Here is a 72,089-nt window from a genome sequence, read left to right as displayed (position 1 = left end):
ATTTCCTGACTGAGGACCATGCCCAAAAGAAGAGCGGATGAGCTGTCAGTAGTACTGCCATTTTGCTGTGTGTTGCTTTGCTGGTTTGGCCTGCAATTGCTGCTTTTGTATGTGGGTAGTGAAAGAACTGGACTTTGCTTTCTTGTATCCTGCTTTTCCAAGGTTCTACAAGTGCTTTTGTGTCCTTGCCTCCTGTTGGAAGTATCAGGGCAATCAAAGTCTTAATCTGCAGCATCTCTGAACTCAACTGCTGGGAGTTCTGACCTGCCAAGTGGTGCCAATTCCAGTTCTGGGCCCTTGGAGGTGGTTCTGCTGCTTTAAAACTTGAAAATCCACGCATTGCCTATCCAGTGCAGTTTTTCCCGCCACAACCTCGCCCGAGGTTGAAATTTTAACTCATCGCTGCAGTGTGACTGAAAATCGACGCATCGATGTTCGCGGCCCAAAGCACCACTGCAGCCCGAGTCCAGAGCACTGAGTGTCCGATGTCCGAGACCCCCACTCTGACTTTGATCAAGGTCTGCTGTGCAGCTGAAGGAATGGATGCGTCACCTGTCAGCAGGAGTGGAAATCGAGGCAGCGCCTGTTGTGCCTCTGCACCGACCCGCAGTGACTGGATTTTCCCATGCATCGCACCTGTGTCTCAAGTTTAGAGTGTATCTCTACGCCAAAGAAGTCGCCTCCTGAAATCAACGCATTGCTTCTCCTCGCAGTAAGGAATAGACGCAACACTTCTCCTGCATGCAGCAGAAATGACACCTCCATTCATATGGCACTCAAGTACTGACACATCGCTGTGTTTTCTGATCCTTTTCTCCATAATGCTCAAGACAGATTTTTAATGACACGCTTCAGGCTAGACTTACTACATCATAGTCTAGCGGTGCCGCCAGATTACACTAAGACTACAGAGTTGAAGGGCCCGTGCGGCTGCGACCAACGGTCTCCGCAGGATACCCTTCACTTTGTTCTATTGTGTCCCTACTATTAGCACCCTAGGAAGCGTTTTTTTTTTAAAGTATTTTAAAAAAGGGTGGTTTTGACCAGGCCAAGATGGCTTTATTGTTCTTGAAATTGTCCACAGAGGTTTTAACTCTTTTTTCTACTGTTAACTTCTTAAGGTCGGCAATACGACTCAGAAATACCGGAGGAGAGGAGTAATTATCTGATTTTAGTACCGCTAGGTCAAAGGTCCTGTAAATAAATTGTATGGGTGAGAGCGCCTTTTAAAGAAATGAATACTTACTGGGCCTCCTGCTAGGAAATTGAACCTTTACACGTGTTAACATTTTATTTAATGATGCCAATTCCTTTTTAACAATATAACATCTATCAATCATCAGTACAAGATTGTCATTAGAGAGCGGGTTTTATCAGTAAATGTTTTGAATATGTATTTTAGCTTGAGTCTGTCTCATTGTGATACCTATGTTATTTGAATGTCTTTTTTATCTGTACTTTTATGGTATTGTACTGATGCCGAATAAAGTATATATATTGATTGATATTGATTGATGGTTTTCTCCTTTGCAGCTGTTTTTCATCTTAGATTTTGACGCATCAAAGGTAATTTGTGCTAAAATAAACGTATCCATAGAATTCTACGGACAGCATTGCTTAAACTTTTTAAAAGGGATATATTGAGTTATGTGTGTTGGATTTTTGTCATTTTAGTGTTTGGTCTAGCTAAAGATTGTTTATTTTTCTAAACTAGTGTGGTGTCCATCTGTAGTGTAGTGTTTTAATTGTGTTACTGTGTGTGCTATGTACTTAGGGTTCTTACGGGCAGGGTGCAGCGTCTAGTCCAACATGTACCCTTCATTAGCAGGAGGTTACTTCCCTGGTAACAGAGGTGGAGCACAATTGAGAGAGAAGCTTTTGCTGTGGTCTGGGTGCTGAAGAAGCTAAGGCCCTAGTTGTTTGGGACTCACTTCTGGGTTCAGACTGACCACAGACCCCTCAGATGAATAATGCAGATGAGGGGTGAGAACCTAAAATTGTTGAGGTGGTTCATTTCCCTACAGGGGCTGGACTTTATGGTGGAACACCCTCTGGTATAGAACATACCAATGCTGAATGGTCTGTCCAGATTCTCCACCAGTAGTGACGAGAACTCCCAAAAGGTTGGGTTGGGTAGTTCTCTCTTTTCAGATGAAGGGGACACATGTTAGACCTGGCATCCTTGGCATGGTTTCCTCTGACTTTTTCCCTTTATCTCCTGTATATTTGACTGTTTGCTGAACTTCGTTTTTGTTGGTAAGTGTACTCTGGACACTTTACCACTGCTGATAAGTGCTAAAGTGTAAGTGCTCCCTTTGTAAATTATGATAGTAATTGGTTACCCCTGATTGGCATGTTTGATTTACTGGTAAATCCCTAGTAAAGTGCACTGTATGTGCCCAAGGCCTGTAAATTAAATGCTACTAGTGGGCATGCAGCATTGATTGAGCCACCCACATGAGTAGCCCTGCAAACATGTCTCAGGCCTGCCACTGCAGTCACTGGGGGGTCACTCACTGGAGCATTTACAACGCCGTGAGGGAAACGGCACCAGCGGACTGAAGCTCCTCACCGCATGGCCATTGTCCTAACGCCATGTGGGAAACAGCTGTAGTCCCGGCCAGCAGACTACATTACCCAGCAGCCCCAGGGAGGTCGCAGGCCGTGACGCTACCCACGCGCCCGGAGGCGCCATATGAACACTGAGTGCCGACCGCTCTTGGGGGTCACTCACTGGAGCATTTACAACACTGTGAGGGAAACGGCACCAGCGGACTGAAGCTCCTCACCGCATGGCCATTGTCCTAATGCCGTGAGGGAAACGGTTGTAGTCCCGGCCAGCGGACTACATTACCCAGCAGCCCCAGGGAGGTCGCAGGCCGTGACGCTACCCATGCGCCCGGAGGAGCCATAAGAACACTGAACGCCTCCCGCCCCGCGGGACGCACGCGGGCAGCGCCGGGCAAAGGGCGGGCCCTCTGTGACCCTCGGAGGCCGGATGAGGCCAGGCCGGGCATTCCCCCTTTCATCTGCAGTGGATGCCGACGACGCCTACATTATCAACTAAAGGTACTGTCAACCAACTTATATAACCCCTTGGCTCCACACGCCTGCAAAGCCGGCCCAGGTCCTAACCTCGTAGAAATAAATACTGAATCGGCGGGGGACGCCTGCTATTCCCACTACTGAAACAGCAATCACCTGTAAAAAATGAGTAATGCGGGTAAAAGGGAGAACAGTGCTATAAAGCGCCCAAACACCAGGTTGCAAGCGGCTATGCCGCAGCCCTTACCTAGTTTAACTGCAATAGACAGGATGCTACAACAAACCATAGGGGTGGTTGCAACGGCAATTGAAAACACAGAGAGAAGGTTCTCACTCACACCCACTGTTGGCATTCAAGACCTAGGAGGGGATTGCTCTGCTATTGTAACAGACGGCCCTGATTTAAGCTCATATTTAACATCATCCTATGTTGAGCTCCCTTGCGCACAGGCACCCACAGAGACCCCCATAGTGGTGGAGGATACCCCTATAGATTTGAATCCATCCCCCAGATGGGAAATCCCCAAATCAAGCAAATCATGTCCCAGAAGGAGAAAAGACAGCTTTCCAAAAAAGAAAATGGGGAAAAAAACACATAACAAATCATAACTTGGTGACGCTAACAACCAACACGCAGCAATTGACACTAGGTATACCTTGTTGGGTCACTAATATGGTGGCTGACCTACAGGCATGCCTGGAACAGACTATTATCACCCACATCAAACCTCTGGTGTCTAAGATTGACAGATTAGCTTCCATTTCAAACAACAGAGGGGTAGGAAGTACAAAGCCCTTGAATCCCCCAAGTAATCTAGCCCCATCTGAGCAGAACGGCACAGCAAGAATCACACATAGGGATAAGGTAGCTTTACCAGTAAACCTTCCTACACCAAACATAAACATAGGAACATCCACAATCACCACCAAGCCCACTAGAGCTCCACCACCCCCGCGTCCCACAACCTCTACTCATGGCAGATCCTCCAGGTAGTAGGAAACCCTAACCCCAACACTGACAAATTTGGTCCCAACCCCAAGGAGGGCAGAAATGATATTAAAAACAGTTTGCCCAAAACAAGAAATGTACCAGTGAAAGCCGGTCCAGCACGACTGCCGACCATTAACCTGCCCCCGGATGCTCTGCCCTTCATTGTCGCACTTACAGGAGTCCCGCCCTTAGAGGAAGGGAGAAGAGAAAATCACTCCGACTTAAAAAACAAATGCATGCAATGGCTAAGTGCAAATAGACCATTACCCTCAAACATCTCAGGGGAAATACTATCTGTCAGAAGAGTGGAGTGAATTGGGGAGGGACCAAAAACCGTGGCAGGAGACGTCATAGTAATAAACTTTAGGGATACCTCTGCTGTGAATTACATCTGCAATGCCCCCCCGGGTGGACCAGGCACTCAAATACATCCACTACACCTGTCATACTTCTATTCCACCCCACCTGGAGATTAGCTCACCCTAACAGGGCTCCTTGTAGGAGGGGCCACTATGGTCCACCAAACAGACTGCAACAATGGCGAGCACCGAGGGAGGGCCTCTTCCCACACGAACTCATAAATCCATTACAAGCCCACTGGAACAGGTTCAGTGTACTGGAGGAGGTGGATTGACTCCTACGGGATGGAAAGTCTCCATCACAATCTCCCAAGGGAAAACTTATAAAAAAGACTACATTGAAGGGAAACACACTATCCACCACCCCGGGAGAAAGTATGAGAGAGGGATGTAGTGAGAAGGGCGAACAAGAGAAAAAATGGGAAACCCAGCTTACAGATCATGAGGCACTGAGGAAAGAAACGAGGGACGCTTTCAGTGCAGAGTTAACAGAAGGGACCACGTTAGACACTATATTTGTCCCAAATGGTATAACTATAGCTGAGGGAGATAGGACCAATTACCCACTCGGGGCTGGGGTAAACATACCAGATCGGCAGGATGGACTCAAAATCGTATCCTGGAACATAGCAGGACTCGCTGCCAAATACAATGTACAGGAATGGAGAGAATACATCACCAGGTTTCAAGTTATATGTTTACAGGAGACCTGGATGATTGATTCTAATCACTTTACCATGGAAGGGTATAAGTGTTTCCCAGTTCCTGCACAAAGGTCCTCCTCAGGGAGAGTGGTGGGAGGGCTACTTATATATGTAGATCTCCGGTTAGAAGGGGTATGGTCCAATTACAACTGGAAATCGCAAAACATGCAGGCAATAGGCCTTCGCTCTAAAGGGTAAAACATCTTACTGGTAAACTGGTATAATGCTGTGGGTGCAAATAGTAGGGGAAACGTAACAAAAGAATTAGACTTTTTCCTAAATGCCCAGCTATTGGAGACAAAAGCAGTAGTTGCCCCACGTGTCGTCCTTGTCGGCGACTTTAATTACCACCTTTGTGGGAATTTAAGACCAATAAATAAGGATTGGTCACGATGCACAGTGGAGAATGGGCCTCACTTTGTACATTCCCTAGAGGGGCGGGAAATAGACAAGGTAACGAAAAGATATAATTTGGCCCACACAATGGACATGATTGAGATGAGTAGTACCAGAGAACCCTGCCCAACCTTTAAGGGAAGGGGATGTCACTCGTACATAGATTTTATTATGGTTTCCCCTACACTTAAAACATGGGTTAGTAGAGCGGCAATTGAAAATAGTACATTTAGCGACCATAACCCATTGGTGGTGGAGCTAAAATGTTTAAAACTTAGGAACGCACTACCCAGAGTAGATAAGACAGAAAGGATAACAGACAAAGGGAGAAGGCTCAGATGGTCCAAAATAGACAGGGATAAGTTTTATAAAAGCCTAATAACTACAGGGTCAGAGGCAATAAATATATGCCTCGACCTAAACAAAGAGTAGCGGTAGTGACTGCTTTCGAGGAGATGGCACACCTCATTGATGGGCTTTTAAAGACCACCAATACCAGGGCACGAGCCACTACACCTCGATGGTTCGATAAAGAATGCTCAAAAGCTCATAAAGACCTTAAAAATAGCCTAAAACAGCGTCCCAGGGATAATACTCGATTAGCCCAAAGCAGACTGACATATAAAAAGAAGCTAAAAACTCGCAAAGCTAGCCTCCAAAGTCAAGCTTGGGAGGATTTAAGGGAGGCGGCAGAGAGAAGAGACCTGTCCGAGTTCTGGAAAATTATAAATAACCCTTGCTTCCAAGACTCAGACGCCCCACAAATCCTGAAACCATCTTACCCGAGCAGTGGCAGGCACACTTCCAGAACTTGTATAATCATACAGGTGAAACAAATCGCGATGAAGGGCAGAGGCTAAAGCTAACTGCACGGCTAGAGATTAACCTGGCAGAAGTAGAAGGGGCAATTCTTAGGCTTACTAAAAACAAAGCACCTGGCCCTGATGGTATACCCCCCAATCTCTACCTCAGTAATGTGGAACTGAGGGCTCCGATTCTCACGAGGGCCTTGAATGCGGCAGTAGAGGCAGGTCTCCCGCCCTCTTGGTCCTCGGCAACGATTGTACCAATTTTTAAGAAAGGGAACCGGGATGACCCCCAATGCTATCGCCCAATATCCCTTATTGATGTTACGGCGAAGGTGTTGGGTCGCGTTATCCTAAAACGCCTCTCAGAATGGGCAGATAGCAACCAACAAATAACAGATATCCAATATGGGTTCAGGGAAGGAAGGTCAACCACGGATCAGTGCCTGAACCTTTACCTCTTGACTGCAAAGTACACTATAGCCAGCAAGGAGGCGGTCTATCTAGGGTTCATGGATCTCTCCGCGGCCTTCGATCACGTGAATAGGGAGAAACTACGGGCCCTGATGATAGACCTTGGGGTGGAACCAGACCTAGTTGACATCCTTAAGGCCCTATATTGGAACACATCAGCGTCTGTCCGCTATAACCAAGATGGAAGCAAGACCCTACCATTTCCATGTACGAGCGGAGTGCGGCAGAGCTGCATTTTAGCTCCATTTCTGTTCTCTTGTATATCAACAACCTGGATAGGGAACTTTGTAAACTTGGAGTGGATTCCCCCCAAATAGGCTCCCACCCTATTCCCGTCCTGCTTTATGCAGATGACGCGGTGTTGCTAGCCCGAACACCGCGGGGGCTCCAGAGGCTCATTGATGGCTTTGTAAGTTTTATTGCCACACTTGATCTGTCAGCAAATCTGGACAAGTCACATGTTATGCTAGCGGGGGCAAGACCAAATAAGAATTTTGTTTTCAAGATTGGCCCCCATAAAATAGGCCTGGTTCAGTCCTTTCCTTACCTAGGGGTACTTTTCGATGGGCTCCTAAAGTTTAAATCCCTGGTAGACAAACATGCTGCAAAATTGGTGGCCTCGACAGGGGCTATAATGGACTATGGGAGAAGACTGGGTAGATGGTCCCCTGACCAAGTGATGAATCTGTACAGATCAATATGCTGCACTAAGGCAGCCTATGGGTCGGAAGTTTGGGGCTTTGCAAACACACACCAGGTCCAGGCAGAAGAAAACAAGTTTTTTCGAAGGATCTTGAAAGTACCACAAAGTACCCCATCTTATATTATACACGAGGAATTAGGAGAATCCTACATTGAAGACCAAATTAAGATCAGGCCGATCCTGGCATGGGTTAAAATCTGGTTCAATCCTGAGGCCGGATTGAGCAGGCAAATCATCAAAGACTGCCTGAATCGTGACAAAGGAATTCCATCCCATGGATAAAATACGTAAAAGACACCCTAGAGGCCATTGGATGTAAGAACTTTTTCACCGTGCCTGAAGCCCTTAACGCCCAGAACAAGAAAATGGTCAAAAAACTGTTTGGGGAATGAACAACCATGAGTAGGGCGGGTACAGAAGAGCGTAAATCCACGGTTGTGTCTTATAGACTATTGAAAACGGAAAGTGGAATGGAACCCTATTTGTCAGTGACTCATATTGCACAGGACAGATTTTATATGACCCGTCTCAGATTTAACATGTTGCACCATTTATTGTCTGTTCCCACTGGTTTTACTTTAATGGTGGAGCAGAAGGGTACCTGCGGCTGCGACAATAGGTCTCCGCAAGATACCCTTCACTTTGTACTGTTATGCCCATTTTATTCATCTCCCAGGCGTAAGTTCCTAGTGGGAATTTTGAAACAAGCTAAATTTAAACATGCCAAAGTAGCCCTATTGTTACTGCAGAAGGCCCCAGATGCTTACACACTGTCTTGTATATTGAGTTTCATTAATGTGGCAATGAGACTAAGGAATACCAGAGAAATAAATGATAGTAATGCCCTGCAAATGGAGACCGGACATTAGGAAACCTCCGAAATGTATGAATGTAACGGTTTTTATCTTTTTAATGTGTTTTTTAAATGATTTTATGTACTTTTATGGTATCTCTTGAAGTGCCGAATAAAGAATTTTGATACTGATACTGATACTGAGTGCAGTTTTGAAGTGCCATGCCAACCTGGCAGTTCGCTTTTTCTAGATGTAAGGAACCCCTCAGGAAGGTCCAAGGTAGCCCGCTGGGCAGTTTGCTGTGTAAGTGAAAGGTAGGACATGTACTGGTGTGCTTTGCATGTTCTGATGATGAAACCTTGCCAATGTCGTTTTTTTATGGTAAGGACTATCTTTCCCATAAGTTATCATTGGAGCTACCTTGTAACTTCTTATGAGTTTAACTTTTAATTGGGAACATATAGAGAGTTGGAGTTTGGGTTCCCTGAACTAAGGAACAAAAAATACTTCTTTCAACAAAGTTGGTTTTTAAATTGTGAGCATTTTCTTGCTTTACAATTCTGCGTCACTGCCTGCCTATGAAATCAATGACTGGTTTAGACTGACAGCTGGGTTGTTCGTGCATTCATTCTAGACAGTCACACAAAGGGAGCGGAGGTGTGCCCTGCATATCCAGATGGCCCATCACCAGGCTGATGGGTGTTCCTGAGCTAAAACGGTGGGAGGACTTGTCATTGACACCTGAATAAGGCTCTGCCTGGCCTCTCAAAGTGCTGTATCTGCCCCATGTAGTGTGTCTGGATCCAAGGCAGGGTAAGGCAGGATCTTGTGGACAACAAAAACTTTCCTTTGAAGTATGCCCACTTCAAAGCCCAAAAGAGGTGTGAGTATTAGACCTACAACCCCATATCTTTAGAACACTTCTCGACTGAGAACCCTGCCAAAAAGAAGAGCTGTCAAGAGGAGTAATATCCCTTTGATATGTGTTGGTTTGCTGGGTTGGCATGTAGTTGCTACTTTTGCCTGTGGGCAGTGAAAGTACTGGACTTTGTTTTCTTGTATCTTGCTTTTCCAAGGTTCTCCTAGCACTTGTGTGTGCTTGCCTCCTGTTGGAAGTCTCAGGGCCATCAAAGACTTCAGCATCTCTGAACTCCACTGCTAGGAGTTCTGACCTGCCAAGTGGTGGCAATTCCAGTTCTGGGCCCTTGGATATGGTTCTGCTGCTTTAAGATTAGAAAAGCCATGCATTGCCCTTCCAGCACATTTTTCCTGCTGCAAGCTTGCCGTGCGGTTAAAAAATCAACATATTGCCACGGTGAACTGAAAATTGACACATCGCCTGTTAGTAGCCCAAAGAACTGCTGCAGCCCGAGTCCAGAGCACTGAGTGTCTGACGTCCAAGACCCCCGCTCCGACTTCAACGCAGGCCCTGCTGTCTGGCTGAAGGAATCTACTCATCACCTGTCTGCAGGAGTGGAACTCGACGGAGTGCCTTTTTTGCCGTCACATCAACACACAGCGCCTACATTTTTTTCATGAATCGCACCTGTGCGACAAGTTTCCAATTCATTGTCCCGCCGAAAGGAGTCGCCTTCCTGAAATTGAGACATAGATTCTCTTCACAATAAGAAATCGACACAAAACTTGTCCTGCGTGCAGCAGAACTGACCCCTCCATTCCCCTGGAATGCAAAAACCGATGCATCCCTGTTTTTTCTGATGCTTTCCTCCTTTGTGGTTGCTTTTCGTCTTGGCTTTTGACTCATCAAACTACTTTATGCTAAAATCAATGCATACATAGAGTTCCATGGACAGAAGTGCTTAAACCTTTTAAAAGTGATATTTTGCGTTATGTCTGTTGGATTTTTGTCGTTTTGATCTTGTTTGAGACCCACCCATCCCCCATCATAATCATCAAGAATAGCTCCAACATAGGGTTAAGATTGATAATAATAGTGCCACTGTGCTAATTAGCTAGATCTAAAAGTACATGTGCTTGTTCTAAAGCATAAAGAGCAGGGTCATCGCAGCACAGGTGTCTTTACATAAAAACAGTATTTCTATTACACCATGAATACCAATAGGTTTATAAAGTGCAAATGCATGATGAAATTAGTAAACCAAAATGGAGCACTATTAAAAAAAGTTATGCCATGCAGTTCCATAAATCAGATATCAACAGCAGTTGGAGAAATTAGGCAAGCCATGGCAGTTATAAAAAAGCAGATTTCAGCTAATAAGAGCCAAGGGAAGCACATACGTCCCCACCTTTGTTGCCTTTCCCCCTTCACTGCTGACCATTCCATCGAAGCAGTGACTGGGGCCCCTATCCTGGCCCCTTATTGCTGTTTCTTGCGCCCTTCGCATTCATACAGGAAGATTTCCACATGGTAAATTGCTAACACTCTTGACCTTCACATTAAAAATGATGGGGGTCCGGACTTAACCATTCTGTCACAATGCATAGGCGAGCAACTGCCAAAGCAACAAATAATAGATATGCTTTCAAATATCACTGTCCTCCATTCTATCGATCACACCTAAAATCCTCAGTGCAGTGATGAGTAGAACCTGACCACCAATAGTGAGCACCATAAAACTCCCAATCTCCTGCAAAAAGTAATCTAGTTCGAGGCATGAAAAACATAGAAATGATTACAGTGTGTTAGAGCCACAACTATTACATATGTCACCAAGCTTTCCACCCCACTTTCATACCTTTGCTGAGGTATTATATAAATTGAAAATAGTCTTGAAGTGCTGGCTTTTCAAACTGGCAATTAACAGCACTCTACTGCCTAAATCCAATGGCTCCTGGATATGGAACCCCTCCACACCAAACCTAGCCTCCCACTTAAAAGAAGTTCTACATCATCTGGAAAGCCTTGTATCAATAGATTGTAAATTGGGCAATTCCTATCCTTTCGTGTCACGAGTATCCTCACCACTGCCTTTGTATCCTTGTGTTTGTTTTTTTTAAATGTTTTGCAGCTGAAGAAATTAACAAAATCCACCCGGCCAATCCGAAGGCCTCTTGCAGCTCAGTAAAGGAATGGAGTTGGCCATCACAGAACAAGTCCACCAGAGCTGTAAGGCCCTTCTGTGCCAATCTAGCCATAGTTGAAGCCCGAAATACATATGGGAGAACCAACGAAGCATCATAGGCGTATACAAATTAATCGTGGGGATACCCAATCCTCACTTAACCTGAACCCAGACCCCATATGCTGATTTTAAAATCTTGAACCTAGTTTTCTTACAGTAGCTAGGTTCCACTTTTTTTAAGTAGGCATCCTTTGGCTTCACTCTTCAATATCAACTCATATATTGTTGGAGTTTCTGCCATGTTTACCCTGCCTGAGCCACCTGAAATTCTAATCCCCATATGTTGCAACAAGCAGGCCCAGTAGTAGAAGGTAAAATTGGGGACCGACCATCCACCACTCTGCCTTCGCAGAATCGTACATTTGGCCACCCTTCTTGGTCACCGATATACACACAGAAAGCTAGAGCTTGCACTTTGCAAATTGGACAGAAAAATTGACAAATTTCCAACGGCACATTCCTAAAACTATAGGGGACCTTTGGCAAGATGGTCATTTTCAACACATTGCACCTTCCAAATAGTGACAAGTGTAAATAGTTCACTCTATCATGATCTTGCTTAATATTACCTAATAGTGGTGCCATATTTAATTCCACCAGTTTATCCAGGATTACTGTGAGTTTAACACCAAGGTACACAACATCAGCCACTACCCACAGGTCATTAAATCCCACTCCCTCAGTGAATAGTAAAGGCGAGCATGGGCAGCCTTGACTAGTGCCTCTTGAGACTTTTATACCATCAAATGTCTGCCCCATTATTCGCACAAAAACCCTCATAGACTTGTACAGGGCGTTATGGCCTGGATAAAGCTGTTGCCAAAGCCTTTTACCTACAGCGCCGGGAAACCCTTTGTTGGGTAGCTGTTTGCGCTATACAAGATAAATAAATAAAATAAATAAATAACATCGCCCACAGAAACCCCCATGACACGCAGTCAAAAGCCTTCGCAGAGTCTAATAAGGCTAAGCCCAAGGGTGTCTTATAGGCTTTAGCCATGTCCAGCAGAGTGATGACTCTTCTAACTTGGTCAGCTGAGCTGTGTCAAGGATTAAAGCCATGCTTCTGAGAAAAAAACGAATGGTGAGATGACCATCCCTAATCTGTCTGTCAGTACTTGGTTGTGTATCTTCCCATCACAGTTTATTAAAAAGACTGTCCTATAAGAACCAGAATGGAGTGCCTGCTTACCTTTATTTTTAAACGCCATTACATTAGTATCCTCCCAGGATGGTAGAATTGTCCCTGCTTGTGCTTGGAGTAAAAGACTATAGCATATCCTGCCAAAGCTCTCCAAAAAATGGTTCTTCAAACTTTCAGTGCAAAGTTATGGGAACCCGAGGCTTTCCCAGTGGCTAAGTACATTATTGCCTTATATATCTCTTCCACTGTTATTAGAGCATCCAAAGTGGCTTAATCCTCATTATTTAATTTAACCTAGTCTAGGTCCGTAAAAAAAAGAATATCTGTCTGCCGGACGTTCAAGCTCTTCCATATAGAGAGCTTCCTAGAAGTCCCTAAAACCCATAAGAATGTCAGACAGCGACTCAAAGGTCTGCCCTTCCTGATCCATGATAGCAGGTATCCAGTTTTCAATCTCCTTCTCTCCCATTCGTTTGGCTAATAGCTGTCCAGTACAGAATGCGCTGTAGCATGTCTGCTGCTCAATCTCCCATGGTGCTCACCCATGGGACCAGCCCTCGCCAAACTACAGTGGCTTTCTTTGAGCAAAAGAGTGTCCTTTACAGCTAGGTGCTTCTGCCATATAATTTTTAATGGAAAAGAACCTCAATATTTATATTCTATAGTGAAGCCTTATCAACCCATCAGAAGTCGTAGGTTTGCAGGGGCCTCGCTCACAGTGATACACATTATGAAAAAGCATTTATGAGAGGGTGCTCCTTTAGCTTTTCCAGCTCCCAAAATGTGGAACACTATGCCTCTGACACATAAATGCTCAGAACCAGCCTTAATTAGCTTAATTGATATTCTGCAGAAACTATTCGCCCGATTCCTGCTCTTAAGGATCCAGGCCTGGATCGACGAGTATCAGATCCTTACCCCCCTACAGGCGGGATTTCGCGCAAAGGTCTCAACAACTGACCAATTCTTTAGACTCCAGTTGGTCCACTGGAAAGTGGTAGTGATGGGGGGATGCAGTTTGTATCTGATATTCGTGGATCTAAGATCTGCATTCGATCTGGTCCAAAGAGACAGGCTCTGGGCCATAATGCAAGAAATGGGTATCCCTCCTTATCTTTGCCACATGTTACAACGACTTCACCATGGTAATCATGCAAGGGTGCGGTTCGGCAAAAACTGAGAACTCTCCGTGCCGTTCCCTGTAGAAAAGGGAGTTAGGCAGCGGTGTGTGTTGGCTCCTATCCTTTTTTCCCTTTTCCTCAAAGGCCTGATAGCTCATCCCCTAGGCACAAAGGACTTGGATTCCCCTGTTCTGGACGATCACAAGATACTAGCTCTAATGTTCGCTGATGATACACTCCTTCTCTCCAAGTCATCTATGGGTATTCAGCGAACATCAGATGTGTTCTGCAATTTTTGTAAAAACAGAAATCTTGAGACCAGTCTATCTAAAACCAAGTTCATGGTTTTCCACGCCAGAACTGTAAATTGTCCACATCCTCATATGGGGGGTTTGGCTCTGGAAAGAGCCTCCAAGTTTGATTACCTTGGAGTAACATTGAATGACAGGATGGATTGGGGGACTCATCTAACTAAAGTAAATTTGAAGTTAGCTCAAGCGTATGGGGTATACTAAGGGTGTACAATGATTGCACCTTCTAGACCTTGGGACCCCCGGTGGAAATCTATAGGTCCCAAGCTATGGGTGGAGCCCTTTATGCTGTTGTGCTCTGGGGCCATATTAACGCTACTTCATTGGCAACAATAGAGAACACCTTCTTGAGACGTCTTTTAAAACTTCCACAGAGTACCCCACTACTACCCTTACGCCTAGATCTGGGTTTGGTCTCTATCAGGGACACAATAGCAAATCGCCCTCTGCTCTATTGGAGATGCCTCTGGAGCACTCCAGAGCTTATTTGCTACAAGGAGGAATTAAGGGATCTTTTGTTCAAACTGGGTGTGGGGAAGATCCCCTGGCTAAGCCATGTGAGACAGCTCTGCCATGCAATAGGGAGGGCAGATATCTGGCTAGTACCAGAGGAGACATGTCCGCTTATTACTAAAAAGGAACTCACCCCAGCTCTTAAGGAATATCGGTTGGCTATCACGATTCAATCTGGCTCTCCAGGGACCCTGAGCTCTAGATTCCTAGACGTTAAGGCCAACTATTTCTTTGAGCACTTTATAGACTATATCCAGCCCCTACTGGCAAAAAAACGTTATGTCCAATTTAGATATAGGACCTTGCCAGTGAGGGAGTACACTAATAAGTGATTGGGATCCTGTTATTCCTCCTTGGGTTGTCCAGGATGTGACATCAGAGTGGAAACTGATTTGCATATTCTATTATCCTGCCCCTTATACACCAAAATCAGAGTTAAGTGGATTGTTCAGTTTTGCAAGAACTTGGCCCTAAGAGATTTTTGGGAGGTTTATAGGATTTTAAAATACGACACCTCCCCTCTGACGGTATTTGTGACTTCCATATATTTATATGCAATGTGGTGTATCAGAAGTGCTAGAATAGAACTATTGAAATCGAAGGAGTAAATGTAGTGACTCTTTTATGCGACCCTCTGCTTATTTAACTGAGGGTTATGTACCTCTCTTTTATAATTGTTGACAATTATGTTAAATTGAACCTTTTAAAACCTTGTGCAGACTGGTTTCTGAGATGATTTTTAAAACAACATTTTTAATTCACAAAAATTGTATTCATTAGGTTACATGGTGTTGGATTAATAATATGTATAAATGATGTATAATATAATTTTAACCTTGTAATGTACTGCGATTGAGCTTTTATGGCTTATAGCCGATAATAAAGTTGTTTTTGACTGACTGACTGATATTGATGCATATCAGAATTTGATGGAGGTTACAGAAATACTGCGTCTTAAAAATGTGCTATGATTCAGCTCAATAAGCTTTATTCGACAATTTAGCCATAAAAGCACATGCAGGCTAAACAATACACCAATAAATAATCAAGGAATATAAACAGTTACAATCAAGCATGAGAGCCGAAGCATCGCAGCATACAAGAGTAAAATTTCTTAGACATAAAAGCACCAAATTTAGTCCTCCCCAAGGACAAAGAATAGAAATGGATACATACATACATTAAATAAACCCACAGCGAAAATACTAGGTGACACAACTTTTCTATAAAGCTCAACATTGTAAAAATGTTTTTAAAAAAGACCAATTATCACTATTCATGAGTGCACACACAAATGTTACGAATAAAACATGATCGTAGTTTCAGGAGTATAGCCCGGAGCAACAATTTTTCCTTCGCCAAGGATGGCTCATAAATAGAGTGTTGGTTAAATATGACTTTACCTTGAAAAAAACAAAAGACAAGACGGTTTGGCAAAACAGGAACAGTAGCTTTAATTAAGCACTACGGTCAAGAGTACAGCCTATAGAAACGGGTCTGAGGACTGTCTCAAAGTACAATCAATCTGAGCAATTTTTACACAGTTTTGGGTGTCATGAAAGTACAACTGGCGATCCTTATTTGGTAAAATAATGTGAGCCCTGTCTGTGGAGTCACAAATAAAAGGTCCTTGATAACATGTAGGTGGGTCTCGACCTTGCATGGGAACAATGTGGGCCAGTGGGTAATGTGTCCAGAAGCCGGAGGCTGAGGTGGCACAGCCCGCCTGATCACATATTTTGGAGTTGGGGTTGATGGTAAGTTCATGATGGCCAAATTTGACAATAGCGATGCGATTTCATTCATGTTTTTTAGTGTACCATTATAAGCATTGGCAACGCTTTTATCAATATTCCCTCCCCTAGTTGAATTTTCAATTATATTATCTAAGCCATACTTCATGACTGTCACATTATTGGAGACGTTCTATTCTTCAGTTTTGACTTATACTACTTTGCTAGTTATTTGCCTTCTGCCTAACTTGAGGATTGCATTTTTACAGGAGAAAACCCTCAATTGTAGGAAACCATACAGGAACAATAAAAATAGAATGGGGAACATTGGTGTGCACAGTCCAGTCAGCCACAGGGAGAGCCAGGCAAACCTGTTTAGATTCCATGCCTGCTCAAGGGCACCTCCCTCCTCATGCATGTCTCTTTGTAAATGGTGCAGTGCTTGGATGACAAGAACCAAGGTTCCATTATCCAGGTCGTTACCTGGGATAAACGTGCAACAGGATGCACTGAACTTGGCACAAACCCTTCCCTCCATTGAGGAAGGGGCGGATGTATTTGTGCCATGGTGGGGCAATTTAACTACCTACAAGAGCCTCTTTTCTGGAACGTCTCGGGCCCCTCCTGCGCATCCTATCTAGTTCAGTTTGAACATCTCTAGGCTCTGTGAAAAGATAGAGTGCAAGTGGGATTGGTCTTGTATCGGCCCATGTTCACTCCTACTCTAAGGGGTTCTATTCTATTGAGGTGAATCTTGGCCCTAATCCTACATAGATACAGGTGGAGAAAGCATTTTGCTTTTTCGAAGGCTACCTCATGGGACAAGAAAAACCTGTCTGCACCTACTGTCTGAGGTGTCAGCAAACAAACATAACAAGACCTTGCTGTTGTTTGGGAGCCCACAGTGGTTATGTGCTGATCCTACATGTTGTGTAAGAGGGCAGTCTGTATCACGTGTAAAATGCTTGTGTTGGGTTCGATGTTGTTATAAGTGATGAGGTAGAGGTCCCTGCGCAAGCACAGTGACAGCTTCGGGGTAGACTCCCTCAGACTAGGCAGTGCATTGATGACAAATGGATGAGGAAACACCCATAGCAAACAGAAGGTACATACAAGTGGGACAATACAAAACTTATGGAACATTGCAGATCTTGTGGTGAATTCTTGGAGGGACGTCTGTAGTCTTCTGGCGATTGGGGGTTTCTTTACAGTTGAAAAAGTTTTAAAAAGTTTGTGCTCCTGGGCTCGCACACTTGGGCCTTGTTGGGCTTATGGAAATGGTCTCTACAGAGGTGGTGGGCCGCTGTAAGGGTGATGCATGTTGGTGCCTCGATTGCAGATCTGTTGGATAAGAGCTGTTGTTCGTTGATTTAGTTCATAAAACGCTTGCATCCTTACATATAACATCATCAATCATTCTTGGAGATTCCTGTGCCTTTCCTCTTTAGGGGTGTGCTTTTCTATCCATATGTGCTATTTTAGTTGAGCATCGGAAGGATGCCCCAATCGGGGGTATCTACTTTAAAAAAAAAAAATTGTTGGGGGCTAATTAGGATGGCCGGCAGGCCTGAGTCTGCCCGCCATCCCGTGGTGTTGGGACCGGCCACCAGACATGCCGCATTCCCGCACCGCAAAATTAGGATTCGACCGCCACCATGGCGTCCGCATTCCGCAATTTAACATTGTGGCGGGTGCTGCTGACAGCAGCACCCACCGTGATGTCAAAATCGCATGCACAGCATTTCCTTGCAGCACATGGCAGGCACCACATGGTGCCTGCAACTTGGAGCAGCGAAATGTAGAGAGGTACATAGGTACCCCCCCGAGTGCACCCCACCTCCCCCAGACACAAGGGGGGCCCGCAACAGGCCCCCAAGAGCAATCCCGCCAGCTTGTTGCCGCCTTGGAAAGGCCTGCCTGACCCGACATCCTAATATGTTGGGTGGTGCCTTGCACCATATTAGAGCCCCTGCTCCGCCCGGCAGGCAATCGTGACAATTGCCTGCAGGCGGAAAAGCAGCGGGCAGATTTTCCATCCGCCGCGATACCCACCGCCATCATATATGGAGGTGGGAAAATCTCCTTACGATGGCATAACGATTGCCACTGCCGGTCCGGCGGTGGCGATAGGTCCGCCATCATAATGAGCCCCTAGGTGATTATTCATGGGTCGCCTTAATTCTTATTTATGGGTCATCGGTTCTCCCTCTTCACGATAACAGACAAGGATATTTTTTAAGTGGCAACTTTTTACAGCGGATTTGTCAGCGCCCCCATCAAAGATACCCTACTTGATGAATTTGTATTCATTACCATTTATTGTTTGGGTGTCCTAACTATGTAAATTTTATTTTCACTTGCTTTTTGTTGCGCCCCCTCCTATCGCTGTACATACTTTCTCAGGTGTCACTTGCGCCGTCACAACCCTTCACGAGCACTTGTGCACAGTATCCCACAGGTTACATGCCATTCTATGTAACGGAGTGCCTCCCATACGTTTAATTATATGAGATTTAATATGTCAAATGTGTATATTTACTAAAATACAATTTATGTTACAAAAGCAATTTGTCTCCCTGGTTTTCTCCCCTTTTAATTCTATTTCCAGCAACTAATTGTGCTATTTTTAAGTGACCTTCAATTTACACCCTTTTGATTTCTGTCAGTGCTTTTTTGTGCTTTTTCCTAGTTTGCCATATGCCAAATGCTGAGGACTAAGGATCAGATGTGATCTCTTACTTTCTGGCAGCGGCATCAGGACGGACCTCCGCCCAGCGGGTTGAGTAGAACTTCCAATCAATTGCGGCATATGCTCACCTTCCTTGCTGCACAGATGTGAATCCATCCTGGAGGGAACATTTCCTTCAACTGTAGGGGGCTCATGGTACCAAGCTCTCCTATCTGGCTCACCAAAATGTTGCTCAAATATGAAGTTATCTTGAAAAAACAAAAGTCAAGGGGCTTTTGGAAAAACAGGAACAGTTGGTTTAACTAAACATTGAGGCCGGAAGTACAGCTTACAGAAATGGGTTGGACACTGATTTTTTTATACAGTTTGGGTGCCATAAAAGTACATTCAGTGATCATTGTTTGGTAAAAGAATGTGGGCCTTTTCTGTGGAGTCATAAATATAAGGTCCCTTATAACAAATGCAGGTGGGCCTTAACCTTGGGTGGACACAATGTAGGCCAGTGGGTAATGTGTCCAGATGTCCAGCATGAGAGGCACATGATCATTGCGTGGACTCTGTGTGTTCTGTCCTGATTAGCTGACTGTTACCAACTTGCCCACAGCCTATTGGTCATGTTGCGTAGAAATTTACAGTCCCAATATTAAAAGTCTGTAATTAAATATAAAACCATTGGTTGACAGGAGGAAGGAATCTGTTAAGGATGCAACTGAGAATTCTTGGCCTTAGAAGAACTACTGCAGAATCTTACATACTGTCTTGGCATCCTCTTGACCCTAAAAAGAAGAGGAATTAATTAAGAAATCATACAAATGAATACAATTGAACCCCTTGTTCATGAGGGATACCCACCAATTGGGCCAGTACTTTGGTGAATGCTCTTGGTGAAGGAGAAAGGCCAAATGACAACACTCCATAAATAGTGAACCCCAAATTTAGAAAAGTAGAAACTTACTACTTTAAAAACTAGAGAGCATCATGTCTTATCGATTAGATAAAAAGAACAGGCAGACACCTTGCATAATCTCTTGCTTATTTCCAGGCAATGCTTTGAGGTGTTTTTGTGTGTAATAACCATGGTCTACAGGTTGAGGGGACAGCATCATAAGTAAGGACTGGGATGAGTAAGGCAAGAGAAGGAAAGAAGACTGCAAGAGGATATGGGATCAATTAGGTGTCTGCACTAGACACAGATGATATAAAAAGCTGCTGCTACGTGACACACAAGGGCCCTGCTGCTTGTCCTTCTCTGATATTGCATCCAATGAGTGGCCACAAGTGAAGGTGTTGGGTCTGACTGGCAGCTCATAGATGGAATGCTGAAGGTTAAGAGCAATGTGGAAAGCTGAGGTAGAATGTATACCTTTGAATGCGGGCAGGTGTTTCTTCCTGGATGCCCTGCTGGTTGTGTTTTATAAGACTTAAAGTAAACCTTACATACATGGATTCATTGGCTCCTATGATCATTGGAAAGTTGCACTTTGGATTGGCAACAATTCAGTGAAACTTTCACATGTTCCTTACCACTGGGGCAGTGGATTTGTTCTGCCCGGCGGTGAGGCCATCTCCTGCCTTCACTGTGGAAGCTTTGCGGTGTCACCTCTAGCTGTTGAATGCATATGCCCGGGTAAGCATTGAGGTAGCAGAGGGGAGTGGAGATAAGGGATTGTTGTGGTCTGGTTTTTTTTGTTCCGGCATCCATGGTTGGAAGGCACCTCTGCACTGTAGCATGGTACCGTTCAGCCTACAACAACATGCGTTCCACTGCCACCATTAATGGGTCATGGTGCTCCATGGTCAGCTAGTCTGCGAAGCGCAAGGAGTGTGGTAGAGCAATATGTTACACCATAAAGAAACGTGAAGAGACGTATGTTCCATCAACATGGAAGCACATCATCAATGCATCTGTCAATCACCATTAAGGCATCTAAGGGAGCGTTTTCCCATTTTAATCAGCAGGCTACCTTGGCAAAGGACTTCGCAAGCTGCATGCTACACTTTGGGAGTTCAATATCGCAGCTACAGATACACTTATCAGGCAACTGCGTGGTAACATGCTTGCTGCTTGTGTTGCCTAGCGCCTTGTTCTTTACCTGTTTCTTTACGGTGGAGGGAGACCCATTATCCTGTTATTCGCACACCCTACAGTGGGAACCACACTAATCTTCATACTCATCTTCTGCTATTTCCTTGTTCGTTTCAAAGTGAGTTACACACCTTTCAAAGAGAATCACGAACATAGTGCGAATGTGTTAGAGATTATCAGTCATTCGCACACTGAAATTGTGACAGCACAGTAATATATGATCCTGTGACAGGTGTAATCAGTAAGGCATATTTGGTATAATAGGCATAATTGTAAAGCATATTTACACTGCATTTTGTACATGTATTTTGTAGTATCTTGTCAGGCATGCAACAGTCAATTATGCCTCCTGTACTGTTTTTACCATCACCTGGTTTGCCTCCTGTTAATTGGGAACAGTGGAAAGAAGGCTTTGAGGTGTACGTAGAAGCTATTGAAGGTGATTTGTTACTGCAGAGGAAGAAATAGGCATTGTTGCAACACTCTTTCAGTACGGAAGGTAGGAAAGTACTGAAACATTTACCAGCATCATCTGTTATGGGGGACAACGATGAGGTGTATTAGTATGTGTGAAACGCCACTGGGATTACTGTGTAACGTGTAGTGCGTGCGCACAATTTTTTCTCCCTTCCCTCCTTCTTATGTCATGCCACAGTACCCGGCCGGGTCCACTGTAAGTTATTTTATCCTCCTTATATCACGCATGGTTGGCACTCGTCACTAAGCAATTGAGCCCGCTTTACCCTGGTAACTAGGACTCCACAGTGGCGTTTCATTTTAATTCCCTACACATAGTGTTCAAGCCCTTACTCCTTCTTCTCACTTTCACAGATGTCCCACATCCCCCCAGTCCTGACCAGACCCTTCATCCACCTCCGGGTTGAAACGCCGTCGACGCTATATGGAAATGAACCATATAAACAGTGCCTATGATTGTAGATAAACGATTCAGAAAAGGGGGTGGTGATGAACAGAGTGTCTGAATTAAGCAGACCACTCTTACCCAGTCCAAAGATCAGGGCTTGATCCATCACCGTTATTTAGCTCACTGCCCCATCCCAGCTCAGAACCTGGCTATTTGCAAATGAGTCTTTCCCTGGCCCAGTGCATCATGGGAACAGGGCAGACCAAACTACCAAGCCAATTCTTCACCAGAAAGGAGACAAGCTTCCGGGGACCGGTTTCTGCCATTTCAGGTGTCGTCGGCCCGGCTTGCTTGAATCCTGATGGAGCAGTGAGCAAGGGACTCATGTCTGAGTATACCCTGCCACACCTATAGTGGCCAAAAACGATTCAGAAAAGGGGGTGGTGATGAACAGAGTGTCTGAATTAAGCAGACCACTCTTACTCAGTCCAAAGATCAGGGCTTGATCCATCACCGTTATTTAGCTCACTGCCCCATCCCAGCTCAGAACCTGGCTATATGCAAATTAGTCTTTCCCTGGCCCAGTGCATCATGGGAACAGGGCAGACCAAACTACCAAGCCAATTCTTCACCAGAAAGGAGACAAGCTTCCGGGGACCGGTTTCTGCCATTTCAGGCGTCGTCGGCCCGGCTTGCTTGAATCCTGATGGAGCAGTGAGCAAGGGACTCATGTCTGAGTATACCCTGCCACACCTATAGTGGCCAAAAACGATTCAGAAAAGGGGGTGGTGATGAACAGAGTGTCTGAATTAAGCAGACCACTCTTACCCAGTCCAAAGATCAGGGCTTGATCCATCACCGTTATTTAGCTCACTGCCCCATCCCAGCTCAGAACCTGGCTATATGCAAATTAGTCTTTCCCTGGCCCAGTGCATCATGGGAACAGGGCAGACCAAACTACCAAGCCAATTCTTCACCAGAAAGGAGACAAGCTTCCGGGGACCGGTTTCTGCCATTTCAGGCGTCGTCGGCCCGGCTTGCTTGAATCCTGATGGAGCAGTGAGCAAGGGACTCATGTCTGAGTATACCCTGCCACACCTATAGTGGCCAAAAACGATTCAGAAAAGGGGGTGGTGATGAACAGAGTGTCTGAATTAAGCAGACCACTCTTACCCAGTCCAAAGATCAGGGCTTGATCCATCACCGTTATTTAGCTCACTGCCCCATCCCAGCTCAGAACCTGGCTATATGCAAATTAGTCTTTCCCTGGCCCAGTGCATCATGGGAACAGGGCAGACCAAACTACCAAGCCAATTCTTCACCAGAAAGGAGACAAGCTTCCGGGGACCGGTTTCTGCCATTTCAGGCGTCGTCGGCCCGGCTTGCTTGAATTCTGATGGAGCAGTGAGCAAGGGACTCATGTCTGAGTATACCCTGCCACACCTATAGTGGCCAAAAACGATTCAGAAAAGGGGGTGGTGATGAACAGAGTGTCTGAATTAAGCAGACCACTCTTACCCAGTCCAAAGATCAGGGCTTGATCCATCACCGTTATTTAGCTCACTGCCCCATCCCAGCTCAGAACCTGGCTATATGCAAATTAGTCTTTCCCTGGCCCAGTGCATCATGGGAACAGGGCAGACCAAACTACCAAGCCAATTCTTCACCAGAAAGGAGACAAGCTTCCGGGGACCGGTTTCTGCCATTTCAGGCGTCGTCGGCCCGGCTTGCTTGAATCCTGATGGAGCAGTGAGCAAGGGACTCATGTCTGAGTATACCCTGCCACACCTATAGTGGCCAAAAACGATTCAGAAAAGGGGGTGGTGATGAACAGAGTGTCTGAATTAAGCAGACCACTCTTACCCAGTCCAAAGATCAGGGCTTGATCCATCACCGTTATTTAGCTCACTGCCCCATCCCAGCTCAGAACCTGGCTATATGCAAATTAGTCTTTCCCTGGCCCAGTGCATCATGGGAACAGGGCAGACCAAACTACCAAGCCAATTCTTCACCAGAAAGGAGACAAGCTTCCGGGGACCGGTTTCTGCCATTTCAGGCGTCGTCGGCCTGGCTTGCTTGAATCCTGATGGAGCAGTGAGCAAGGGACTCATGTCTGAGTATACCCTGCCACACCTATAGTGGCCAAAAACGATTCAGAAAAGGGGGTGGTGATGAACAGAGTGTCTGAATTAAGCAGACCACTCTTACCCAGTCCAAAGATCAGGGCTTGATCCATCACCGTTATTTAGCTCACTGCCCCATCCCAGCTCAGAACCTGGCTATATGCAAATTAGTCTTTCCCTGGCCCAGTGCATCATGGGAACAGGGCAGACCAAACTACCAAGCCAATTCTTCAACAGAAAGGAGACAAGCTTCCGGGGACCGGTTTCTGCCATTTCAGGCGTCGTCGGCCCGGCTTGCTTGAATCCTGATGGAGCAGTGAGCAAGGGACTCATGTCTGAGTATACCCTGCCACACCTATAGTGGCCAAAAACGATTCAGAAAAGGGGGTGGTGATGAACAGAGTGTCTGAATTAAGCAGACCACTCTTACCCAGTCCAAAGATCAGGGCTTGATCCATCACCGTTATTTAGCTCACTGCCCCATCCCAGCTCAGAACCTGGCTATATGCAAATTAGTCTTTCCCTGGCCCAGTGCATCATGGGAACAGGGCAGACCAAACTACCAAGCCAATTCTTCACCAGAAAGGAGACAAGCTTCCGGGGACCGGTTTCTGCCATTTCAGGCGTCGTCGGCCAGGCTTGCTTGAATCCTGATGGAGCAGTGAGCAAGGGACTCATGTCTGAGTATACCCTGCCACACCTATAGTGGCCAAAAATGATTCAGAAAAGGGGGTGGTGATGAACAGAGTGTCTGAATTAAGCAGACCACTCTTACCCAGTCCAAAGATCAGGGCTTGATCCATCACCGTTATTTAGCTCACTGCCCCATCCCAGCTCAGAACCTGGCTATATGCAAATTAGTCTTTACCTGGACCAGTGCATCATGGGAACAGGGCAGACCAAACTACCAAGCCAATTCTTCACCAGAAAGGAGACAAGCTTCCGGGGACCGGTTTCTGCCATTTCAGGCATCGTCGGCCCGGCTTGCTTGAATCCTGATGGAGCAGTGAGCAAGGGACTCATGTCTGAGTATACCCTGCCACACCTATAGTGGCCAAAAACGATTCAGAAAAGGGGGTGGTGATGAACAGAGTGTCTGAATTAAGCAGACCACTCTTACCCAGTCCAAAGATCAGGGCTTGATCCATCACCGTTATTTAGCTCACTGCCCCATCCCAGCTCAGAACCTGGCTATATGCAAATTAGTCTTTCCCTGGCCCAGTGCATCATGGGAACAGGGCAGACCAAACTACCAAGCCAATTCTTCACCAGAAAGGAGACAAGCTTCCGGGGACCGGTTTCTGCCATTTCAGGCGTCGTCGGCCCGGCTTGCTTGAATCCTGATGGAGCAGTGAGCAAGGGACTCATGTCTGAGTATACCCTGCCACACCTATAGTGGCCAAAAACGATTCAGAAAAGGGGGTGGTGATGAACAGAGTGTCTGAATTAAGCAGACCACTCTTACCCAGTCCAAAGATCAGGGCTTGATCCATCACCGTTATTTAGCTCACTGCCCCATCCCAGCTCAGAACCTGGCTATATGCAAATTAGTCTTTACCTGGACCAGTGCATCATGGGAACAGGGCAGACCAAACTACCAAGCCAATTCTTCACCAGAAAGGAGACAAGCTTCCGGGGACCGGTTTCTGCCATTTCAGGCGTCGTCGGCCCGGCTTGCTTGAATCCTGATGGAGCAGTGAGCAAGGGACTCATGTCTGAGTATACCCTGCCACACCTATAGTGGCCAAAAACGATTCAGAAAAGGGGGTGGTGATGAACAGAGTGTCTGAATTAAGCAGACCACTCTTACCCAGTCCAAAGATCAGGGCTTGATCCATCACCGTTATTTAGCTCACTGCCCCATCGCAGCTCAGAACCTGGCTATATGCAAATTAGTCTTTCCCTGGCCCAGTGCATCATGGGAACAGGGCAGACCAAACTACCAAGCCAATTCTTCACCAGAAAGGAGACAAGCTTCCGGGGACCGGTTTCTGCCATTTCAGGTGTCGTCGGCCCGGCTTGCTTGAATCCTGATGGAGCAGTGAGCAAGGGACTCATGTCTGAGTATACCCTGCCACACCTATAGTGGCCAAAAATGATTCAGAAAAGGGGGTGGTGATGAACAGAGTGTCTGAATTAAGCAGACCACTCTTACCCAGTCCAAAGATCAGGGCTTGATCCATCACCGTTATTTAGCTCACTGCCCCATCCCAGCTCAGAACCTGGCTATATGCAAATTAGTCTTTCCCTGGCCCAGTGCATCATGGGAACAGGGCAGACCAAACTACCAAGCCAATTTTTCACCAGAAAGGAGACAAGCTTCCGGGGACTGGTTTCTGCCATTTCAGGCGTCGTCGGCCCGGCTTGCTTGAATCCTGATGGAGCAGTGAGCAAGGGACTCATGTCTGAGTATACCCTGCCACACCTATAGTGGCCAAAAACGATTCAGAAAAGGGGGTGGTGATGAACGGAGTGTCTGAATTAAGCAGGCCACTCTTACCCAGTCCAAAGATCAGGGCTTGATCCATCACCGTTATTTAGCTCACTGCCCCATCCCAGCTCAGAACCTGGCTATATGCAAATTAGTCTTTACCTGGACCAGTGCATCATGGGAACAGGGCAGACCAAACTACCAAGCCAATTCTTCACCAGAAAGGAGACAAGCTTCCGGGGACCGGTTTCTGCCATTTCAGGCGTCGTCGGCCCGGCTTGCTTGAATCCTGATGGAGCAGTGAGCAAGGGACTCATGTCTGAGTATACCCTGCCACACCTATAGTGGCCAAAAACGATTCAGAAAAGGGGGTGGTGATGAACAGAGTGTCTGAATTAAGCAGACCACTCTTACCCAGTCCAAAGATCAGGGCTTGATCCATCACCGTTATTTAGCTCACTGCCCCATCGCAGCTCAGAACCTAGCTATATGCAAATTAGTCTTTCCCTGGCCCAGTGCATCATGGGAACAGGGCTGACCAAACTACCAAGCCAATTCTTCACCAGAAAGGAGACAAGCTTCCGGGGACCGGTTTCTGCCATTTCAGGCGTCGTCGGCCCGGCTTGCTTGAATCCTGATGGAGCAGTGAGCAAGGGACTCATGTCTGAGTATACCCTGCCACACCTATAGTGGCCAAAAACGATTCAGAAAAGGGGGTGGTGATGAACAGAGTGTCTGAATTAAGCAGACCACTCTTACCCAGTCCAAAGATCAGGGCTTGATCCATCACCGTTATTTAGCTCACTGCCCCATCCCAGCTCAGAACCTGGCTATATGCAAATTAGTCTTTCCCTGGCCCAGTGCATCATGGGAACAGGGCAGACCAAACTACCAAGCCAATTCTTCACCAGAAAGGAGACAAGCTTCCGGGGACCGGTTTCTGCCATTTCAGGCGTCGTCGGCCTGGCTTGCTTGAATCCTGATGGAGCAGTGAGCAAGGGACTCATGTCTGAGTATACCCTGCCACACCTATAGTGGCCAAAAACGATTCAGAAAAGGGGGTGGTGATGAACAGAGTGTCTGAATTAAGCAGACCACTCTTACCCAGTCCAAAGATCAGGGCTTGATCCATCACCGTTATTTAGCTCACTGCCCCATCCCAGCTCAGAACCTGGCTATATGCAAATTAGTCTTTCCCTGGCCCAGTGCATCATGGGAACAGGGCAGACCAAACTACCAAGCCAATTCTTCAACAGAAAGGAGACAAGCTTCCGGGGACCGGTTTCTGCCATTTCAGGCGTCGTCGGCCCGGCTTGCTTGAATCCTGATGGAGCAGTGAGCAAGGGACTCATGTCTGAGTATACCCTGCCACACCTATAGTGGCCAAAAACGATTCAGAAAAGGGGGTGGTGATGAACAGAGTGTCTGAATTAAGCAGACCACTCTTACCCAGTCCAAAGATCAGGGCTTGATCCATCACCGTTATTTAGCTCACTGCCCCATCCCAGCTCAGAACCTGGCTATATGCAAATTAGTCTTTCCCTGGCCCAGTGCATCATGGGAACAGGGCAGACCAAACTACCAAGCCAATTCTTCACCAGAAAGGAGACAAGCTTCCGGGGACCGGTTTCTGCCATTTCAGGCGTCGTCGGCCCGGCTTGCTTGAATCCTGATGGAGCAGTGAGCAAGGGACTCATGTCTGAGTATACCCTGCCACACCTATAGTGGCCAAAAACGATTCAGAAAAGGGGGTGGTGATGAACAGAGTGTCTGAATTAAGCAGACCACTCTTACCCAGTCCAAAGATCAGGGCTTGATCCATCACCGTTATTTAGCTCACTGCCCCATCCCAGCTCAGAACCTGGCTATATGCAAATTAGTCTTTCCCTGGCCCAGTGCATCATGGGAACAGGGCAGACCAAACTACCAAGCCAATTCTTCACCAGAAAGGAGACAAGCTTCCGGGGACCGGTTTCTGCCATTTCAGGCGTCGTCGGCCCGGCTTGCTTGAATCCTGATGGAGCAGTGAGCAAGGGACTCATGTCTGAGTATACCCTGCCACACCTATAGTGGCCAAAAACGATTCAGAAAAGGGGGTGGTGATGAACAGAGTGTCTGAATTAAGCAGACCACTCTTACCCAGTCCAAAGATCAGGGCTTGATCCATCACCGTTATTTAGCTCACTGCCCCATCCCAGCTCAGAACCTGGCTATATGCAAATTAGTCTTTACCTGGACCAGTGCATCATGGGAACAGGGCAGACCAAACTACCAAGCCAATTCTTCACCAGAAAGGAGACAAGCTTCCGGGGACCGGTTTCTGCCATTTCAGGCGTCGTCGGCCCGGCTTGCTTGAATCCTGATGGAGCAGTGAGCAAGGGACTCATGTCTGAGTATACCCTGCCACACCTATAGTGGCCAAAAACGATTCAGAAAAGGGGGTGGTGATGAACAGAGTGTCTGAATTAAGCAGACCACTCTTACCCAGTCCAAAGATCAGGGCTTGATCCATCACCGTTATTTAGCTCACTGCCCCATCCCAGCTCAGAACCTGGCTATATGCAAATTAGTCTTTCCCTGGCCCAGTGCATCATGGGAACAGGGCAGACCAAACTACCAAGCCAATTCTTCACCAGAAAGGAGACAAGCTTCCGGGGACCGGTTTCTGCCATTTCAGACGTCGTCAGCCCGGCTTGCTTGAATCCTGATGGAGCAGTGAGCAAGGGACTCATGTCTGAGTATACCCTGCCACACCTATAGTGGCCAAAAACGATTCAGAAAAGGGGGTGGTGATGAACAGAGTGTCTGAATTAAGCAGACCACTCTTACCCAGTCCAAAGATCAGGGCTTGATCCATCACCGTTATTTAGCTCACTGCCCCATCCCAGCTCAGAACCTGGCTATATGCAAATTAGTCTTTCCCTGGCCCAGTGCATCATGGGAACAGGGCAGACCAAACTACCAAGCCAATTCTTCACCAGAAAGGAGACAAGCTTCCGGGGACCGGTTTCTGCCATTTCAGGCGTCGTCGGCCCGGCTTGCTTGAATCCTGATGGAGCAGTGAGCAAGGGACTCATGTCTGAGTATACCCTGCCACACCTATAGTGGCCAAAAACGATTCAGAAAAGGGGGTGGTGATGTACAGAGTGTCTGAATTAAGCAGACCACTCTTACCCAGTCCAAAGATCAGGGCTTGATCCATCACCGTTATTTAGCTCACTGCCCCATCCCAGCTCAGAACCTGGCTATATGCAAATTAGTCTTTCCCTGACCCAGTGCATCATGGGAACAGGGCAGACCAAACTACCAAGCCAATTCTTCACCAGAAAGGAGACAAGCTTCCGGGGACCGGTTTCTGCCATTTCAGGCGTCGTCGGCCCGGCTTGCTTGAATCCTGATGGAGCAGTGAGCAAGGGACTCATGTCTGAGTATACCCTGCCACACCTATAGTGGCCAAAAACGATTCAGAAAAGGGGGTGGTGATGTACAGAGTGTCTGAATTAAGCAGACCACTCTTACCCAGTCCAAAGATCAGGGCTTGATCCATCACCGTTATTTAGCTCACTGCCCCATCCCAGCTCAGAACCTGGCTATATGCAAATTAGTCTTTCCCTGGCCCAGTGCATCATGGGAACAGGGCAGACCAAACTACCAAGCCAATTCTTCACCAGAAAGGAGACAAGCTTCCGGGGACCGGTTTCTGCCATTTCAGGCGTCGTCGGCCCGGCTTGCTTGAATCCTGATGGAGCAGTGAGCAAGGGACTCATGTCTGAGTATACCCTGCCACACCTATAGTGGCCAAAAACGATTCAGAAAAGGGGGTGGTGATGTACAGAGTGTCTGAATTAAGCAGACCACTCTTACCCAGTCCAAAGATCAGGGCTTGATCCATCACCGTTATTTAGCTCACTGCCCCATCCCAGCTCAGAACCTGGCTATATGCAAATTAGTCTTTCCCTGGCCCAGTGCATCATGGGAACAGGGCAGACCAAACTACCAAGCCAATTCTTCACCAGAAAGGAGACAAGCTTCCGGGGACCGGTTTCTGCCATTTCAGGCGTCGTCGGCCCGGCTTGCTTGAATCCTGATGGAGCAGTGAGCAAGGGACTCATGTCTGAGTATACCCTGCCACACCTATAGTGGCCAAAAACGATTCAGAAAAGGGGGTGGTGATGAACAGAGTGTCTGAATTAAGCAGACCACTCTTACCCAGTCCAAAGATCAGGGCTTGATCCATCACCGTTATTTAGCTCACTGCCCCATCCCAGCTCAGAACCTGGCTATATGCAAATTAGTCTTTCCCTGGCCCAGTGCATCATGGGAACAGGGCAGACCAAACTACCAAGCCAATTCTTCACCAGAAAGGAGACAAGCTTCCGGGGACCGGTTTCTGCCATTTCAGGCGTCGTCGGCCCGGCTTGCTTGAATCCTGATGGAGCAGTGAGCAAGGGACTCATGTCTGAGTATACCCTGCCACACCTATAGTGGCCAAAAACGATTCAGAAAAGGGGGTGGTGATGAACAGAGTGTCTGAATTAAGCAGACCACTCTTACCCAGTCCAAAGATCAGGGCTTGATCCATCACCGTTATTTAGCTCACTGCCCCATCCCAGCTCAGAACCTGGCTATATGCAAATTAGTCTTTCCCTGGCCCAGTGCATCATGGGAACAGGGCAGACCAAACTACCAAGCCAATTCTTCACCAGAAAGGAGACAAGCTTCCGGGGACCGGTTTCTGCCATTTCAGGCGTCGTCGGCCCGGCTTGCTTGAATCCTGATGGAGCAGTGAGCAAGGGACTCATGTCTGAGTATACCCTGCCACACCTATAGTGGCCAAAAACGATTCAGAAAAGGGGGTGGTGATGAACAGAGTTTCTGAATTAAGCAGACCACTCTTACCCAGTCCAAAGATCAGGGCTTGATCCATCACTGTTATTTAGCTCACTGCCCCATCCCAGCTCAGAACCTGGCTATATGCAAATTAGTCTTTCCCTGGCCCAGTGCATCATGGGAACAGGGCAGACCAAACTACCAAGCCAATTCTTCACCAGAAAGGAGACAAGCTTCCGGGGACCGGTTTCTGCCATTTCAGGCGTCGTCGGCCCGGCTTGCTTGAATCCTGATGGAGCAGTGAGCAAGGGACTCATGTCTGAGTATACCCTGCCACACCTATAGTGGCCAAAAACGATTCAGAAAAGGGGGTGGTGATGAACAGAGTGTCTGAATTAAGCAGACCACTCTTACCCAGTCCAAAGATCAGGGCTTGATCCATCACCGTTATTTAGCTCACTGCCCCATCCCAGCTCAGAACCTGGCTATATGCAAATTAGTCTTTCCCTGGCCCAGTGCATCATGGGAACAGGGCAGACCAAACTACCAAGCCAATTCTTCACCAGAAAGGAGACAAGCTTCCGGGGACCGGTTTCTGCCATTTCAGGCGTCGTCGGCCCGGCTTGCTTGAATCCTGATGGAGCAGTGAGCAAGGGACTCATGTCTGAGTATACCCTGCCACACCTATAGTGGCCAAAAACGATTCAGAAAAGGGGGTGGTGATGAACAGAGTGTCTGAATTAAGCAGACCACTCTTACCCAGTCCAAAGATCAGGGCTTGATCCATCACCGTTATTTAGCTCACTGCCCCATCCCAGCTCAGAACCTGGCTATATGCAAATTAGTCTTTCCCTGGCCCAGTGCATCATGGGAACAGGGCAGACCAAACTACCAAGCCAATTCTTCACCAGAAAGGAGACAAGCTTCCGGGGACCGGTTTCTGCCATTTCAGGCGTCGTCGGCCCGGCTTGCTTGAATCCTGATGGAGCAGTGAGCAAGGGACTCATGTCTGAGTATACCCTGCCACACCTATAGTGGCCAAAAACGATTCAGAAAAGGGGGTGGTGATGAACAGAGTGTCTGAATTAAGCAGACCACTCTTACCCAGTCCAAAGATCAGGGCTTGATCCATCACCGTTATTTAGCTCACTGCCCCATCCCAGCTCAGAACCTGGCTATATGCAAATTAGTCTTTCCCTGGCCCAGTGCATCATGGGAACAGGGCAGACCAAACTACCAAGCCAATTCTTCACCAGAAAGGAGACAAGCTTCCGGGGACCGGTTTCTGCCATTTCAGGCGTCGTCGGCCCGGCTTGCTTGAATCCTGATGGAGCAGTGAGCAAGGGACTCATGTCTGAGTATACCCTGCCACACCTATAGTGGCCAAAAACGATTCAGAAAAGGGGGTGGTGATGAACAGAGTGTCTGAATTAAGCAGACCACTCTTACCCAGTCCAAAGATCAGGGCTTGATCCATCACCGTTATTTAGCTCACTGCCCCATCCCAGCTCAGAACCTGGCTATATGCAAATTAGTCTTTACCTGGACCAGTGCATCATGGGAACAGGGCAGACCAAACTACCAAGCCAATTCTTCACCAGAAAGGAGACAAGCTTCCGGGGACCGGTTTCTGCCATTTCAGGCGTCGTCGGCCCGGCTTGCTTGAATCCTGATGGAGCAGTGAGCAAGGGACTCATGTCTGAGTATACCCTGCCACACCTATAGTGGCCAAAAACGATTCAGAAAAGGGGGTGGTGATGAACAGAGTGTCTGAATTAAGCAGACCACTCTTACCCAGTCCAAAGATCAGGGCTTGATCCATCACCGTTATTTAGCTCACTGCCCCATCCCAGCTCAGAACCTGGCTATATGCAAATTAGTCTTTCCCTGGCCCAGTGCATCATGGGAACAGGGCAGACCAAACTACCAAGCCAATTCTTCACCAGAAAGGAGACAAGCTTCCGGGGACCGGTTTCTGCAATTTCAGACGTCGTCGGCCCGGCTTGCTTGAATCCTGATGGAGCAGTGAGCAAGGGACTCATGTCTGAGTATACCCTGCCACACCTATAGTGGCCAAAAACGATTCAGAAAAGGGGGTGGTGATGAACAGAGTGTCTGAATTAAGCAGACCACTCTTACCCAGTCCAAAGATCAGGGCTTGATCCATCACCGTTATTTAGCTCACTGCCCCATCCCAGCTCAGAACCTGGCTATATGCAAATTAGTCTTTCCCTGGCCCAGTGCATCATGGGAACAGGGCAGACCAAACTACCAAGCCAATTCTTCACCAGAAAGGAGACAAGCTTCCGGGGACCGGTTTCTGCCATTTCAGGCGTCGTCGGCCCGGCTTGCTTGAATCCTGATGGAGCAGTGAGCAAGGGACTCATGTCTGAGTATACCCTGCCACACCTATAGTGGCCAAAAACGATTCAGAAAAGGGGGTGGTGATGTCCAGAGTGTCTGAATTAAGCAGACCACTCTTACCCAGTCCAAAGATCAGGGCTTGATCCATCACCGTTATTTAGCTCACTGCCTCATCCCAGCTCAGAACCTGGCTATATGCAAATTAGTCTTTCCCTGACCCAGTGCATCATGGGAACAGGGCAGACCAAACTACCAAGCCAATTCTTCACCAGAAAGGAGACAAGCTTCCGGGGACCGGTTTCTGCCATTTCAGGCGTCGTCGGCCTGGCTTGCTTGAATCCTGATGGAGCAGTGAGCAAGGGACTCATGTCTGAGTATACCCTGCCACACCTATAGTGGCCAAAGACGATTCAGAAAAGGGGGTGGTGATGTACAGAGTGTCTGAATTAAGCAGACCACTCTTACCCAGTCCAAAGATCAGGGCTTGATCCATCACCGTTATTTAGCTCACTGCCCCATCCCAGCTCAGAACCTGGCTATATGCAAATTAGTCTTTCCCTGGCCCAGTGCATCATGGGAACAGGGCAGACCAAACTACCAAGCCAATTCTTCACCAGAAAGGAGACACGCTTCCGGGGACCGGTTTCTGCCATTTCAGGCGTCGTCGGCCCGGCTTGCTTGAATCCTGATGGAGCAGTGAGCAAGGGACTCATGTCTGAGTATACCCTGCCACACCTATAGTGGCCAAAAACGATTCAGAAAAGGGGGTGGTGATGTACAGAGTGTCTGAATTAAGCAGACCACTCTTACCCAGTCCAAAGATCAGGGCTTGATCCATCACCGTTATTTAGCTCACTGCCCCATCCCAGCTCAGAACCTGGCTATATGCAAATTAGTCTTTCCCTGGCCCAGTGCATCATGGGAACAGGGCAGACCAAACTACCAAGCCAATTCTTCACCAGAAAGGAGACAAGCTTCCGGGGACCGGTTTCTGCCATTTCAGGCGTCGTCGGCCCGGCTTGCTTGAATCCTGATGGAGCAGTGAGCAAGGGACTCATGTCTGAGTATACCCTGCCACACCTATAGTGGCCAAAAACGATTCAGAAAAGGGGGTGGTGATGAACAGAGTGTCTGAATTAAGCAGACCACTCTTACCCAGTCCAAAGATCAGGGCTTGATCCATCACCGTTATTTAGCTCACTGCCCCATCCCAGCTCAGAACCTGGCTATATGCAAATTAGTCTTTCCCTGGCCCAGTGCATCATGGGAACAGGGCAGACCAAACTACCAAGCCAATTCTTCACCAGAAAGGAGACAAGCTTCCGGGGACCGGTTTCTGCCATTTCAGGCGTCGTCGGCCCGGCTTGCTTGAATCCTGATGGAGCAGTGAGCAAGGGACTCATGTCTGAGTATACCCTGCCACACCTATAGTGGCCAAAAACGATTCAGAAAAGGGGGTGGTGATGAACAGAGTGTCTGAATTAAGCAGACCACTCTTACCCAGTCCAAAGATCAGGGCTTGATCCATCACCGTTATTTAGCTCACTGCCCCATCCCAGCTCAGAACCTGGCTATATGCAAATTAGTCTTTCCCTGGCCCAGTGCATCATGGGAACAGGGCAGACCAAACTACCAAGCCAATTCTTCACCAGAAAGGAGACAAGCTTCCGGGGACCGGTTTCTGCCATTTCAGGCGTCGTCGGCCCGGCTTGCTTGAATCCTGATGGAGCAGTGAGCAAGGGACTCATGTCTGAGTATACCCTGCCACACCTATAGTGGCCAAAAACGATTCAGAAAAGGGGGTGGTGATGAACAGAGTTTCTGAATTAAGCAGACCACTCTTACCCAGTCCAAAGATCAGGGCTTGATCCATCACTGTTATTTAGCTCACTGCCCCATCCCAGCTCAGAACCTGGCTATATGCAAATTAGTCTTTCCCTGGCCCAGTGCATCATGGGAACAGGGCAGACCAAACTACCAAGCCAATTCTTCACCAGAAAGGAGACAAGCTTCCGGGGACCGGTTTCTGCCATTTCAGGCGTCGTCGGCCCGGCTTGCTTGAATCCTGATGGAGCAGTGAGCAAGGGACTCATGTCTGAGTATACCCTGCCACACCTATAGTGGCCAAAAACGATTCAGAAAAGGGGGTGGTGATGCACAGTGTCTGAATTAAGCAGACCACTCTTACCCAGTCCAAAGATCAGGGCTTGATCCATCACCGTTATTTAGCTCACTGCCCCATCCCAGCTCAGAACCTGGCTATATGCAAATTAGTCTTTCCCTGGCCCAGTGCATCATGGGAACAGGGCAGACCAAACTACCAAGCCAATTCTTCACCAGAAAGGAGACAAGCTTCCGGGGACCGGTTTCTGCCATTTCAGGCGTCGTCGGCCCGGCTTGCTTGAATCCTGATGGAGCAGTGAGCAAGGGACTCATGTCTGAGTATACCCTGCCACACCTATAGTGGCCAAAAACGATTCAGAAAAGGGGGTGGTGATGAACAGAGTGTCTGAATTAAGCAGACCACTCTTACCCAGTCCAAAGATCAGGGCTTGATCCATCACCGTTATTTAGCTCACTGCCCCATCCCAGCTCAGAACCTGGCTATATGCAAATTAGTCTTTCCCTGGCCCAGTGCATCATGGGAACAGGGCAGACCAAACTACCAAGCCAATTCTTCACCAGAAAGGAGACAAGCTTCCGGGGACCGGTTTCTGCCATTTCAGGCGTCGTCGGCCCGGCTTGCTTGAATCCTGATGGAGCAGTGAGCAAGGGACTCATGTCTGAGTATACCCTGCCACACCTATAGTGGCCAAAAACGATTCAGAAAAGGGGGTGGTGATGAACAGAGTGTCTGAATTAAGCAGACCACTCTTACCCAGTCCAAAGATCAGGGCTTGATCCATCACCGTTATTTAGCTCACTGCCCCATCCCAGCTCAGAACCTGGCTATATGCAAATTAGTCTTTCCCTGGCCCAGTGCATCATGGGAACAGGGCAGACCAAACTACCAAGCCAATTCTTCACCAGAAAGGAGACAAGCTTCCGGGGACCGGTTTCTGCCATTTCAGGCGTCGTCGGCCCGGCTTGCTTGAATCCTGATGGAGCAGTGAGCAAGGGACTCATGTCTGAGTATACCCTGCCACACCTATAGTGGCCAAAAACGATTCAGAAAAGGGGGTGGTGATGAACAGAGTGTCTGAATTAAGCAGACCACTCTTACCCAGTCCAAAGATCAGGGCTTGATCCATCACCGTTATTTAGCTCACTGCCCCATCCCAGCTCAGAACCTGGCTATATGCAAATTAGTCTTTCCCTGGCCCAGTGCATCATGGGAACAGGGCAGACCAAACTACCAAGCCAATTCTTCACCAGAAAGGAGACAAGCTTCCGGGGACCGGTTTCTGCCATTTCAGGCGTCGTCGGCCCGGCTTGCTTGAATCCTGATGGAGCAGTGAGCAAGGGACTCATGTCTGAGTATACCCTGCCACACCTATAGTGGCCAAAAACGATTCAGAAAAGGGGGTGGTGATGAACAGAGTGTCTGAATTAAGCAGACCACTCTTACCCAGTCCAAAGATCAGGGCTTGATCCATCACCGTTATTTAGCTCACTGCCCCATCCCAGCTCAGAACCTGGCTATATGCAAATTAGTCTTTCCCTGGCCCAGTGCATCATGGGAACAGGGCAGACCAAACTACCAAGCCAATTCTTCACCAGAAAGGAGACAAGCTTCCGGGGACCGGTTTCTGCCATTTCAGGCGTCGTCGGCCCGGCTTGCTTGAATCCTGATGGAGCAGTGAGCAAGGGACTCATGTCTGAGTATACCCTGCCACACCTATAGTGGCCAAAAACGATTCAGAAAAGGGGGTGGTGATGAACAGAGTGTCTGAATTAAGCAGACCACTCTTACCCAGTCCAAAGATCAGGGCTTGATCCATCACCGTTATTTAGCTCACTGCCCCATCCCAGCTCAGAACCTGGCTATATGCAAATTAGTCTTTACCTGGACCAGTGCATCATGGGAACAGGGCAGACCAAACTACCAAGCCAATTCTTCACCAGAAAGGAGACAAGCTTCCGGGGACCGGTTTCTGCCATTTCAGGCGTCGTCGGCCCGGCTTGCTTGAATCCTGATGGAGCAGTGAGCAAGGGACTCATGTCTGAGTATACCCTGCCACACCTATAGTGGCCAAAAACGATTCAGAAAAGGGGGTGGTGATGAACAGAGTGTCTGAATTAAGCAGACCACTCTTACCCAGTCCAAAGATCAGGGCTTGATCCATCACCGTTATTTAGCTCACTGCCCCATCCCAGCTCAGAACCTGGCTATATGCAAATTAGTCTTTCCCTGGCCCAGTGCATCATGGGAACAGGGCAGACCAAACTACCAAGCCAATTCTTCACCAGAAAGGAGACAAGCTTCCGGGGACCGGTTTCTGCAATTTCAGACGTCGTCGGCCCGGCTTGCTTGAATCCTGATGGAGCAGTGAGCAAGGGACTCATGTCTGAGTATACCCTGCCACACCTATAGTGGCCAAAAACGATTCAGAAAAGGGGGTGGTGATGAACAGAGTGTCTGAATTAAGCAGACCACTCTTACCCAGTCCAAAGATCAGGGCTTGATCCATCACCGTTATTTAGCTCACTGCCCCATCCCAGCTCAGAACCTGGCTATATGCAAATTAGTCTTTCCCTGGCCCAGTGCATCATGGGAACAGGGCAGACCAAACTACCAAGCCAATTCTTCACCAGAAAGGAGACAAGCTTCCGGGGACCGGTTTCTGCCATTTCAGGCGTCGTCGGCCCGGCTTGCTTGAATCCTGATGGAGCAGTGAGCAAGGGACTCATGTCTGAGTATACCCTGCCACACCTATAGTGGCCAAAAACGATTCAGAAAAGGGGGTGGTGATGTCCAGAGTGTCTGAATTAAGCAGACCACTCTTACCCAGTCCAAAGATCAGGGCTTGATCCATCACCGTTATTTAGCTCACTGCCTCATCCCAGCTCAGAACCTGGCTATATGCAAATTAGTCTTTCCCTGACCCAGTGCATCATGGGAACAGGGCAGACCAAACTACCAAGCCAATTCTTCACCAGAAAGGAGACAAGCTTCCGGGGACCGGTTTCTGCCATTTCAGGCGTCGTCGGCCTGGCTTGCTTGAATCCTGATGGAGCAGTGAGCAAGGGACTCATGTCTGAGTATACCCTGCCACACCTATAGTGGCCAAAAACGATTCAGAAAAGGGGGTGGTGATGTACAGAGTGTCTGAATTAAGCAGACCACTCTTACCCAGTCCAAAGATCAGGGCTTGATCCATCACCGTTATTTAGCTCACTGCCCCATCCCAGCTCAGAACCTGGCTATATGCAAATTAGTCTTTCCCTGGCCCAGTGCATCATGGGAACAGGGCAGACCAAACTACCAAGCCAATTCTTCACCAGAAAGGAGACACGCTTCCGGGGACCGGTTTCTGCCATTTCAGGCGTCGTCGGCCCGGCTTGCTTGAATCCTGATGGAGCAGTGAGCAAGGGACTCATGTCTGAGTATACCCTGCCACACCTATAGTGGCCAAAAACGATTCAGAAAAGGGGGTGGTGATGTACAGAGTGTCTGAATTAAGCAGACCACTCTTACCCAGTCCAAAGATCAGGGCTTGATCCATCACCGTTATTTAGCTCACTGCCCCATCCCAGCTCAGAACCTGGCTATATGCAAATTAGTCTTTCCCTGGCCCAGTGCATCATGGGAACAGGGCAGACCAAACTACCAAGCCAATTCTTCACCAGAAAGGAGACAAGCTTCCGGGGACCGGTTTCTGCCATTTCAGGCGTCGTCGGCCCGGCTTGCTTGAATCCTGATGGAGCAGTGAGCAAGGGACTCATGTCTGAGTATACCCTGCCACACCTATAGTGGCCAAAAACGATTCAGAAAAGGGGGTGGTGATGAACAGAGTGTCTGAATTAAGCAGACCACTCTTACCCAGTCCAAAGATCAGGGCTTGATCCATCACCGTTATTTAGCTCACTGCCCCATCCCAGCTCAGAACCTGGCTATATGCAAATTAGTCTTTCCCTGGCCCAGTGCATCATGGGAACAGGGCAGACCAAACTACCAAGCCAATTCTTCACCAGAAAGGAGACAAGCTTCCGGGGACCGGTTTCTGCCATTTCAGGCGTCGTCGGCCCGGCTTGCTTGAATCCTGATGGAGCAGTGAGCAAGGGACTCATGTCTGAGTATACCCTGCCACACCTATAGTGGCCAAAAACGATTCAGAAAAGGGGGTGGTGATGAACAGAGTGTCTGAATTAAGCAGACCACTCTTACCCAGTCCAAAGATCAGGGCTTGATCCATCACCGTTATTTAGCTCACTGCCCCATCCCAGCTCAGAACCTGGCTATATGCAAATTAGTCTTTCCCTGGCCCAGTGCATCATGGGAACAGGGCAGACCAAACTACCAAGCCAATTCTTCACCAGAAAGGAGACAAGCTTCCGGGGACCGGTTTCTGCCATTTCAGGCGTCGTCGGCCCGGCTTGCTTGAATCCTGATGGAGCAGTGAGCAAGGGACTCATGTCTGAGTATACCCTGCCACACCTATAGTGGCCAAAAACGATTCAGAAAAGGGGGTGGTGATGAACAGAGTTTCTGAATTAAGCAGACCACTCTTACCCAGTCCAAAGATCAGGGCTTGATCCATCACTGTTATTTAGCTCACTGCCCCATCCCAGCTCAGAACCTGGCTATATGCAAATTAGTCTTTCCCTGGCCCAGTGCATCATGGGAACAGGGCAGACCAAACTACCAAGCCAATTCTTCACCAGAAAGGAGACAAGCTTCCGGGGACCGGTTTCTGCCATTTCAGGCGTCGTCGGCCCGGCTTGCTTGAATCCTGATGGAGCAGTGAGCAAGGGACTCATGTCTGAGTATACCCTGCCACACCTATAGTGGCCAAAAACGATTCAGAAAAGGGGGTGGTGATGCACAGTGTCTGAATTAAGCAGACCACTCTTACCCAGTCCAAAGATCAGGGCTTGATCCATCACCGTTATTTAGCTCACTGCCCCATCCCAGCTCAGAACCTGGCTATATGCAAATTAGTCTTTCCCTGGCCCAGTGCATCATGGGAACAGGGCAGACCAAACTACCAAGCCAATTCTTCACCAGAAAGGAGACAAGCTTCCGGGGACCGGTTTCTGCCATTTCAGGCGTCGTCGGCCCGGCTTGCTTGAATCCTGATGGAGCAGTGAGCAAGGGACTCATGTCTGAGTATACCCTGCCACACCTATAGTGGCCAAAAACGATTCAGAAAAGGGGGTGGTGATGAACAGAGTGTCTGAATTAAGCAGACCACTCTTACCCAGTCCAAAGATCAGGGCTTGATCCATCACCGTTATTTAGCTCACTGCCCCATCCCAGCTCAGAACCTGGCTATATGCAAATTAGTCTTTCCCTGGCCCAGTGCATCATGGGAACAGGGCAGACCAAACTACCAAGCCAATTCTTCACCAGAAAGGAGACAAGCTTCCGGGGACCGGTTTCTGCCATTTCAGGCGTCGTCGGCCCGGCTTGCTTGAATCCTGATGGAGCAGTGAGCAAGGGACTCATGTCTGAGTATACCCTGCCACACCTATAGTGGCCAAAAACGATTCAGAAAAGGGGGTGGTGATGAACAGAGTGTCTGAATTAAGCAGACCACTCTTACCCAGTCCAAAGATCAGGGCTTGATCCATCACCGTTATTTAGCTCACTGCCCCATCCCAGCTCAGAACCTGGCTATATGCAAATTAGTCTTTCCCTGGCCCAGTGCATCATGGGAACAGGGCAGACCAAACTACCAAGCCAATTCTTCACCAGAAAGGAGACAAGCTTCCGGGGACCGGTTTCTGCCATTTCAGGCGTCGTCGGCCCGGCTTGCTTGAATCCTGATGGAGCAGTGAGCAAGGGACTCATGTCTGAGTATACCCTGCCACACCTATAGTGGCCAAAAACGATTCAGAAAAGGGGGTGGTGATGAACAGAGTGTCTGAATTAAGCAGACCACTCTTACCCAGTCCAAAGATCAGGGCTTGATCCATCACCGTTATTTAGCTCACTGCCCCATCCCAGCTCAGAACCTGGCTATATGCAAATTAGTCTTTACCTGGACCAGTGCATCATGGGAACAGGGCAGACCAAACTACCAAGCCAATTCTTCACCAGAAAGGAGACAAGCTTCCGGGGACCGGTTTCTGCCATTTCAGGCGTCGTCGGCCCGGCTTGCTTGAATCCTGATGGAGCAGTGAGCAAGGGACTCATGTCTGAGTATACCCTGCCACACCTATAGTGGCCAAAAACGATTCAGAAAAGGGGGTGGTGATGAACAGAGTTTCTGAATTAAGCAGACCACTCTTACCCAGTCCAAAGATCAGGGCTTGATCCATCACTGTTATTTAGCTCACTGCCCCATCCCAGCTCAGAACCTGGCTATATGCAAATTAGTCTTTCCCTGGCCCAGTGCATCATGGGAACAGGGCAGACCAAACTACCAAGCCAATTCTTCACCAGAAAGGAGACAAGCTTCCGGGGACCGGTTTCTGCCATTTCAGGCGTCGTCGGCCCGGCTTGCTTGAATCCTGATGGAGCAGTGAGCAAGGGACTCATGTCTGAGTATACCCTGCCACACCTATAGTGGCCAAAAACGATTCAGAAAAGGGGGTGGTGATGCACAGTGTCTGAATTAAGCAGACCACTCTTACCCAGTCCAAAGATCAGGGCTTGATCCATCACCGTTATTTAGCTCACTGCCCCATCCCAGCTCAGAACCTGGCTATATGCAAATTAGTCTTTCCCTGGCCCAGTGCATCATGGGAACAGGGCAGACCAAACTACCAAGCCAATTCTTCACCAGAAAGGAGACAAGCTTCCGGGGACCGGTTTCTGCCATTTCAGGCATCGTCGGCCCGGCTTGCTTGAATCCTGAAGGAGCAGTGAGCAAGGGACTCATGTCTGAGTATACCCTGCCACACCTATAGTGGCCAAAAACGATTCAGAAAAGGGGGTGGTGATGAACAGAGTGTCTGAATTAAGCAGACCACTCTTACCCAGTCCAAAGATCAGGGCTTGATCCATCACCGTTATTTAGCTCACTGCCCCATCCCAGCTCAGAACCTGGCTATATGCAAATTAGTCTTTCCCTGGCCCAGTGCATCATGGGAACAGGGCAGACCAAACTACCAAGCCAATTCTTCACCAGAAAGGAGACAAGCTTCCGGGGACCGGTTTCTGCCATTTCAGGCATCGTCGGCCCGGCTTGCTTGAATCCTGATGGAGCAGTGAGCAAGGGACTCATGTCTGAGTATACCCTGCCACACCTATAGTGGCCAAAAACGATTCAGAAAAGGGGGTGGTGATGTACAGAGTGTCTGAATTAAGCAGACCACTCTTACCCAGTCCAAAGATCAGGGCTTGATCCATCACCGTTATTTAGCTCACTGCCCCATCCCAGCTCAGAACCTGGCTATATGCAAATTAGTCTTTCCCTGGCCCAGTGCATCATGGGAACAGGGCAGACCAAACTACCAAGCCAATTCTTCACCAGAAAGGAGACAAGCTTCCGGGGACCGGTTTCTGCCATTTCAGGCGTCGTCGGCCCGGCTTGCTTGAATCCTGATGGAGCAGTGAGCAAGGGACTCATGTCTGAGTATACCCTGCCACACCTATAGTGGCCAAAAACGATTCAGAAAAGGGGGTGGTGATGAACAGAGTGTCTGAATTAAGCAGACCACTCTTACCCAGTCCAAAGATCAGGGCTTGATCCATCACCGTTATTTAGCTCACTGCCCCATCCCAGCTCAGAACCTGGCTATATGCAAATTAGTCTTTCCCTGGCCCAGTGCATCATGGGAACAGGGCAGACCAAACTACCAAGCCAATTCTTCACCAGAAAGGAGACAAGCTTCCGGGGACCGGTTTCTGCCATTTCAGGCGTCGTCGGCCCGGCTTGCTTGAATCCTGATGGAGCAGTGAGCAAGGGACTCATGTCTGAGTATACCCTGCCACACCTATAGTGGCCAAAAACGATTCAGAAAAGGGGGTGGTGATGAACAGAGTTTCTGAATTAAGCAGACCACTCTTACCCAGTCCAAAGATCAGGGCTTGATCCATCACTGTTATTTAGCTCACTGCCCCATCCCAGCTCAGAACCTGGCTATATGCAAATTAGTCTTTCCCTGGCCCAGTGCATCATGGGAACAGGGCAGACCAAACTACCAAGCCAATTCTTCACCAGAAAGGAGACAAGCTTCCGGGGACCGGTTTCTGCCATTTCAGGCGTCGTCGGCCCGGCTTGCTTGAATCCTGATGGAGACGTGAGCAAGGGACTCATGTCTGAGTATACCCTGCCACACCTATAGTGGCCAAAAACGATTCAGAAAAGGGGGTGGTGATGAACAGAGTGTCTGAATTAAGCAGACCACTCTTACCCAGTCCAAAGATCAGGGCTTGATCCATCAAAGTTATTTAGCTCACTGCCCCATCCCAGCTCAGAACCTGGCTATATGCAAATTAGTCTTTCCCTGGCCCAGTGCATCATGGGAACAGGGCAGACCAAACTACCAAGCCAATTCTTCACCAGAAAGGAGACAAGCTTCCGGGGACCGGTTTCTGCCATTTCAGGCGTCGTCGGCCCGGCTTGCTTGAATCCTGATGGAGCAGTGAGCAAGGGACTCATGTCTGAGTATACCCTGCCACACCTATAGTGGCCAAAAACGATTCAGAAAAGGGGGTGGTGGTGAACAGAGTGTCTGAATTAAGCAGACCACTCTTACCCAGTCCAAAGATCAGGGCTTGATCCATCACCGTTATTTAGCTCACTGCCCCATCCCAGCTCAGAACCTGGCTATATGCAAATTAGTCTTTCCCTGGCCCAGTGCATCATGGGAACAGGGCAGACCAAACTACCAAGCCAATTCTTCACCAGAAAGGAGACAAGCTTCCGGGGACCGGTTTCTGCCATTTCAGGCGTCGTCGGCCCGGCTTGCTTGAATCCTGATGGAGCAGTGAGCAAGGGACTCATGTCTGAGTATACCCTGCCACACCTATAGTGGCCAAAAACGATTCAGAAAAGGGGGTGGTGATGAACAGAGTGTCTGAATTAAGCAGACCACTCTTACCCAGTCAAAAGATCAGGGCTTGATCCATCACCGTTATTTAGCTCACTGCCCCATCCCAGCTCAGAACCTGGCTATATGCAAATTAGTCTTTCCCTGGCCCAGTGCATCATGGGAACAGGGCAGACCAAACTACCAAGCCAATTCTTCACCAGAAAGGAGACAAGCTTCCGGGGACCGGTTTCTGCCATTTCAGGCGTCGTCGGCCCGGCTTGCTTGAATCCTGATGGAGCAGTGAGCAAGGGACTCATGTCTGAGTATACCCTGCCACACCTATAGTGGCCAAAAACGATTCAGAAAAGGGGGTGGTGATGAACAGAGTGTCTGAATTAAGCAGACCACTCTTACCCAGTCAAAAGATCAGGGCTTGATCCATCACCGTTATTTAGCTCACTGCCCCATCCCAGCTCAGAACCTGGCTATATGCAAATTAGTCTTTCCCTGGCCCAGTGCATCATGGGAACAGGGCAGACCAAACTACCAAGCCAATTCTTCACCAGAAAGGAGACAAGCTTCCGGGGACCGGTTTCTGCCATTTCAGGCGTCGTCGGCCCGGCTTGCTTGAATCCTGATGGAGCAGTGAGCAAGGGACTCATGTCTGAGTATACCCTGCCACACCTATAGTGGCCAAAAACGATTCAGAAAAGGGGGTGGTGATGAACAGAGTGTCTGAATTAAGCAGACCACTCTTACCCAGTCCAAAGATCAGGGCTTGATCCATCACCGTTATTTAGCTCACTGCCCCATCCCAGCTCAGAACCTGGCTATATGCAAATTAGTCTTTCCCTGGCCCAGTGCATCATGGGAACAGGGCAGACCAAACTACCAAGCCAATTTTTCACCAGAAAGGAGACAAGCTTCCGGGGACCGGTTTCTGCCATTTCAGGCGTCGTCGGCCCGGCTTGCTTGAATCCTGATGGAGCAGTGAGCAAGGGACTCATGTCTGAGTATACCCTGCCACACCTATAGTGGCCAAAAACGATTCAGAAAAGGGGGTGGTGATGAACAGAGTGTCTGAATTAAGCAGACCACTCTTACCCAGTCCAAAGATCAGGGCTTGATCCATCACCGTTATTTAGCTCACTGCCCCATCCCAGCTCAGAACCTGGCTATATGCAAATTAGTCTTTCCCTGGCCCAGTGCATCATGGGAACAGGGCTGACCAAACTACCAAGCCAATTCTTCACCAGAAAGGAGACAAGCTTCCGGGGACCGGTTTCTGCCATTTCAGGCGTCGTCGGCCCGGCTTGCTTGAATCCTGATGGAGCAGTGAGCAAGGGACTCATGTCTGAGTATACCCTGCCACACCTATAGTGGCCAAAAACGATTCAGAAAAGGGGGTGGTGATGAACGGAGTGTCTGAATTAAGCAGACCACTCTTACCCAGTCCAAAGATCAGGGCTTGATCCATCACCGTTATTTAGCTCACTGCCCCATCCCAGCTCAGAACCTGGCTATATGCAAATTAGTCTTTCCCTGGCCCAGTGCATCATGGGAACAGGGCAGACCAAACTACCAAGCCAATTCTTCACCAGAAAGGAGACAAGCTTCCGGGGACCGGTTTCTGCCATTTCAGGCGTCGTCGGCCCGGCTTGCTTGAATCCTGATGGAGCAGTGAGCAAGGGACTCATGTCTGAGTATACCCTGCCACACCTATAGTGGCCAAAAACGATTCAGAAAAGGGGGTGGTGATGAACAGAGTGTCTGAATTAAGCAGACCACTCTTACCCAGTCCAAAGATCAGGGCTTGATCCATCACCGTTATTTAGCTCACTGCCCCATCCCAGCTCAGAACCTGGCTATATGCAAATTAGTCTTTCCCTGGCCCAGTGCATCATGGGAACAGGGCTGACCAAACTACCAAGCCAATTCTTCACCAGAAAGGAGACAAGCTTCCGGGGACCGGTTTCTGCCATTTCAGGCGTCGTCGGCCCGGCTTGCTTGAATCCTGATGGAGCAGTGAGCAAGGGACTCATGTCTGAGTATACCCTGCCACACCTATAGTGGCCAAAAACGATTCAGAAAAGGGGGTGGTGATGAACGGAGTGTCTGAATTAAGCAGACCACTCTTACCCAGTCCAAAGATCAGGGCTTGATCCATCACCGTTATTTAGCTCACTGCCCCATCCCAGCTCAGAACCTGGCTATATGCAAATTAGTCTTTCCCTGGCCCAGTGCATCATGGGAACAGGGCAGACCAAACTACCAAGCCAATTCTTCACCAGAAAGGAGACAAGCTTCCGGGGACCGGTTTCTGCCATTTCAGGCATCGTCGGCCCGGCTTGCTTGAATCCTGATGGAGCAGTGAGCAAGGGACTCATGTCTGAGTATACCCTGCCACACCTATAGTGGCCAAAAACGATTCAGAAAAGGGGGTGGTGATGAACGGAGTGTCTGAATTAAGCAGACCACTCTTACCCAGTCCAAAGATCAGGGCTTGATCCATCACCGTTATTTAGCTCACTGCCCCATCCCAGCTCAGAACCTGGCTATATGCAAATTAGTCTTTCCCTGGCCCAGTGCATCATGGGAACAGGGCAGACCAAACTACCAAGCCAATTCTTCACCAGAAAGGAGACAAGCTTCCGGGGACCGGTTTCTGCCATTTCAGGCGTCGTCGGCCCGGCTTGCTTGAATCCTGATGGAGCAGTGAGCAAGGGACTCATGTCTGAGTATACCCTGCCACACCTATAGTGGCCAAAAACGATTCAGAAAAGGGGGTGGTGATGAACAGAGTGTCTGAATTAAGCAGACCACTCTTACCCAGTCCAAAGATCAGGGCTTGATCCATCACCGTTATTTAGCTCACTGCCCCATCCCAGCTCAGAACCTGGCTATATGCAAATTAGTCTTTCCCTGGCCCAGTGCATCATGGGAACAGGGCTGACCAAACTACCAAGCCAATTCTTCACCAGAAAGGAGACAAGCTTCCGGGGACCGGTTTCTGCCATTTCAGGCGTCGTCGGCCCGGCTTGCTTGAATCCTGATGGAGCAGTGAGCAAGGGACTCATGTCTGAGTATACCCTGCCACACCTATAGTGGCCAAAAACGATTCAGAAAAGGGGGTGGTGATGAACGGAGTGTCTGAATTAAGCAGACCACTCTTACCCAGTCCAAAGATCAGGGCTTGATCCATCACCGTTATTTAGCTCACTGCCCCATCCCAGCTCAGAACCTGGCTATATGCAAATTAGTCTTTCCCTGGCCCAGTGCATCATGGGAACAGGGCAGACCAAACTACCAAGCCAATTCTTCACCAGAAAGGAGACAAGCTTCCGGGGACCGGTTTCTGCCATTTCAGGCGTCGTCGGCCCGGCTTGCTTGAATCCTGATGGAGCAGTGAGCAAGGGACTCATGTCTGAGTATACCCTGCCACACCTATAGTGGCCAAAAACGATTCAGAAAAGGGGGTGGTGATGAACAGAGTGTCTGAATTAAGCAGACCACTCTTACCCAGTCCAAAGATCAGGGCTTGATCCATCACCGTTATTTAGCTCACTGCCCCATCCCAGCTCAGAACCTGGCTATATGCAAATTAGTCTTTCCCTGGCCCAGTGCATCATGGGAACAGGGCTGACCAAACTACCAAGCCAATTCTTCACCAGAAAGGAGACAAGCTTCCGGGGACCGGTTTCTGCCATTTCAGGCGTCGTCGGACCGGCTTGCTTGAATCCTGATGGAGCAGTGAGCAAGGGACTCATGTCTGAGTATACCCTGCCACACCTATAGTGGCCAAAAACGATTCAGAAAAGGGGGTGGTGATGAACAGAGTGTCTGAATTAAGCAGACCACTCTTACCCAGTCCAAAGATCAGGGCTTGATCCATCACCGTTATTTAGCTCACTGCCCCATCCCAGCTCAGAACCTGGCTATATGCAAATTAGTCTTTCCCTGGCCCAGTGCATCATGGGAACAGGGCAGACCAAACTACCAAGCCAATTCTTCACCAGAAAGGAGACAAGCTTCCGGGGACCGGTTTCTGCCATTTCAGGCGTCGTCGGCCCGGCTTGCTTGAATCCTGATGGAGCAGTGAGCAAGGGACTCATGTCTGAGTATACCCTGCCACACCTATAGTGGCCAAAAACGATTCAGAAAAGGGGGTGGTGATGAACAGAGTGTCTGAATTAAGCAGACCACTCTTACCCAGTCCAAAGATCAGGGCTTGATCCATCACCGTTATTTAGCTCACTGCCCCATCCCAGCTCAGAACCTGGCTATATGCAAATTAGTCTTTCCCTGGCCCAGTGCATCATGGGAACAGGGCAGACCAAACTACCAAGCCAATTCTTCACCAGAAAGGAGACAAGCTTCCGGGGACCGGTTTCTGCCATTTCAGGCGTCGTCGGCCCGGCTTGCTTGAATCCTGATGGAGCAGTGAGCAAGGGACTCATGTCTGAGTATACCCTGCCACACCTATAGTGGCCAAAAACGATTCAGAAAAGGGGGTGGTGATGTACAGAGTGTCTGAATTAAGCAGACCACTCTTACCCAGTCCAAAGATCAGGGCTTGATCCATCACCGTTATTTAGCTCACTGCCCCATCCCAGCTCAGAACCTGGCTATATGCAAATTAGTCTTTCCCTGGCCCAGTGCATCATGGGAACAGGGCAGACCAAACTACCAAGCCAATTCTTCACCAGAAAGGAGACAAGCTTCCGGGGACCGGTTTCTGCCATTTTAGGCGTCGTCGGCCCGGCTTGCTTGAATCCTGATGGAGCAGTGAGCAAGGGACTCATGTCTGAGTATACCCTGCCACACCTATAGTGGCCAAAAACGATTCAGAAAAGGGGGTGGTGATGAACAGAGTGTCTGAATTAAGCAGACCACTCTTACCCAGTCCAAAGATCAGGGCTTGATCCATCACCGTTATTTAGCTCACTGCCCCATCCCAGCTCAGAACCTGGCTATATGCAAATTATTCTTTCCCTGGCCCAGTGCATCATGGGAACAGGGCAGACCAAACTACCAAGCCAATTCTTCACCAGAAAGGAGACAAGCTTCCGGGGACCGGTTTCTGCCATTTCAGGCGTCGTCGGCCCGGCTTGCTTGAATCCTGATGGAGCAGTGAGCAAGGGACTCATGTCTGAGTATACCCTGCCACACCTATAGTGGCCAAAAACGATTCAGAAAAGGGGGTGGTGATGAACAGAGTGTCTGAATTAAGCAGACCACTCTTACCCAGTCCAAAGATCAGGGCTTGATCCATCACCGTTATTTAGCTCACTGCCCCATCCCAGCTCAGAACCTGGCTATATGCAAATTAGTCTGTCCCTGGCCCAGTGCATCATGGGAACAGGGCAGACCAAACTACCAAGCCAATTCTTCACCAGAAAGGAGACAAGCTTCCGGGGACCGGTGTCTGCCATTTCAGGCGTCGTCGGCCCGGCTTGCTTGAATCCTGATGGAGACGTGAGCAAGGGACTCATGTCTGAGTTTACCCTGCCACACCTATAGTGGCCAAAAACGATTCAGAAAAGGGGGTGGTGATGAACAGAGTGTCTGAATTAAGCAAACCACTCTTACCCAGTCCAAAGATCAGGGCTTGATCCATCACCGTTATTTAGCTCACTGCCCCATCCCAGCTCAGAACCTGGCTATATGCAAATTAGTCTTTCCCTGGCCCAGTGCATCATGGGAACAGGGCAGACCAAACTACCAAGCCAATTCTTCACCAGAAAGGAGACAAGCTTCCGGGGACCGGTTTCTGCCATTTCAGGCGTCGTCGGCCCGGCTTGCTTGAATCCTGATGGAGCAGTGAGCAAGGGACTCATGTCTGAGTATACCCTGCCACACCTATAGTGGCCAAAAACGATTCAGAAAAGGGGGTGGTGATGAACAGAGTGTCTGAATAAGCAGACCACTCTTACCCAGTCCAAAGATCAGGGCTTGATCCATCACCGTTATTTAGCTCACTGCCCCATCCCAGCTCAGAACCTGGCTATATGCAAATTAGTCTTTCCCTGGCCCAGTGCATCATGGGAACAGGGCAGACCAAACTACCAAGCCAATTCTTCACCAGAAAGGAGACAAGCTTCCGGGGACCGGTTTCTGTCATTTCAGGCGTCGTCGGCCCGGCTTGCTTGAATCCTGATGGAGCAGTGAGCAAGGGACTCATGTCTGAGTATACCCTGCCACACCTATAGTGGCCAAAAACGACTCAGAAAAGGGGGTGGTGATGAACAGAGTGTCTGAATTAAGCAGACCACTCTTACCCAGTCCAAAGATCAGGGCTTGATCCATCACCGTTATTTAGCTCACTGCCCCATCCCAGCTCAGAACCTGGCTATATGCAAATTAGTCTTTCCCTGGCCCAGTGCATCATGGGAACAGGGCAGACCAAACTACCAAGCCAATTCTTCACCAGAAAGGAGACAAGCTTCCGGGGACCGGTTTCTGCCATTTCAGGCGTCGTCGGCCCGGCTTGCTTGAATCCTGATGGAGCAGTGAGCAAGGGACTCATGTCTGAGTATACCCTGCCACACCTATAGTGGCCAAAAACGATTCAGAAAAGGGGGTGGTGATGAACAGAGTGTCTGAATTAAGCAGACCACTCTTACCCAGTCCAAAGATCAGGGCTTGATCCATCACCGTTATTTAGCTCACTGCCCCATCCCAGCTCAGAACCTGGCTATATGCAAATTAGTCTTTCCCTGGCCCAGTGCATCATGGGAACAGGGCAGACCAAACTACCAAGCCAATTTTTCACCAGAAAGGAGACAAGCTTCCGGGGACCGGTTTCTGCCATTTCAGGCGTCGTCGGCCCGGCTTGCTTGAATCCTGATGGAGCAGTGAGCAAGGGACTCATGTCTGAGTATACCCTGCCACACCTATAGTGGCCAAAAACGATTCAGAAAAGGGGGTGGTGATGAACGGAGTGTCTGAATTAAGCAGACCACTCTTACCCAGTCCAAAGATCAGGGCTTGATCCATCACCGTTATTTAGCTCACTGCCCCATCCCAGCTCAGAACCTGGCTATATGCAAATTAGTCTTTCCCTGGCCCAGTGCATCATGGGAACAGGGCAGACCAAACTACCAAGCCAATTCTTCACCAGAAAGGAGACAAGCTTCCGGGGACCGGTTTCTGCCATTTCAGGCGTCGTCGGCCCGGCTTGCTTGAATCCTGATGGAGCAGTGAGCAAGGGACTCATGTCTGAGTATACCCTGCCACACCTATAGTGGCCAAAAACGATTCAGAAAAGGGGGTGGTGATGAACAGAGTGTCTGAATTAAGCAGACCACTCTTACCCAGTCCAAAGATCAGGGCTTGATCCATCACCTTTATTTAGCTCACTGCCCCATCCCAGCTCAGAACCTGGCTATATGCAAATTAGTCTTTCCCTGGCCCAGTGCATCATGGGAACAGGGCTGACCAAACTACCAAGCCAATTCTTCACCAGAAAGGAGACAAGCTTCCGGGGACCGGTTTCTGCCATTTCAGGCGTCGTCGGCCTGGCTTGCTTGAATCCTGATGGAGCAGTGAGCAAGGGACTCATGTCTGAGTATACCCTGCCACACCTATAGTGGCCAAAAACGATTCAGAAAAGGGGGTGGTGATGAACAGAGTGTCTGAATTAAGCAGACCACTCTTACCCAGTCCAAAGATCAGGGCTTGATCCATCACCGTTATTTAGCTCACTGCCCCATCCCAGCTCAGAACCTGGCTATATGCAAATTAGTCTTTCCCTGGCCCAGTGCATCATGGGAACAGGGCAGACCAAACTACCAAGCCAATTCTTCACCAGAAAGGAGACAAGCTTCCGGGGACCAGTTTCTGCCATTTCAGGCATCGTCGGCCCGGCTTGCTTGAATCCTGATGGAGCAGTGAGCAAGGGACTCATGTCTGAGTATACCCTGCCACACCTATAGTGGCCAAAAACGATTCAGAAAAGGGGGTGGTGATGAACAGAGTGTCTGAATTAAGCAGACCACTCTTACCCAGTCCAAAGATCAGGGCTTGATCCATCACCGTTATTTAGCTCACTGCCCCATCCCAGCTCAGAACCTGGCTATATGCAAATTAGTCTTTCCCTGGCCCAGTGCATCATGGGAACAGGGCTGACCAAACTACCAAGCCAATTCTTCACCAGAAAGGAGACAAGCTTCCGGGGACCGGTTTCTGCCATTTCAGGCGTCGTCGGACCGGCTTGCTTGAATCCTGATGGAGCAGTGAGCAAGGGACTCATGTCTGAGTATACCCTGCCACACCTATAGTGGCCAAAAACGATTCAGAAAAGGGGGTGGTGATGAACAGAGTGTCTGAATTAAGCAGACCACTCTTACCCAGTCCAAAGATCAGGGCTTGATCCATCACCGTTATTTAGCTCACTGCCCCATCCCAGCTCAGAACCTGGCTATATGCAAATTAGTCTTTCCCTGGCCCAGTGCATCATGGGAACAGGGCAGACCAAACTACCAAGCCAATTCTTCACCAGAAAGGAGACAAGCTTCCGGGGACCGGTTTCTGCCATTTCAGGCGTCGTCGGCCCGGCTTGCTTGAATCCTGATGGAGCAGTGAGCAAGGGACTCATGTCTGAGTATACCCTGCCACACCTATAGTGGCCAAAAACGATTCAGAAAAGGGGGTGGTGATGAACAGAGTGTCTGAATTAAGCAGACCACTCTTACCCAGTCCAAAGATCAGGGCTTGATCCATCACCGTTATTTAGCTCACTGCCCCATCCCAGCTCAGAACCTGGCTATATGCAAATTAGTCTTTCCCTGGCCCAGTGCATCATGGGAACAGGGCAGACCAAACTACCAAGCCAATTCTTCACCAGAAAGGAGACAAGCTTCCGGGGACCGGTTTCTGCCATTTCAGGCGTCGTCGGCCCGGCTTGCTTGAATCCTGATGGAGCAGTGAGCAAGGGACTCATGTCTGAGTATACCCTGCCACACCTATAGTGGCCAAAAACGATTCAGAAAAGGGGGTGGTGATGTACAGAGTGTCTGAATTAAGCAGACCACTCTTACCCAGTCCAAAGATCAGGGCTTGATCCATCACCGTTATTTAGCTCACTGCCCCATCCCAGCTCAGAACCTGGCTATATGCAAATTAGTCTTTCCCTGGCCCAGTGCATCATGGGAACAGGGCAGACCAAACTACCAAGCCAATTCTTCACCAGAAAGGAGACAAGCTTCCGGGGACCGGTTTCTGCCATTTTAGGCGTCGTCGGCCCGGCTTGCTTGAATCCTGATGGAGCAGTGAGCAAGGGACTCATGTCTGAGTATACCCTGCCACACCTATAGTGGCCAAAAACGATTCAGAAAAGGGGGTGGTGATGAACAGAGTGTCTGAATTAAGCAGACCACTCTTACCCAGTCCAAAGATCAGGGCTTGATCCATCACCGTTATTTAGCTCACTGCCCCATCCCAGCTCAGAACCTGGCTATATGCAAATTAGTCTTTCCCTGGCCCAGTGCATCATGGGAACAGGGCAGACCAAACTACCAAGCCAATTCTTCACCAGAAAGGAGACAAGCTTCCGGGGACCGGTTTCTGCCATTTCAGGCGTCGTCGGCCCGGCTTGCTTGAATCCTGATGGAGCAGTGAGCAAGGGACTCATGTCTGAGTATACCCTGCCACACCTATAGTGGCCAAAAACGATTCAGAAAAGGGGGTGGTGATGAACAGAGTGTCTGAATTAAGCAGACCACTCTTACCCAGTCCAAAGATCAGGGCTTGATCCATCACCGTTATTTAGCTCACTGCCCCATCCCAGCTCAGAACCTGGCTATATGCAAATTAGTCTTTCCCTGGCCCAGTGCATCATGGGAACAGGGCAGACCAAACTACCAAGCCAATTCTTCACCAGAAAGGAGACAAGCTTCCGGGGACCGGTGTCTGCCATTTCAGGCGTCGTCGGCCCGGCTTGCTTGAATCCTGATGGAGACGTGAGCAAGGGACTCATGTCTGAGTATACCCTGCCACACCTATAGTGGCCAAAAACGATTCAGAAAAGGGGGTGGTGATGAACAGAGTGTCTGAATTAAGCAAACCACTCTTACCCAGTCCAAAGATCAGGGCTTGATCCATCACCGTTATTTAGCTCACTGCCCCATCCCAGCTCAGAACCTGGCTATATGCAAATTAGTCTTTCCCTGGCCCAGTGCATCATGGGAACAGGGCAGACCAAACTACCAAGCCAATTCTTCACCAGAAAGGAGACAAGCTTCCGGGGACCGGTTTCTGCCATTTCAGGCGTCGTCGGCCCGGCTTGCTTGAATCCTGATGGAGCAGTGAGCAAGGGACTCATGTCTGAGTATACCCTGCCACACCTATAGTGGCCAAAAACGATTCAGAAAAGGGGGTGGTGATGAACAGAGTGTCTGAATAAGCAGACCACTCTTACCCAGTCCAAAGATCAGGGCTTGATCCATCACCGTTATTTAGCTCACTGCCCCATCCCAGCTCAGAACCTGGCTATATGCAAATTAGTCTTTCCCTGGCCCAGTGCATCATGGGAACAGGGCAGACCAAACTACCAAGCCAATTCTTCACCAGAAAGGAGACAAGCTTCCGGGGACCGGTTTCTGTCATTTCAGGCGTCGTCGGCCCGGCTTGCTTGAATCCTGATGGAGCAGTGAGCAAGGGACTCATGTCTGAGTATACCCTGCCACACCTATAGTGGCCAAAAACGACTCAGAAAAGGGGGTGGTGATGAACAGAGTGTCTGAATTAAGCAGACCACTCTTACCCAGTCCAAAGATCAGGGCTTGATCCATCACCGTTATTTAGCTCACTGCCCCATCCCAGCTCAGAACCTGGCTATATGCAAATTAGTCTTTCCCTGGCCCAGTGCATCATGGGAACAGGGCAGACCAAACTACCAAGCCAATTCTTCACCAGAAAGGAGACAAGCTTCCGGGGACCGGTTTCTGCCATTTCAGGCGTCGTCGGCCCGGCTTGCTTGAATCCTGATGGAGCAGTGAGCAAGGGACTCATGTCTGAGTATACCCTGCCACACCTATAGTGGCCAAAAACGATTCAGAAAAGGGGGTGGTGATGAACAGAGTGTCTGAATTAAGCAGACCACTCTTACCCAGTCCAAAGATCAGGGCTTGATCCATCACCGTTATTTAGCTCACTGCCCCATCCCAGCTCAGAACCTGGCTATATGCAAATTAGTCTTTCCCTGGCCCAGTGCATCATGGGAACAGGGCAGACCAAACTACCAAGCCAATTTTTCACCAGAAAGGAGACAAGCTTCCGGGGACCGGTTTCTGCCATTTCAGGCGTCGTCGGCCCGGCTTGCTTGAATCCTGATGGAGCAGTGAGCAAGGGACTCATGTCTGAGTATACCCTGCCACACCTATAGTGGCCAAAAACGATTCAGAAAAGGGGGTGGTGATGAACGGAGTGTCTGAATTAAGCAGACCACTCTTACCCAGTCCAAAGATCAGGGCTTGATCCATCACCGTTATTTAGCTCACTGCCCCATCCCAGCTCAGAACCTGGCTATATGCAAATTAGTCTTTCCCTGGCCCAGTGCATCATGGGAACAGGGCAGACCAAACTACCAAGCCAATTCTTCACCAGAAAGGAGACAAGCTTCCGGGGACCGGTTTCTGCCATTTCAGGCGTCGTCGGCCCGGCTTGCTTGAATCCTGATGGAGCAGTGAGCAAGGGACTCATGTCTGAGTATACCCTGCCACACCTATAGTGGCCAAAAACGATTCAGAAAAGGGGGTGGTGATGAACAGAGTGTCTGAATTAAGCAGACCACTCTTACCCAGTCCAAAGATCAGGGCTTGATCCATCACCGTTATTTAGCTCACTGCCCCATCCCAGCTCAGAACCTGGCTATATGCAAATTAGTCTTTCCCTGGCCCAGTGCATCATGGGAACAGGGCTGACCAAACTACCAAGCCAATTCTTCACCAGAAAGGAGACAAGCTTCCGGGGACCGGTTTCTGCCATTTCAGGCGTCGTCGGCCTGGCTTGCTTGAATCCTGATGGAGCAGTGAGCAAGGGACTCATGTCTGAGTATACCCTGCCACACCTATAGTGGCCAAAAACGATTCAGAAAAGGGGGTGGTGATGAACAGAGTGTCTGAATTAAGCAGACCACTCTTACCCAGTCCAAAGATCAGGGCTTGATCCATCACCGTTATTTAGCTCACTGCCCCATCCCAGCTCAGAACCTGGCTATATGCAAATTAGTCTTTCCCTGGCCCAGTGCATCATGGGAACAGGGCAGACCAAACTACCAAGCCAATTCTTCACCAGAAAGGAGACAAGCTTCCGGGGACCAGTTTCTGCCATTTCAGGCATCGTCGGCCCGGCTTGCTTGAATCCTGATGGAGCAGTGAGCAAGGGACTCATGTCTGAGTATACCCTGCCACACCTATAGTGGCCAAAAACGATTCAGAAAAGGGGGTGGTGATGAACAGAGTGTCTGAATTAAGCAGACCACTCTTACCCAGTCCAAAGATCAGGGCTTGATCCATCACCGTTATTTAGCTCACTGCCCCATCCCAGCTCAGAACCTGGCTATATGCAAATTAGTCTTTCCCTGGCCCAGTGCATCATGGGAACAGGGCAGACCAAACTACCAAGCCAATTCTTCACCAGAAAGGAGACAAGCTTCCGGGGACCGGTTTCTGCCATTTCAGGCGTCGTCGGCCCGGCTTGCTTGAATCCTGATGGAGCAGTGAGCAAGGGACTCATGTCTGAGTATACCCTGCCACACCTATAGTGGCCAAAAACGATTCAGAAAAGGGGGTGGTGATGTACAGAGTGTCTGAATTAAGCAGACCACTCTTACCCAGTCCAAAGATCAGGGCTTGATCCATCACCGTTATTTAGCTCACTGCCCCATCCCAGCTCAGAACCTGGCTATATGCAAATTAGTCTTTCCCTGGCCCAGTGCATCATGGGAACAGGGCAGACCAAACTACCAAGCCAATTCTTCACCAGAAAGGAGACAAGCTTCCGGGGACCGGTTTCTGCCATTTCAGGCGTCGTCGGCCCGGCTTGCTTGAATCCTGATGGAGCAGTGAGCAAGGGACTCATGTCTGAGTATACCCTGCCACACCTATAGTGGCCAAAAACGATTCAGAAAAGGGGGTGGTGATGAACAGAGTGTCTGAATTAAGCAGACCACTCTTACCCAGTCCAAAGATCAGGGCTTGATCCATCACCGTTATTTAGCTCACTGCCCCATCCCAGCTCAGAACCTGGCTATATGCAAATTAGTCTTTCCCTGGCCCAGTGCATCATGGGAACAGGGCAGACCAAACTACCAAGCCAATTCTTCACCAGAAAGGAGACAAGCTTCCGGGGACCGGTTTCTGCCATTTCAGGCGTCGTCGGCCCGGCTTGCTTGAATCCTGATGGAGCAGTGAGCAAGGGACTCATGTCTGAGTATACCCTGCCACACCTATAGTGGCCAAAAACGATTCAGAAAAGGGGGTGGTGATGAACAGAGTGTCTGAATTAAGCAGACCACTCTTACCCAGTCCAAAGATCAGGGCTTGATCCATCACCGTTATTTAGCTCACTGCCCCATCCCAGCTCAGAACCTGGCTATATGCAAATTAGTCTTTCCCTGGCCCAGTGCATCATGGGAACAGGGCAGACCAAACTACCAAGCCAATTCTTCACCAGAAAGGAGACAAGCTTCCGGGGACCGGTTTCTGCCATTTCAGGCGTCGTCGGCCCGGCTTACTTGAATCCTGATGGAGACGTGAGCAAGGGACTCATGTCTGAGTATACCCTGCCACACCTATAGTGGCCAAAAACGATTCAGAAAAGGGGGTGGTGATGAACAGAGTGTCTGAATTAAGCAAACCACTCTTACCCAGTCCAAAGATCAGGGCTTGATCCATCACCGTTATTTAGCTCACTGCCCCATCCCAGCTCAGAACCTGGATATATGCAAATTAGTCTTTCCCTGGCCCAGTGCATCATGGGAACAGGGCAGACCAAACTACCAAGCCAATTCTTCACCAGAAAGGAGACAAGCTTCCGGGGACCGGTTTCTGCCATTTCAGGCGTCGTCGGCCCGGCTTGCTTGAATCCTGATGGAGCAGTGAGCAAGGGACTCATGTCTGAGTATACCCTGCCACACCTATAGTGGCCAAAAACGATTCAGAAAAGGGGGTGGTGATGAACAGAGTGTCTGAATTAAGCAGACCACTCTTACCCAGTCCAAAGATCAGGGCTTGATCCATCACCGTTATTTAGCTCACTGCCCCATCCCAGCTCAGAACCTGGCTATATGCAAATTAGTCTTTCCCTGGCCCAGTGCATCATGGGAACAGGGCAGACCAAACTACCAAGCCAATTCTTCACCAGAAAGGAGACAAGCTTCCGGGGACTGGTTTCTGCCATTTCAGGTGTCGTCGGCCCGGCTTGCTTGAATCCTGATGGAGCAGTGAGCAAGGGACTCATGTCTGAGTATACCCTGCCACACCTATAGTGGCCAAAAACGATTCAGAAAAGGGGGTGGTGATGAACAGAGTGTCTGAATTAAGCAGACCACTCTTACCCAGTCCAAAGATCAGGGCTTGATCCATCACCGTTATTTAGCTCACTGCCCCATCCCAGCTCAGAACCTGGCTATATGCAAATTAGTCTTTCCCTGGCCCAGTGCATCATGGGAACAGGGCAGACCAAACTACCAAGCCAATTCTTCACCAGAAAGGAGACAAGCTTCCGGGGACCGGTTTCTGCCATTTCAGGCGTCGTCGGCCCGGCTTGCTTGAATCCTGATGGAGCAGTGAGCAAGGGACTCATGTCTGAGTATACCCTGCCACACCTATAGTGGCCAAAAACGATTCAGAAAAGGGGGTGGTGATGAACAGAGTGTCTGAATTAAGCAGACCACTCTTACCCAGTCAAAAGATCAGGGCTTGATCCATCACCGTTATTTAGCTCACTGCCCCATCCCAGCTCAGAACCTGGCTATATGCAAATTAGTCTTTCCCTGGCCCAGTGCATCATGGGAACAGGGCAGACCAAACTACCAAGCCAATTCTTCACCAGAAAGGAGACAAGCTTCCGGGGACCGGTTTCTGCCATTTCAGGCGTCGTCAGCCCGGCTTGCTTGAATCCTGATGGAGCAGTGAGCAAGGGACTCATGTCTGAGTATACCCTGCCACACCTATAGTGGCCAAAAACGATTCAGAAAAGGGGGTGGTGATGAACAGAGTGTCTGAATTAAGCAGACCACTCTTACCCAGTCCAAAGATCAGGGCTTGATCCATCACCGTTATTTAGCTCACTGCCCCATCCCAGCTCAGAACCTGGCTATATGCAAATTAGTCTTTCCCTGGCCCAGTGCATCATGGGAACAGGGCAGACCAAACTACCAAGCCAATTCTTCAAAAAACGGTGATGGATCAAGCCCTGATCTTTGGACTGGGTAAGAGTGGTCTGCTTAATTCAGGCACTCTGTTCATCACCACCCCCTTTTCTGAATCATTTTGTCCACCATAAGCGTGGAAGGGTATACTCAGATGTGAGTCCCTTGCTCATTGCACCATCAGGATTCAAGCAAGCCGGGCCGACGTCGCCTGAAATGGCAGAAACCGGTCCCCGGAAGCTTGTTTCCTTCCCAGTACAAGAATTGGCTTGGTAGTTTGGTTTGCCCTGTTCCCATCATGCACTGGGACAGGAACAGACTAATTTGCATATAGCCAAGTTCTGAGCTGGGATGGTGCAGTGAGCTAAAAAACGGTGATGGATCAAGCCCTGATCTTTGGACTGGGTAAGAGTGGTCTGCTTAATTCAGGCACTCTGTTCATCACCACCCCCTTTTCTGAATCATTTTGTCCACCATAAGCGTGGAAGGGTATACTCAGATGTGAGTCCCTTGCTCATTGCACCATCAGGATTCAAGCAAGCCGGGCCGACGACGCCTGAAATGGCAGAAACCGGTCCCCGGAAGCTTGTTTCCTTCCCAGTACAAGAATTGGCTTGGTAGTTTGGTTTGCCCTGTTCCCATCATGCACTGGGACAGGAACAGACTAATTTGCATATAGCCAAGTTCTGAGCTGGGTTGGTGCAGTGAGCTAAAAAACGGTGATGGATCAAGCCCTGATCTTTGGACTGGGTAAGAGTGGTCTGCTTAATTCAGGCACTCTGTTCATCACCACCCCCTTTTCTGAATCATTTTGTCCACCATAAGCGTGGAAGGGTATACTCAGATGTGAGTCCCTTGCTCATTGCACCATCAGGATTCAAGCAAGCCGGGCCGACGACACCTGAAATGGCAGAAACCGGTCCCCGAAAGCTTGTTTCCTTCCCAGTACAAGAATTGGCTTGGTAGTTTGGTTTGCCCTGTTCCCATCATGCACAGGGACAGGAACAGACTAATTTGCATATAGCCAAGTTCTGAGCTGGGATGGTGCAGTGAGCTAAAAAACGGCGATGGATCAAGCCCTGATCTTTGGACTGGGTAAGAGTGGTCTGCTAAATTCAGGCACTCTGTTCATCACCACCCCCTTTTCTGAATCATTATGATTGTAGATAGTCACTGTAACATTTTTGTTTATAATAATTGCTTTAATGGTCATTTTTCCCTTTCCCTTGTAAACTATCCCCTGCAGAACCCTTGTATATATCTCACTTGTTGTCACTCAACTGTATTTCCATTTATTCTTTCGGTTCTCACAATACACTTGGGACACCTTTGCACTCTTCAAAAACACTATGTGTACAATGTAGATATGTCTCTCTGATACAATACAATGTTAATGATGATATGAAATTTGGTGTTATGAGCCTTGTTTTTCCCTCCTACATCACCAAAAACCCTCAAATTGTGATTTGATACTATGTTGTGTATTGATTATTGATCATATATTTAATGCGCCACTGGAACCACTGTTTCTTATATAAAGTATGCTCCCTGGTTCCGTAGTGAGTAGGGTTCCCTTGTTTTTCCTTGTTACAATGAAACACAGACAGACATACCACACCACCCATCAAGTCAACATGGTGTCAAAGAGTACCACATGCTTGCACATGCACAATCCTGACAAGTGACGGGTCAAATATGAGAGGAGAGAAAAACCAAAGGATGCACCCAAAACAAGCCCAGGAACAAGAATAGCCCTAAGTGCATGTGACAGACACACAAGTAATGCATACTGCACTGGCAACACGCATCTGAATGAATCATAACACACTAACAAAACACACACACTGACATGCAAATAGAACATCACACACAGAGCATCTGTCAGCTGCAAGAGACAACACAGCCAAACACTGCACACATCCACATCAAACACACAACAGATGCACATGCCAATACGTCACATTGCAAACACAGCTGGACATCAGTGGGTGCATGCCAGCCAAGGACAAAGCAGCATACACTCACAACACTGCATGCAGGACAAGCAGTGTGTGCACACCAAACATACCAGTTCCACAAAGATATGAGTGACGCACTATGAACCCCTACAACACTAATCAGCACAGCACACAGACAACATCATACTCAGGAAGGGAAGCAGTACCTCAGCAATGGCACATACAGCCAACCCAACACCCACAGACGCACAAGTCTGGGACACCCAGGTGAAAACAACATGACCAGATGAATGTGCAGCACAAGCAGTTGAACTGCATATGAGCAACCATGGCTGCAAAACAGTACAAGAAAATCACATATAACCAATCTGGAAAGTGTCCTGAGTGGCTTATTGGTCCTGTGCACAGATCAGCACCGCAAAGCATAGTGTAACAAATTAAGTGGTGGGGAGGCACAGACACAGACACTGGCAACCCAAGGAGACAGCTGAAATGAGAGTGAAGTGGTGTGTATGTCAGAAGTGGACAGGTGAGGAGTACCCTATACACAAACAGAAGGAGTGCAGACTCACAATGGGTAGGCATCAGAAGCACAGATATGGGATGTTATGACTCCACACCCCACATGCCATACTGGTGCCAACAAGCCTCAAGTGACAGATGCATGGCAAAACACCCCCACAATGTCAGTGTGGCTGAGCAGGTCTGCACAGTGAGTACACACAGTATCAAGACACATGGCTGATTAACAAAATACAACACTGACTTGCCAGTCACAAACTCTGCATACTCGCAATTGGCACCAGCAACAAGTAGGTGTCCCCCAGAAGTGCAAGGACACACCACCACACTGCACAGTGCACAACCTACAACTCCCACATGTGCACACATTCACAAGCACAGGGCTGACCAAGCCAACTCACAGGCACTCAACTCATGGGTGACACATGTGTGCAGTTGACATTGCAGGGGCACACACACATCAACATTACTGACAAAGTCACCCCCTTCACACTGCACACTTCTTGACCACCCAAGTGCACACATTGAAATTTACTCATGTGACTAGGATGACTGGTCATCACAAGATGAGCATACACCAAGACAGCTGGTCACACATCAAGAAAGATCACATAGACATGATGACCCTTGCCAGCCTGCCTGCAAACCTGTGGATAGAATCCCACTTTGTGCTGGCAGTGCATACAAACATGACATGTGTACAATACAGCCAACCTGACCAAACAATGATTATGATAACAGTAGTTCATCACAAACCACCATCATTGCACCCCCAAGGCCCAGAGTCAAGAAGAACTGAAGTGCCTGTCACCACTGCAAAACCCTGAAAAAGTTAAACAAGACATTTGCAATGTTGAAGTGGCATACAGAGCATGTGTCACAATCAACCATACCCACACAGAAAATCATTTATTTAGCAAGTACACTGACAAAGCAGACAACAGGAGTAACTGTCTTTATTCACATATTACACAGATAGGCACCAAAAGTAGACAAGAGCAAGACGAGTGGTCAGTACAAAGTGCAGATGAGACACATGAGATCATGCACAGGGAATGGGCAAACAGCAGTGAACATCAAGGCCAGTGGCCAGTCCAAGCTGCAGATGAGGTACATGATAAGCTGCACAGGGAATGGGCAAACAGCATTGAACATCAAGGCCAGTGGCCTGTCCAAGGTGCAGATGATGTACATGAGAAGCTGCACAGGGAATGGGCAAACAGCAGTGAACATCAAGGCCAGTGGCTAGTCCAAGGTGCAGAGTAGGTACATGAGATCCTGCACAGGGAATGAGCAAACAGCAGTGAACATCAAGGCCAGTGGCCAGTCCAAGGTGCATATGAGGTGCCACAGGGAATGGGCAAACAGCAGTGGACAGCAAGGCCAGCGGCTAGTCCAAGGTGCAGATGAGGTACATGAGAAGCTGCACAGGGAATGGGCAAACAGCAGTGAACATCAAGGCCAGTGGCCAGTCCAAGGTGCAGAGTAGGTAATTGAGAAGCCTCACATGGAATGGGTGAGACTGTATCCTGCCAAGGTCAGCAGCTCAATCAGGGGGGTAACAATGAGCAGTCCAGGCTCCGCTGTTGGAAAGACAGGTGTGCGAGGGGGACTTCCACTCCGACTTGGCTGTCTGTCGGACTGGGAGGTGGCTTAGTAAGGGCTGCTTGGACCGGGAGGTGTTGTGGCACATGAATGTGGAGTCATGCTGCTGTGAGATACAGTGTGGGTGGGAGAATGTGGAAGGGTGCCTTTTCACTTCTTGGGTATTTGAAATGGATTCCCTGTCTTGGGAGTTGCCGTAAGTGGGGCGGGCACAACAGGCACACTCTCCACCAAAGCTGCATCAGGTGCAGCAATTGGCCTTGCCTAGCCTTGCCTTTGTCCCTCCATACCCTGTTTACCAGGTGTACCCCCTACAGTGCCCTCCTTTCCCCGCTTCACAGCGTTCTGGTTGGGAGTTGAGGTTGTGCCTTGGAGCTCTTTTTATGTGGACTCTTAGCAGGCACCAGCTTCTCAGCGAGCACAGAAGCTATCTGCTTGTCTTTGAGAGACACTTTTAGGACAGGAGAGTCCTTGGTTGGGGGTGCCTCTGAGGCATGTAAGCCTGAGGCCTGCTTCTTGGCTTTATGGCCCTGGGTGTCGTCTGAAGGGCTTTTGCCTTTGCGCCCTGGACCGCTTAGGCTGCTGCTGCTGTTTGCTGCGTGTGCTGTATCTTGACCTTGAGGTCTGTGGTCACTATCGTCATATGTAGCCACTGGCAGGGGGGTGGACAAAGGGACAGGAGCTGGACTCTGAGATTGTGCCAGTTGAACATCTGCCGTCACTGTGGAGGACAAAGACTGGACAGTCCGGTGTAGCCCACCCACGTCTAATTGAATGCCTGCCATGAAAGCAAAGACCTGTGCCAACTTTTTGTCGTGGTCTAGGAATGCGTTGATGAGAGTTTTCTGGCCCACGCACAGCTGGCGCAAAAGGGCCACAGACTCAACACTGATGGCAGCAGGGGAGACAGGGGCAGTGGTGCCTGGGGTGAAGGACACTCTTCCCTTCTTACTGGTGTAAACATGGGCAGCACTAGTGGAATTAGGTGGGAGGGTGGGCACCGTACGCTGTGTGGTGGAAGAGGAGGCAGAGTTCCTGCTCCCTGTGCTTGCCAACATAGATGTGTCACCGCTGGCGTCAGATGACGTTGAGGTTGGTGTCTCTGGCTATGATTCCTCAAGCAGACTCCTGTCCCCCTCCGAGGTGCTGGCCACATCAGTGTCACTGTGCTCGTGTGTAGCAGTTGTGTTTGATGCCTCACGACTGATGTCCGTCCCCTGTCCTTCCGTGCCCACGGAAATGCTGCATGAGACAAAGACGTAGGGTCAGTTCAGTGGCATTAACACAAACATCATATGCAAGCAAAGCACTAAACAAGATGATGATATCCCCATGTTGCGCACCACCCTGTGCAGTAACATTCTGCAACCTCAATTCTAAATTCAAATACTGGGTGTTATCATGCTTACGTGGCATAAGTGAGCCATGTGATGACCACACAGCCAAATAGCCTGCTGGTGGCTCCGTGTAACCAGAAAAAGAAAATCCCTCTGAGCACACCTAGGGCCTTGAGGGGGGAAAAGATGTGCGTAACCTCACAACATGCTGCCACTTTCACATCCAGAGGGAGCAGGAGGGGACAACTCAGATACAGACTCCAACATAACAGTTCACAATGGACATGAGCTAATGCCATCCACCATGTCATACTTTATGGCACAACTACAGTTGCACATTAGTGTCAGATGTCTAGTCCTCATAACTCTGATGTCAGGCAATGCACACATTGATGAAAGCACACTCAGATGATGCACACTGCCGTTCCCTTCCATGGGATGTCCCTGACTACCCCAATGCAGACTATGCCAGAAGGCCAGAACTCTGAATGCAATGTCAAGGGCCATTACTCAAATGACATGAGGAGAAAGTATAGGTAGGGTAAATGCATGACAGTTGCACCCAACACAGAGGCCACTTACATGCCACTGCATCACACTACCAACATCACAGAGCCCAGTGCTGGATGTATGTCATTACAACGCATGCTTTCACAACGCATGCCTTTACCACGCTGGTTTTACAACGCAAGTCGTTACAACGACTTGCGTTGGGGGTGCTGGATAGTGAGTAGTTTAATTTACTATTCCAACTCCAGTCCCCGTGGATAGTAGGGAAGGTGTTGGATAGTAAATTAAACTATTCCCTATCCTAGAGCGCCCCCTAGCGCAAGTCGTTGTAATGACTTGCGTTGTAATAGTTGCGTGGTAATGGTATGTCGTTGTAATAGTTGCGTTGTAATGGTTGTTCACCCCAGTGCTGGCCCAGGCTGTGAACACATGCAGCCACTCACAACCAAAGTCACCCTTTTTCAGAATACTCACCCCCAGCGTGCTGCTGATGCTCCTTTAAATGTGCATCCAGCTCAGGCTGTGTCACAGCTAAGATGCGGGCCATTAGTGGTGTCATGCTCCTGCGCTCCAACCTGCCAGTCCGAGGGAGCAGCCCCAGCATCATCTCTGCCATGTTTTTGCTCAGCCGGCAGATGTCATCCCACCTCTTGTGACAATGCGTGTGCCGTCGGTTGGAGACACCAAGAGCTCCCACCTTGCGAGCAACGGCCCTCCACATGGCCTTACGCTGGTGGACTTTGAGCTGCAGGCATGGCAGTCAAGAGGGGGAAAAAATCAGTGACACAGTGTTATGTACCACTATCTCTCAGTACAGGAGCATGATACCAACTCAGCCCAACTTCACAGATACAATACAGCATCTCACATGGTACTTTAGCATGGGTGAATCATACGAAAATGCATGCAGGCATGAGGCTGGACACAGTACCTTCCCATCTCATACACATGAAGGATGCCAGCACAGAAAGCTATGTGTAGGCTGCCCACATCTACTATCCAGTTTGAGGGTGAGCAAGACATACATTGCATTTCGAAATATGTTTAGGGGCAGACTTACTGTGTCCAACACTGCGCAGCCAACAATGTCCTTGCCCTGTGAATGGCTCACTGTGTCATGGACGTCACATTGAGGGACATGATCTTACAATCCCACACTCTTCTCACAAGGCCTGTTGTGTGCAATCTACAGGGCTGAGATGGCTCTTTGATGGATAGTCTAGAAAACAACACACATGTTACACTCTGTACATTCAGTGATGTGTCCTTGTCAGATTGGGAAGAGACTGTGCTGGCCAGGTGGCATCACACTGAGGTCCAACGTGGGGCATCAGAAATGTCACATGAAGGGACAAATTGAGAGTGTAAACAGTGCCCATACATGCCAGTCAGTACACATGCTGGTGGAAATGGAAGGGGCTGTGCACAAAAGTACGACAATCCTCTGTGTCATAGGGGAATTACCATCAAGAGTGTCACCCTCTGGTATTAAAGTCCTGAGCATAGTGCTGACCTATACATGATGCAAATATTGAGTCAGACACAATTCCATCACTACCCTCTAGATGTGAACCCTTGCTAAGGCCACAGATGGGCCTGTGAAGGACATCAGGGACATCAGGGACCCAAACATCCATTCACACAAACAATTACTGTCCTGACTCCTGCATTACCAACTTGCTGTGTCACTGTATGGCTGACAAGACAAAATACATGTCCCTCCAATTTTTATGTGCAGACAGGGAAATTTGTGAAATAGGCTACACACCCCTTTCCCCTGGTGTCAGCATGCCAGGCAGTGAATGACACAACCCCACACTCAACAGTCACATACTGCAGCATATCAACGTTATGTGCGCTCTCACTTCCACTCTGTAACACTTACCACAACATTTGGAGCACCATACAGCCTCCCATACTGTGTGAGCACCTCATCCACCAGGACCTCCGCTCCTCGGTGGTGAAGGGTCAGATCTTCTCAGTCCTCGCCATCACTGTGTCCAGGAGCCAGGAGCAGCAGCAGCTGGTGGTGAGGGGTGTCAGGCAGCAGGCTCTGGAGATAGGAGCAGGAGCAGTTGGTGGTGAGGGGTGTCAGGCACCAGGCTCTGGAGACAGCAGCAGCAGCAGTTGGTGGTGAGGGGTGTCAGGCAGCAGGCTCTGGAGACAGCAGCAGCAGCAATTGGTGGTGAGAGGTTTCAAGCTGCAGGCTCTGGAGACAGCACCAGCAGTTAGTGGTGAGGGGTATCAGTCAGCAGGCTCTGGGAGCTGTGGAAATGTGAGGCTCTCTCCCACACATATACAGCCCCCTGGGGTTGTTTCAGTGGGTCTAAGCTGCTGCCATTGGTGTTCCAGGTCAGCCTTTTTCAAATGCATCCAATGACCTGCCCCGCGGTGGCGGAGTACACCTACCGCTATTCTCAAAATTGCATTAGTCTACTGAGATTGCGGTTCCCATTGACTGTAAGGGCATGGGCCATGGCGGTGACACTCCGCAGGGGCCAGGTGTTTACTACCGCGGTTGTGCATCTTTCAATTGCATCCAATGACTGGCCTCGCCGTGGCGTAGCACGCCTACCATGATTTTCAAAATTGCATTAGTCTACCGCGATTGCGGTTCCCATTGGCTGTAAGGGCATGGGCAATGGCTGTGACACACCGCAGGGGTCAGGCGGTAGCTACTGCGATATGGCTGGCATACATTGCTAAGAATGACAGTGATTTGAGTAGCGGAGCATGCCAACCGCAATTTGACCATGGGCACATGCCTATCACTACCGCAATTGTGGCTTTGGCATTGGGGTGACACCCCGCAGTGGCCATGTGGCAGCTACCGCAATATATGTGCCATACATTGCTAAGAATGACCGTGATTTGGGTATATCGAAAATCTACAGCGTGTAACTCATTATTACATGCGTCTAGCGCACACCCCTTACATCAAATAAGAGCAAACCCATATGGAGAACTCATGAGGGTACGTCGCAACTGTAGTAGAGATGAAGAATTTGAGACACACAAGAAAGGGGTACTGAGAAGATTCAAAAACAGGGGATATGACAAGAAACTACTCACAAAAGCTGAACTAAGAATTGACAAAAATCAAAAGAGTAGACACACTAAAAGAAAGATTGAACCCCAAAGACAGAGATAGTAAAATCAGAATGGTGACAGGTTATAACAACTGGTCGGAGATATTAAGGAAAAGCCTAAACAAACATTGGCATTTACTGAAAACTGACACATCACTGAAAGAATACATCTCCGAAAGACCGACCATAACCTACCGGAAAGGGACCACACTGAGAAACATGCTGATCCCCAGCTACCCAAAATTTGAGACTAGAGAAACTTGGCTGGACAAACACACACTAGGTTTCTTCAGCTGCGGACACTGCAGTGCATGCAAATGGGCCTGCAGAAGAAAGACAGATTTTGAGGGACCAGATAAGAGAGAAGATCGTATCTCTACTAACATCGGCTGTCTCTCCAAATTTGTAGTCTATGCCATAGACTGCAAATGTGGAAAAAATATATATAGGCAGCACCATTAGAACTTTGAGGGAACTAATTAATGAACACATAAGAGCAGTAAAACAAGGAGACATGCGATATCCATTAGCTGCACACATGTCAATCTGCCAAGCACAAACAACAAACCGATCATTCGAATACTTTGGCATTGTACACATCCCTAGACACCCAAGGGAAGGCAATAGGGAACTGGCACTTAGAAGGAGAGAGGCACAATGGATACTAAAAATGCGGAGTGTAGAATGTGGCCTAAACATAGACCACGAGCTACATTACTTCTTAGGCAGCTGAATCAAGAAGAGGCATAAACAAAAAATCATATTATAACAACATAGGCATACACAACACCATCAGCGAATGTCTACAAGGGATAAAAACAATTTATTAAGGGGTGACTATTCAATGAAGACAGTGATTGTTTTTAGATGATGAATGTCTGTAACCTTAACGTAAGAAAATGCAAAATGTACTTATGATTTTATGCTAAATGTACAGTGACCAACAGGATGATGTCAGTATCCAGGATTGTACTGACCCCAATAGATGGAGAGACAGATATAGCACACTATTATATAGACAATGGTTTTAGACCTCTATTATAAATTCACATCGAGATATTTAGTGAACACTAATATCCCGAACGAGACAAATACACTTACAAATTAATAGCCAATCAACGCGATATTCAAGACTTTATGTATAAAGGCACTAACACTCGAGCGTAGAACCAGACAAATAGTCATCGAAATATATGGAAAAAGATAGATGGGATCTTGAAAACCATTGAGACCTTACTTGTATTTGGAATTACCGATTTTTTTCAGAATTACTACCACGGAGTGGGCATCTTATATGAGCATAATAGATATAACCCGAGACACAAATTAAATGAGGAGACTTGTGGAGACACAAATATTCAACATATTTAGATTTGGGAAAATAATTAGTATGAACTATAATAGACAATGATCTACATATATTAATAGACATTCTGTATACTGTAGAAAGGGAGTTTAGAAACGTAAAAATGGCCGCCGACATCAATAAGGACTATGGTCCTGCTATTATGTTGACACCGATGCACTGATAGAAACCAACCATATCACGCAAGATCACGTGAATCTCCAACAACGCGAATAAACAGGAAACACCGATTCCTACAGTTGAAGCACACTAAGCTTAGAGCGGATTGGGAGATGTCGGAGGTTTAAAATCGAAGACCGGCGAAAGGTAATCAATGCGGAAAAGCCTGCTTTAAGCGAATGAGAGCAATTACTATATTTCTTAGACGGCCCCTAGAAAGAATGCGAGGAAGCAATAACTTTAAAGTTAAATTTCAGAAACTAATGGCTACAGGGCACATACTACAAGTGGGAATAATGCCCCTTAGATATTGCCATGAAGCGATAACCTATTTTGCTAGGCCCCGTATTACATAATCTGGTCGATCAACAGGACGCACTAGAATATCGGCTAATGCATACTTTATTAGTATAAACATATATCACGAGTACCATAAGTACAGAAGCAATAGAGGCAAAATCATATGGCTATAATACTTTGGAGCAGAATAAATACCTTCGTAGCAATCAAGACAGATAGGTAGAAATATATCGATATATCCCTAAACAGTTCGAACCAACTGACAACATGTATGGAGAAAGTCATTACTATGGACTACTCAGGATTAGCCAGTACCCCATAAGACCAATGAAAGCTAACACCATAACCATTCCTTTTACAGCCAATTCTACACATTTTGAGCCTAGTACCCCATGAGACCAGAGAAAACTAACACCAGAATCATTCTTTTTACAGCCATTCCTACAAATTTTGAGAAGCCAGATACAGGCCATCTATACCTAAATAAGAAAAATAAAATACAGACGCCTCCCAGAAAACCCCTATGCGGGTCGGAAATATCACCGCATATAATCTAAGTCATAGACCAATAATGATAGATTCTCAGTACGTATTTCCTGCATACCAACTGTAAAAATTTTACGGTCAGTTCTGCCTGTTATTTATTGCAGAAATACTGAACACAGCCGAAAATAGGTAATTCCACGCAAGTATCTAGTCTTTATTTGAAACCACATCACCAAGTAGAAATAATGCACGATGATACCACAATTAATTCACCTCACCAATTCTATTCACAATCAGAATTTTCCGTAAATCGGATCACCTGCACAGGGAACTGGATATATCAGAACTAATAAGCATGAGGTCTCTCCACTCTATATAAGGTTCATAGACCTACTGAGATAGATCAGAGGTATTTTCTGTGTGAATCATGAGCATGATGTCTTTAGTAAAACAAAGATAATGCGAAAAGTTTGTTTTCATCACCTAACATAACTCTGAGTATTAATTACTCATATACGGATAAGGGGATAGAATCGATCTATCATGCACAGTGATATGAATAACAACTTGGACCATGGATTGAGTCCAAAAATACATCTGGTTCTGTTCGTTCTTTTTGCTTGTACAGAAGAATTCTCTTTACGACGAAACACGTGTCGGCTGTGAAACTAACAAGAATAAAAGTGGACATGAAAGAAGAAAATACATTTTCC

The sequence above is a fragment of the Lissotriton helveticus genome, chromosome 1_1, assembly GCF_964261635.1.
Source record: "Lissotriton helveticus chromosome 1_1, aLisHel1.1, whole genome shotgun sequence".
NCBI lineage: Eukaryota > Metazoa > Chordata > Amphibia > Caudata > Salamandridae > Lissotriton > Lissotriton helveticus.
This window is presented reverse-complemented; position numbering follows the sequence as displayed.